The 72,089-nt window shown below is 48.1% G+C and overlaps 1 protein-coding gene across 1 annotated transcript; it reads left to right on the forward strand.

Annotated features, from left to right (window-relative positions):
• The first annotated feature begins 21,612 nt into the window (after positions 1–21,612).
• On the forward strand, positions 21,613–48,460 carry LOC119402360 (zinc finger protein OZF-like). Its single transcript, XM_049418616.1, has 5 exons — positions 21,613–21,689; positions 24,509–24,634; positions 25,497–25,625; positions 46,966–47,438; positions 47,691–48,460. Exons 2-5 carry the CDS (start codon positions 24,519–24,521, stop codon positions 48,116–48,118), a joined length of 1,146 nt encoding a protein of 381 aa, XP_049274573.1. The 5' UTR covers positions 21,613–21,689; positions 24,509–24,518; the 3' UTR covers positions 48,119–48,460.
• The last annotated feature ends 23,629 nt before the right edge of the window (positions 48,461–72,089 follow it).

Genomic DNA, 72,089 nt, shown 5'->3' on the forward strand with positions numbered 1-72,089 from the left:
TGTTGTCCGGAAAGTGAGCGTTCCAATGGCGAACGCTCAGGCGATTGAGTAGATGGCGCCCAAATCCCGAACAACGCCTAATGTAGAGCGGCTGGCTGCGGATTGAGCTGTGTGACCTGCGGCGAGGCAATGTTCTCACCTACGGATGGCCTAATAACATAACCTGCGTGACCCTTTGTATGGTGACTCAACCAGTGATGTACGGAACCGCGTTCCAATTAAGGAACGACGTTCCAAGAACTAGTTCCTTTTGGGAGGAACGAAGAAACGCCACCGTTCCGTCAAATATCAGCGGAACCGTAACGGTAACTCGTTTACGGCGGAACGGCGGTCCTTCTCTAAACGTTTCACGGCATCCAAGAGGCGCGCACACACAGTACATCATGCAGAGCCGGGCGGATGGGCGACCACGTGAGGTGCAAAAAACTTCTGCTCGCCACTCACGTCAGTATGCTGCATCATGGTTTTCATTTCAAGGCGCCGGCCGGAGCCGTAGCGAAGCGCGCGGCACAGAGGCCGACCTCGTGCCGGAGGGATAGCTGATCTTTCCTTTAATTTCCCTTTTGTCTGAGCCTGTCTGACAGCAACTAAAGGACTATTCAGACTTGGCCTCGAAGGGGGCGAAAGCGGCAAACTCATGGCTTCAGAACGGCGCAACAATGAAGACGAAAAGACGAAAGATCACACAAACACGAGCGCCGTGTGTTATGTTTTGCCGCTCATAAGTCGATCGTGCAGAATGGACAGCGCGGCACTGTACGTTATACAGGGCTTCTTTCTCGTCTCCCTCTCTGCATGGTCTTTGACTGTGTACTTATCAATGTAAAGCAAACGGCGTACTTTTGCTGCGCTAGCATATAAGCCACGTGATGTAAGCATCCGGCCGCAAATTCAAAATCGCGGCCAAGGAGTCGCCGGTGCTCCGCAAAACCACAATCGCAAACTACCCGTGCCGCACGACAAAATTCGTAGGCTCAACCAGGACGAGATTTTCGAGAAACTGGTTTGTAGCAAGATGGCCGAGAAGACTGGAATTCGCCAGGAGGTGCAGCAGCAGCGTTTTGGCGTACCCTGCGTATTCTCGCTTTTGCACAGCCGGGTGAATCCGCCGCCGCCGTTGCCGGCGTGTTCCCCTATGTAGTTTCTGATGGTGAAACAACGGCCTGAAGAGGTGAAGACCATTTCAGGAGCTGACTCGCCAGGTTCTTAAGCTGCGGCAAAGTCCCGCACCGTAAGCGTAACCTTAGTTCCAGAGGCGAATGCTACAGGCGCAGCTCGCGCCAAAGACAAGTCTTCTTCCTCTTGTTCTTCGAGCGCATTGATGATGATCTAAACGCAGGCAAAAGCACATATAGCATAGTCAACTGTAGCATGCGCACGCTCGCGCGAAAGAGAAGTCTTCTTCCCCTTGTTCTTCGAGAGCCTATATGATGATAATAATGTAGGAAAAACCCGATTTTCTCCGAGCCAGCTCCTCAATCATCATTTGTTTCGTGGATATGGCGGGGTTTTTTTCTCTGGGTTTCACTTGCATAACTTGGATTCGGTGCAGAATTAAACGCTCAGGAAAATGGCACATGGGAATGCATTCCAGAAGTGGCGAAGGCGGTGGCGACATGCAGGAAGGGCAGAACAAATGTGAAGGTCTCCGACGTCCCTGAACACGGTTTTTCGGCTGCTCTGGCGTTCTTGCTTTATTTTCGCTTCTTAAGTGTGAACATGCCTGAAAGACAAGGTGAAGCACTTTGGAAAAACTGATGTTGGAGCGTGTAATCATAGTTTGATACCTGCTGAATTCGAAAACCAATGTAAGAGTTCGCAGAAAGGAACGCAAATAGCATTTCTTGGCAAAAACAGCGGCTGCAGCCGCAAGGCTTCTTGAAATGCTGATCGAAAGCGGTGACGTCATCTTCGGTGAGCCGCGTCATCGGCAAGATCAGCACTATTAAAGCATTGCCTTAGTGATCAGTTCCACCGACGCGCGCAGCCCGAACTAGTCACGGAGGCGACGGTTGAAGATGCGACAGTGCTGCAAGGATCTGGCAAAGCTACCGGCGATAACGTAGATCCGGTTAGTTCGTTTCCACGCCCACACTTTCGGCCCGTTGGCGTGGGTGGAGAAAGACGAACTCTTCATTCGCGTATTCCAAGGTCCCCGTTTCCAGAACAGCTGAAAACGTTTCGCCATCTTCGACTATAATGTTGGCCCTTCTAAACAACAAAGTTTTATCGAATTCTAAGGCCATTTCAGCTTCCCTTTTTAAGGACCGTTCAGGAGTCTGCACATATCGTGGACAACTTTTACATGACGTTCGAGAATCATCGACACCGTTACATAAGGCCGCCGCCAGGAAAAGGCGCGTTTTTTTGTTATCTTGCTGATTTTTTGTTCGGATAACTCGAGAGTCGCTTTTTTGTGGCTTTTGTCCCCCCCCCCCCCCCCATTTTTTTTTGCTGAGGATTTGAGGAGTTCCTCCAGGTACGTTTCCCACTGACGTCGTCGGCATAGAGAAAAGGGCGTGCCCATCGGGGACCCGAACTATAGAATCCGAGACATCGGCGCGTGGTTCGGCGAAGTCTTCCAACACCATCGATAGAAGAGCGAATCTGCTGCTTGACTCACACGAGACAGCGGGGAACCCGTCAAGAAGCTCGCGGCCTCAGAGAGTGAGTGTAGCCCCAATGCGCTTACCACCGAAACAACGCGCCATTAATCGCCATCGATGCGGGTTTTTTACGTCCATTAAGCATTCTTGGCAGAGCTTTCAAAAGAGGCTTAAACAAATGTTATACTCTTGCATGGTCCTATTTATTTTAGTGGTCCAGTACAAAAAGACACGAGTGCGTAGCTGTTGGAAAAATGATATGATTCTGTTTCGTTGACTAGTAAATATAATTGGCGCTATTTACTAGTGAAAGGATATAATGAGGTAGCAATCTAAATAAGACATATTCAGTTGACGTTGGAAACATAAAGTGATGAGCAATCGATTAATAACGAGTGCAGATGGAACGCAGTGGAACATGGAATGCCCTAATAAACTGGCCCTTATAGAGTGCATATCTTGAGGTTTATCGCCATGAAACGATGCACAACAACAGTAAGCACAATTACACAGCATATTGGCCTTCTCGTGTCTCCCGTCATCTTGCGTCGTTCGTTCAATGTAAGCAACAATATATGCAGCACTAAATAGCTCGCCTGTCTGCTTCAGTGCAGTTACGGAGTGAAACACAGGAATTGTAAGCAAAAACAAAAGAAACGAGACTAGTAGACGTTGAGAACCATCAAGAATATGCAAAACAATTCCCACACGTAAAATAATCGAGAAAAGAAAGTTACTTGCTTTGGTTTCTCGAACCACGTTCTCTTCTCTACAGAGGAGAAAAGTTCACTTGGCTGAGATTTGACTGAAGCCTGTTTTATTTGTGGCGCAGGCAGGCCACGGGTACTTTTATTTCCTTTCTTTGTAATAAAGCAACACGCAACAGCACGCAGTACATTCATACAACCAGTAATTGTTCGAACAGACTTATTCCGCTTTCCCTTGTTCCTTGTAGGCTATTAAAAATGTGGAATGAATTACCGAATGATGTGGTGCAAAATAATACTTTGACTGATTTTCAGATTGGTCTTGATACACATTTTGCTCAAAATCTATAGCTCATTAGTGTTTCTTTGTGCAGCTGCGTTTTCTTACAAGTGTTCTATAAGTAATAAATGTTATGTTGCAAATGCTATGAGTTGAAAATATATGTCTCTGTGTTTCTTATACAAATGTGCTATATCTTACAAATGATCTTCTACAAATGCTCTTCAGACGTTTATTTCTGTACAACTCGATTCCTCACCCTCCCTGTATCGACACTCAAACCCCACCACAATGACTGCCATTTCGACGACTGCCACCGCTAGCATTGCTGTAAGGGTGACCACCAGTGGCGTAGCCAGGAATATTGTTCGGGGGAGGGGGGGGGGGGGAGGAGGAAGGCTCAAATATGTTTGTATTACAAGGAACCACTTTATTCGAGTCGAGCTCGAGCTCACACACACTGATAATTATATATACAGACGAGGAAGTTGTACAAATTATGATGATATGTCCAGTTGACAAAGAAGAGTCAGTGACTGCGCTCACACTAATTCCCTCTCGCGCTGGAAGCGGCCGCGCGACAGTATTAAGAGGTACGTCGTGTATACGACTTCAACCGAGAAACATGCACGATTTTTTGTCCCACGGCAACGGTGATCGGAAGAAAGTCTAAGGGGTGAGACACGCTAATGAACGGGGGATGTTTGATCAATGACCCCGTAAGGTCCAATAAAGCGACTCATGAATTTTTCGCATAAGCCGGGAGCGCGCACCGGAGTCCAAAGTACTTCGTCTCCAGGGGTGAAGGCGACAGCACGGTGAGTCGGGTTGTAGCGAGACTTGCAAACTTCCTGGGAGATGCCGGTGTTAATTCGGGCCAGGTGACGGCATTGTGCAAGGCGAGACAGAAATTGTTCGCATAAAGGACTTGCTGAGGTTGCAGGAGCCGAAAGGAACGAGACGTCCAGAGCAAAACTCGGTGAGCGGCCATAGACCAGGAAAAAGGGATAAAAGCCGGTGGTTCGTTGCGTAGCCGTATTCATAGGCGTGCGCACAGGGGGGTCCGCTGCCCCCCCCTAATCACCTAAGAGGAGGTCGCAAAATCTGCCCCGTACATTGACCCTTCTAGTCCCATCAGAAAGGGGGGCGGCGCAAAATCTACCCCACACATTGATTTAGTAGGGTGGGGGGAGCGCTGCAATAAGGTCCCTTACGCTGCAATGAATCTTCGCCCCCTCTGACGGGGAACCCTGCGCACGCCTATGGCCGTATTATAGGTGAACGTCACAAACGGCAGCATGGCATCGCAATTCGTGTGGTCGGGGTTGATGTACATGGCATTCGTGTCCGAGAGGGTGCGATGAAAGCGTTCAGTCAAGCCGTTGGTTTGCGGCTGCTAAGTAGAAGTGATCTTGTGAATGGTGTTGATTTCACGCGGAGTAACGATTTTTTTGACGCATTGCGTGCATTTTTGCAGCCCAGAATGAAGCATACCGTTGTTCTCTAACTGATTGGGAAAGAAATAGCGGCAGTTTTCACTTGCCCACGCGCGCACTTGCGACATAAATAAATGCGAACTGCGCGGCATTTACGCACTCGGCTGTCGGTAGTTATTAAATGCGAAGCATTTCTAAGCGAACTTCTGCGACTTTGAACGTATCTATCTATCTATCTATCTATCTATCTATCTATCTATCTATCTATCTATCTATCTATCTATCTATCTATCTATCTATCTATCTATCTATCTATCTATCCGCCCAGGACTTTGTGCGGTCCTGGCTGTTTCGTCGATGGGATGTACACCAAACTTGGTATCGCATAACATGTCTTATGACGAATACAAATTACAGACGATGACAAAAAATAATGACATGAGTGCCATGTACGGCACGATTTACATGCCACGCTCATGGTGCGCTCACGGCCGCTTAGCTAGCTTGATAGACACCAAAACTGGTATGCCGTGACAAGAATGTGTGACGAACACAAGTTACTGGTTATAACGTGAACATCATGACAGGCATCTCATGTAAAACATGATTTACATGACATTGTCTTGGGGCGCTGGTGGTCGTTTAATGAAATGCATATATATACCAAAATCGATATGACGCGATATTTCTGTATGACGAACGTTAGTGACGTGTGGTAACATCTATATTGTCACGTGGTCGTGACGTCAACGAACACAGCAGTCGGCGTTTGTAGGATGAAACTGTTTATTTGGCCGAACTTGTGGCCGGAAAATGAGAACTAGAACTACAGCGATGCACGCTGTACAATGATAGCGGCGAACAGGGCGTCGTCCGTCGATCAACTAACAAGCAGTCAAGCGCGTCGGCTTTTATACAGGTGCTATCGAACTTTCAAGCGATATCGCTGGTGGCGGCGTTATCTCGTTATCGTTATCGACAAAGCTGGAACATTCTCGTGCGGCGCCCAATCTTAACAGATTGTTCCAAAACAATCGCGAAGCTTCCTACACATCACGGCGAGGCCTGCGCGGCGCGTTGCCCACAGTCTTTGTGGGTGAAGCTTACACTCATCAAATATAAGACTCGCGGCAATGCCCCCCTCTGAAAAAGCATCGTCCCGATGCTTAAAAACAGAACATGAATACATGCAATACTAAAGAAAACTAATAAAGAAAGCAAACATTAGAGTCCTCAGGTGCGCTAACGAGCATAGTACGGTTTAAGGCGCACCACATGCACGACCTCGGGTCGAGCTCGGCGCCTCTGGGAGTTCGTGATGCCGTCGGGGACGACCTCGTAGTCGAGTACGCCGAGACGTCGAAGTACCCTGTACGGTCCGAAGTATCGTCGAAGAAGCTTCTCGCTCAGTCCGCGTCGTCGTATTGGCGTCCAGACCCAGACACGGTCGCCGGGCTGGTACTCGACGAAGCGTCGTCGAAGATTGTAGCGACGGCTGTCGGTGTGCTGTTGAGTCTTGATGCGCAGGCGGGCCAGCTGTCGAGCTTCTTCGGCACGTTGTAAGTAAGCGGCGGCGTCGAGATTTTCTTCGTCGGTGACGTTGGGTAACATGGCGTCGAGCGTCGTCGCCGGGCTCCTTCCGTAGACCAACTTGTACGGCGTCATCTGCGTCGTTTCTTGGACGGCCGTGTTGTAAGCGAAGGTCACATATGAAAGGACGGCGTCCCACGTCTTGTGCTCAACGTCGACGTACATGGCTAGCATGTCGGCGATGGTCTTATTTAGACGCTCGGTGAGGCCATTGGTCTGCGGGTGGTAGGCGGTGGTGCGGCGGTGGCTCGTCTCGCTGTACTTCAAGATAGTCTGAGTTAGGTCCGCAGTAAAGGCGGTACCTCTGTCTGTGATGAGGACCTCTGGGGCGCCATGACGCAAGACGATGTTCTCCACGAAGAACTTGGCTACCTCGGCGGCACTCCCTTTGGGCAAGGCCTTTGTCTCGGCGTAGCGGGTGAGGTAGTCAGTCGCTACGACGATCCACTTGTTGCCGGAAGTCGACGTCGGGAACGGCCCCAGTAGGTCCATCCCGATTTGCTGGAACGGCCGGTGAGGTGGATCGATTGGCTGCAGAAGTCCCGCTGGCCTAGTCGGCGGTGTCTTCCGTCGCTGGCAATCTCGGCAAGTCTTAACGTAGTGGGCGACGTCGGCAGCAAGGCGTGGCCAGTAGTATTTTTCCTGTACTCTGGCGAGCGTTCGGGAAACACCGAGGTGTCCAGCCGTCGGGTCGTCGTGTAGGGCCTGGAGGACTTCTGGTCGCAATGATGAGGGCACGACGAGAAGGTAGTCGGTTCGAAGTGGCGAGAAGTTCTTCTTCAGGAGAACGCCGTTCCGTAAGAAAAACGACGGCAGTCCTCGCTTGAATACATTCGGAACCACGGCGGTCTTGCACTCGAGGTACTCAATAAGGCCCCCCAGTTCCGCGTCGGCCCGTTGCCTTTCGGCGAAGTCGTCGGCACTTATAGTTCCGAGGAAGCAGTCATCTTCGTCGTCTTGCGGCGGCGCGTCGACGGGGGCACGAGACAGGCAGTCGGCGTCAGTGTTTTCGTCCAGACTTGTACACGACGGTAATATCGAATTCTTGAAGCCTCAGACTCCATCGTGCGAGACGACCTGAAGGGTCCTTCAAGTTAGCTAGCCAACATAAGGCGTGATGGTCACTGACAACTTTGAAGGGCCTGCCATAGAGGTAGGGGCGAAACTTTGACGTAGCCCAGAGAATGGCAAGGCATTCCTTTTCTGTTGTGGAATAGTTTGCTTCTGCCTTGGATAGTGACCGGCTAGCATAACTGATAACCCTTTCAAGCCCGTCAGTCTTTTGCACAAGGACGGCACTGAGTCCTACGCTGCTTGCGTCGGTGTGTATTTCCGTATGCGCGCAATCGTCGAAATGCGCAAGTATGGGTGGCGTCTGCAGGCGTCGTTTAAGTTCTTGAAAGGCTTGCACTTGCGCCGTTTCCCACCTGAATTCCACGTTATTCTTCGTGAGAAGCGTCAGTGGTTCGGCGATCCGTGAAAAGTTTTTGACGAAGCGTCGGTAATAGGCATATAAGCCGAGAAATCGGCGCACGGCCTTCTTGTCGGTGGGTGGCGCAAAGTCGGTGATGGCAGCTGTTTTCCGCGGGTCTGGGCGCACTCCAGACTTGCTGATCACATGACCCAGAAACAAGAGCTCGTCATACGCGAATCTGCACTTTTCTGGCTTCAGGGTCAGTCCAGAGGCCTTGATTGCTTGAAGTACTGCCTCAAGCCGCCGGAGATGCTCGTCGAAGGTCGAGGAAAACACGACTACGTCGTCCAAATACACAAGGCACGTCTGCCACTTCAATCCGGCCAGTACGGTGTCCATGACACGCTGGAACGTCGCAGGTGCCGAGCAAAGACCGAAAGGCATGACCTTGAACTCAAACAGGCCGTCGGGTGTTATAAAGGCAGTCTTTTCTCTGTCTCTCTCGTCGACTTCGATTTGCCAGTAGCCGGTCTTGAGGTCCATCGACGAAAAGTGCGTCGCGTTGTGAAGTCGATCCAGGGTGTCGTCTATTCGTGGGAGGGGGTACACGTCCTTCTTCGTGATTTTGTTCAGGCGCCGGTAATCAACGCAGAAACGCAGAGTCCCGTCCTTCTTCTTCACTAACACCACGGGTGACGCCCACGGACTCTTGGACGGCTGGATGATGTTGTCGCATAGCATCTCGTCGACTTGTTTCTTTATCGCGTCGCGCTCTCGAGTAGAAACTCTGTATGGGCTCTGACGGAGTGGTCGAGAATTTTCTTCTGTTATAATGCGGTGCTTCGCAAGGGGCGTTTGCCGGACCCGCGATGACGACGAGAAACAATCCTTGTATTGCAAGAGCAGGGTTTTGAGCTGGTCTTGCTTGGCCTTCGGAAGGCTTGGGTTGACGTCAAAATCCGGTTCGGGACCTCTATTCGTCGAAGCAGGTTCGGCGGCATCGAAGAGGGCGAAAGCATCGCTGGCGGCTACACATTCGTCGATGTAGGCAACCGTCGTACCGAAGTTGAGGTGCCTATATTCGTGGCTGAAGTTTGTCAGCACTACTTTTGCTTTACCGTCACGCAGCTCGGCTATACCTCGTGCGACGCAAATTTGGCGGTTCAGGAGTAGGTGCTGATCGCCCTCGATGACGCCTTCAAGGTTCGCAGGTTTCTCGGTTCCGACGGAAATAATGACGCTGGAGCGCGGCGGAATGGTCACCTGCTCTTCTGTCACATTCAATGCATGGTTGCCTGGCATCGCGTGGGGCGGGAGCGCTTTGTCTGAGTTCAGTGTTATCGACTCAGACCTCAGGTCGATGACGGCGCCGTGGTCACTTAGGAAGTCCATTCCCAGTATCACATCCCTGGAGCAGTTTTGTAGAATTACAAAGCTCGCAGGATAAGTCCGGTTATTGATGGTGACTCGTGCCGTGCAGACACCAATCGGCGTTATCAGATGGCCTCCAGCGGTCCGGATCTCGGGGCCTTCCCAAGCAGTCCTAAATTTCTTCAACTGTGCTGCGAACGGCCCACTGATGACGGAATAGTCGGCTCCAGTATCGACGAGAGCGGTGACGTTGTGGCCGTCGATCAGAACGTCGAGATCGCTAGTCCGCCGTCTTGCGTTGCGGTTACGTCGCGGCGTCGGGTCACGGCTGCGTCGGTTTGCACCGCTGCTTCCGCGTTGCGTCGTCAGGTCTGCTTCCGGTCGCAAAGTTTCGTCTTCAGGACGTCGTTCGGCGTGCGGCGGGGGCTGGGAACTTCGTCGCGGCGTCGTCGTCGACGGCGGAGGATCTTCAGCATTTCGTCGTTCAGCAACCGCACCTCCATCGGTTGCTGCCCTTAGTTTTCCGGATACGGGCTAGGCGACCGGCCCCGGTTTGGGCCAGTGTACGGCCGGCGGTGCGGTGACATGTAGCGGCCGGGCGACGGCGAGCGGGAAGGTCGTCGTTCTTGCCACTGTGTGCCTGTGAGGTAGTCGTCGATGTCGCGAGGCCGTTCGCCTGGCTGCGGGCGCGGCGCGTTGATGGGGATCCGCGTAGCCCCATCTGACGGTACTGGCAGCGGCGGTACGTGTGGCCGGCCTCCCCGCAGTGGTAGCAGAGCGGGCGGTTGTCAGGGGCACGCCAGACATCGGTCTTCCTCGGGGTGTAGCGCTGGCCGACAGGTGGGCGGTAGGGCGTCGGTGGCGGCGGCGGCGTCTGGCCGACAGGTGGACGGTAGGGCGTCGCTGGCGGCGTCTGGCGACGGTACTGCGGCGGTGTGTCGTCTTGGCGTGGGCGTGGAGGAGGAGCATGACGGGCGGGCTGCAGCAGCATAGCTCATAGCTTGCGGCTGCGGCTCTGCTAGCTGAGGCGCACCGAGTGAATGCTGGATCTCCTGGCGCACGACGTCGGCGATGGAATCCACTTGAGGTTGCGACGAAGGTAGAATTTTTCGCAGCTCCTCTTGCACGATTGCTCGAATCGTCTCACGCAGGTCGGCGGATTTTAGTGCTTGAACGTCGGCGTAGCTTGTGGTCGAGAAGCTGCGGTTGTATTGCCGTGTTCGCATCTCAAGCGTTTTCTCGATTGTTGTTGCTTCGGAGACAAATTCTTCGACGGTATCGGCGGATTCCTCATAAGTCCAGCGAAGAGCTGTTCCTTTACTCCTCGCACGAGGAAGCGGACTTTCTTGTCCTCGGGCATGGCAGGGTCAGCGTGCCGAAATAGCCGGGTCATTTCCTCTGCAAAGATGGCCACGCTTTCATTTGGAAGTTGGACCCGTGTCTCCAGCAAGGCTGCGGCCCTTTCCTTTCGGACGACGCTTGTGAACGTCTCCAGGAAAGCGCTGCGAAAGGCGTCCCAGGTTCGAAGAGTGGACTCCCGATTCTCGAACCAGGTCCTTGCTGCATCTTCCAGGTAAAAGTAGACGTGGCGCAGCTTGTCCTCGGAGTCCCAGTTGTTGAACGCTGAGACCCTTTCGAAGTTCTCGAGCCAGGTTTCCGGGTCTTCGAATGACGGCCCGCGGAAAGTTGGCGGCTCCTTGGGCTGCCGGAGAAGTATCGGCGCCGGCTGCACGGGGTCGGTCATCGTCGCTGCGGTCGGTGTTGGGACCTGGGGCTGCCTGGTGTTTTCGGAAGGAGCCCGTACTCTGGCTGCAGTCCCTTCTGCCTGCGGCTTGTTCGACGATCCGGGTTTTCTTTGCCGTCGTCCTCCTCGCGGCTTGGGCTTGGGTCAGCGCTTCGCGGTGGCGTCCGGATCATGAAGAAGCAGCACCTCCACCCAGATGTCACGTGGTCGTGACGTCGACGAACACAGCAGTCGGCGCTTGTAGGATGAAACTGTTTATTTGGCCGAACTTGTGGCCGGAAAATGAGAACTAGAACTACAGCGATGCACGCTGTACAATGATAGCGGCGAACAGGGCGTCGTCCGTCGATCAACTAACAAGCAGTCAAGCGCGTCGGCTTTTATACAGGTGCTATCGAACTTTCAAGCGATATCGCTGGTGGCGGCGTTCTCTCTCGACAAAGCTGGAACATTCTCGTGCGGGCGCCCAATCTAACAGATTGTTCCAAAACATCGCGAAGCTTCCTACACATCACGGCGAGGCCTGCGCGGGCGCGTTGCCCACAGTCCTTGTGGGTGAAGCTACACTCATGAAATATAAGACTTCGCGGCAATATAATGCCTTATATGACTGCGTGCCATTATTTCCATGTTACCAGCTGTTACTTATGTTCGTCATACAGTCACGTCATGCCATACCAATCTGTACCATCAGTTTTCATGGCGCGCTGATCGTTATATGTGAGCCCAGCGGCGTCAATTTTACTCCAAACATGATTGAGAGCTTGCCGGCAATGTCATTGTACGTGAACATTCTGCGGCAACCACGCGAAGCAAGCTTTCTTTATTGTGAGGTATGAAAAAGAAAGAAAAAATCAAAAAATAAAATAATATAAAAATAAAACCTCGGCCTGCACCATAATATATAGCAGGCAAAAGAAAAATGAACAGGGCAGAGCCAAGTTAAATTTTGGAGGGGAAGGAGAACAACCCCAACCCAGAGTAGCGGTCAAAAAAAAAAAACTACCGTTCATGTTACATTGATTTCTTGCTGCTAACATGTGTCAGAGTTTAATCTTCGGTACTGAATCTTGAAAGTGGTAGCTCTTCAGTCTTGTCTTCGTGGAATCTTCCTTGTCTTGTTTCCTTGGGGGCAGGCTGTTGATTTGTGGTTTAACTTCTACTGATTAAGTGCTCTGTAAAATAATGAAATTTTGATTACTGACCCCCCACCCCCCCCCCCCCACCACGGTAGAATGTGACTTGATTACGTGTCAGTAGTAGATGCGGAGAATATATCTAAGTTGAATTATTCTTGAATTCTTGATTTTCATTTTTTTTTACATTACTGATATCTAGTGGTTGAAAGTGTGAGAGAATGGTGAGGCGCTTACATATTCTGTGGTTGACTTGTTAGTGTGGTTAACGTTCCTGTATGAATTTTAGAGATGTAATTTCATGGTTTTAATTGTGAGAAAGAGAATTTTGAAGTGTGGACAGATGGCCTCGATAGTTAGAGGGTTGGCATTCGTGAGTAAATATAGTATACATGTACATATACATACACACAATACACACATACATACACATATACGTATATATACATAATATATACATACATACATACATACATATATACACACATACCACATATATAGATATATATATATATGTTGCATATACTTCCATTTTCACATTTTTGGTTCGTTCTTTTCTTTTATTTCTTATTTTTCTTTTGCATCGGTCTCAGTTTTTTTTGTTTTTTTTCTTTGTCCTCTCTCGATTGATTTCTCGTGTTTTTTTTCTTTTGTTTCTTTTTCACTTCTTTGTTTTGTTTTGTTTATCTTTTCCTCTTTTGTCTTTTTTTTGTCTTTTTTTTGTAATACAAACTTTTTTTCTTCTCTTTTCTTTTTTTTTCACTTCTATTCTTGTTTTCTTTTTTTGTGCTTTTTTCCTCTACATTCATTTGTCGCTCACTTTCTCTTTTTTTCTTTCGTTTCCTTTCTCTCTTTCTTTTTTTTTCTTTTTGTCTTTCTTTTTCCAAATTCATTTGGCGAATTGCAGTTTGAATGTTCTGAGCATAGACAACTATTTGAAATAATAATATTTCGTTTCTTGAAGAGAGTGTTAGAAGTCAGAGGGAGCGTTTGCTTTCGGTCGCTTTTTTTTTTTCCTCAATCCAATATAGCTTCCTCTACTTACAGCTCTCCCCTATTTCTTTTTTATATTGATTTCATGGTGAAAAAGTTTTCGTTTTTGTGTTCTGTTATTTATAATTTTTTTATTGCCTTGTAGTCTCCTAAATGTTTTAGGGCTGTATTATAGTTTGACCTACATTGTTCTTTGTTCGTAAAGGTTTTCGAAGTAGCTCTGATTTGCCCACCGGTGGGTCCTGGGGGTCTTATAGAGCTGATTTGCCACCACGTTTTATTCTTATTTTGAACTTCTCCTTGTGCACCGATTGAACAGCGCCAGGAGAGGGTTGCCCACTCGCATCTCCAGGGGGTCATGTTTCCTCCGTGGTTTTTGGTATTTGCAAGATTTCGCATTTGCTCGAGGTTGCCCAGCTCCATTGCACCAAATACGGCGGTCGGAGGGGCTTTTATGCGCCCACCTTGTATCCAGGGGGTCTAAGTTCCTCAGAGCTAAGGAGGAATGGGGTGGCAGGAGTGTTTGTTCGAGATTGCGCTGCTCCGAATGCACCGAAGTTACGGTGTTTGTTCGGAGAGGCTTAAGAGCCGCCCTGTTGTTCAGGGGGTCCGGTTTCCTTTGAGAATTTGTAGGTCAGTTGTGTAGATTTTTAGCTTTTGTATTTTTATAGGACCGTTTTGTGATATTCTACAAGCGACGCACTGCCGCTCCCGGCAAATAGGCGTGCCGCCGCTCTGGGACTCGCGAGCACCGCCTTCCGGTCAGTCAGCCGCGCGGCCCGAGCGACAAGGCGTGTTAGGTTACATTTTCTTTCTCACGAAGGACGCAGCGCATGGACCGCGCCTTCGCGAACAGGAGCCGTTTTGGAAATAAAAAAAAAATGGAAGCAGTTCGTACGCAGCAGCCGAGCGGTGTGATTCTTGCCACGGAACGCCACGCAAATCCGTAGCGTCATGCGTTTGACACAGATAATTCGAGCATTTCTTCTTTTTTCCCATTAGGATGAGTCGACATGGATTGAGATTGTTGCTTGCTCTATATTTTTCCCCTACTCGCTCCGCTCCCTCTTCCTTCTAGGCATGATTTCAGTGTTAACAACTATTCTTTATTTTTGTATTTTTATTATTATTACATTATATTTTATTATTATTATTATTATTATTATTATTATTATTATTATTATTATTATTATTATATTATTATTATTATTATTATTTATTCGGCCAGAATGCTTTGGTTGGCTTTTTTGACTATCTCTATAATTTTCATTTGTTCTTTGTCTTTAATTATTTCTGGCTTATGCTTGTCAATGCTCTGTTTGTAATATTTCTGTAGTTTTTCTCTTTCATTTTTAGTAATTGAACATGAGGTCAGATAATGATCAAACGAAGATGCCGCTTGTCCGCACTTGCATTCCTCGTCTTCGATGATGCCGATTCTTCTTAGGAGTAAGGGAACCGTCCGTGTGCTGAGACCGCTTGCGTTTCCCAATGTCCCAGTGGAAAATGGGCCGGTAGGATGTTCACATTTTTTACCCATTCGTAGCAATATGTTCTCTTGCCCATTTCATGCCATTCCGAGTTCCATCTGTCACTGTATTTTTCTCTAAGTTTCTTTCTGATAAATTTTGATGTGATTGGCACCTCAACATTCTCTCCACTCGTGCATGCTTTTTTAGCTAATTCATCTGCTATTTCGTTCCCTGTTATTCCTTTATGAGCTTGAACGTATGTTAGGGATATATTGTAGGTTGGCAGTGATAATATATTGTTTGATAGAGTACACGAAGTAATTCTTATTATGGGCATTTTCTAAACCTTTTAAGACAGATAGACTGTCAGTTAGAATTTGATAAGATTTGGAACAATCCATGCTTTTAATTTTTCCTAATGCTTCTCTGATTGCGATTGCTTCTGCTTCGAAGTTGCTGGAGTAGTTTGGTAGTTTAAATACCTTGGTCTCTAGTATAATGCCATTTTTGTCGATGACCACGTAACTGGCTCCGCATTTGCCATTTTGTTATGATCCATCGGTATATATGTTATTATCAGCACGGATTGGATTTTTATTATGTTTGATTGATTTTAGATTCGCAGGATGGATTGCCCATAAGTCGGGGGATGGAGCTATGTCGTTTTTAGTGAATTGTTTTCCATTCCATTCAAATATTTTTTTGTCATCTTTAATTAGGTAAAACTCATTTTCTTTTTCTATTGTTAAGTGAATTGGTGGAACTTTTGTTATGACATTTAGTGCCGTGTTTGGTATTGTTCTGTATCCTTTACATATTTTAATTAAAGTTGCCGTTGTATATTTCTTAATTTCCTTATTATGTGACTTTTATTAGAGTACCATATTGGTGACGCATAGACAATTGCTCTTTCAATACCTCTGATGTAATATCTCTTAGTTGTTTGGTTGACATGCCCCAACTGTTGCCTGTGAATTTAGCTAATCCTATTGCAAATTTTTGTATCTTATCTTTAATGTCGTTAAGATGAGTCAAAAAAAAACTTACTGTCAAAGGTTACTCCCAAGATCTTTATTTCGCTGGATTTTTTTATATTATTGTTCCCCAATTTGATTATGGGTGGTCTATTCTGGTATTCCTTTCCTAATATTAGGTATTTACACTTACTGTGAGAAACGTTAGTTTGTTTTCCTCACTCCACTCTTGTACTAATCTAAGTGCTTGATTACTCCTACTTTCCATTAGTGCCCTGGTTTGAGCTGTTATCACTAATGTTATATCATCTGCGAAAGCCTGGATTTTTGTTCCAAACGGCATTTCTGTGTTTAGTATTTTGGCCACTATGATATTCCAAAATATCGGGCTCAGTGGTGAACCTTGTGGTGTACCTCCAGTTAATTGTAATTCAATGTTTTGTGATGGTAGTTCATATGTTATGCTTCTTCCATGAAGTAAGTGTTTAATAACCTTTATGATATGTCGGCATTTTCAATTACATAAGTTCAGTTAAGATTCCACTTGAATCTGCGCTTCCAAAAGCGTTTTTTAGTCTAGGGATATAATAGCTACTTTAAGTTTGTCTAATTTTGCTTTTTCCACTGTAGTTTTTAGTGTCTGTAATGCGTGCACTGCTGATGTTCCATCGGTAAATCCGTATTGATTCCGTGGAATAAGTCTGTTAATGTGCAAATGATGGTAGATTCTTTGATACAGTAATTTTTCATAGATCTTGCCGAATATAGAGTTGATTGCAATTGGTCTATGGTTACTTGGATCTGTTTGTCCTTTATTGCTTGCTTGCTTAGGAATTAAAATTTGCACCAGTGCAGGGGAGACGCAAACATTCCCTGACACAAGATATGCGAATTCTCTGTAGGAAAAAAATGTAGCGTTGCAAAACCAGCCAAGACAAAAAACGCCAGGCCTGCGCGGAAAGCGCAGCACAGTCACAGCGAGAGCTGGAAGAACGGCGTTTCTAGAGTCTGTTATAAACTATCTTGTGGCTACTAATACAAGTGCACTAGCACCGTAACCACTACGCCACAATAAAATTTTTGTGAAGTTGGGAAGCACCCACCACGACATTATTCGTCATTCTGCGGAGAAGCGATGTACCAACTGTCAGGCATTATGCCCACTTTGGTTATGCGAAGATGATGACCATGAAGAATTATGGCTGAGCCTTTTGTAATGGGTTGGAAGCTTTCAAGGACCCACTAGTTTCGCAATTCGCATTGTGTCACATCCGTCGTTATTTAGCTCTCTCACCACGCTTTATAACAGTTAACATGAGAAAGAGAGAGAGAGAGAGGGGGAAACATTATTGAGACCCTGAGGAAATGAAGCATAGGGGCCTTATGGGCTTCCTTGGCAACCAATGCAAGTGCACTTGCGAGGAACCCACTACGCTATAAATCATCATAATTGTTGTGAAGTAGGGAAGCGGCCACTATGCAATTTTTCGTCATTCTGCGGAGAACCATGGTACCCGCTAAACACCTGTAAGGCATTATGTCACTTTGTCGATGCTGTGGCTGATGACGATGAAGAATTACCGCAGAGCCCATTGTAATGGGTTGGAAGCATTCAACAACCCACTCGTTGGACTGTTCGCATTGTGTGACGCCTGGTTACAGAATACGCGTTGTGTGAAGCTTGGTTGTTATTTTACTCTTCTACCACGCTATATTACATATTCTAATGTGTTCCTTCCCGACATGAAGCCTGTATGGGGTCTTTTTGCAAAGCAGTGTCAAGCACCGGCATGGCTCAGAGGTAGAATACTGGGCTCCCACGCAGAGCTCCCGCGCAGATGGCCCAGGTTCGAACATCGTTCTATCCCGGAATTTTTTTCTCATTTCATTTTGTTTTCTTATTTCGAGCGAAAGTGGTTACGAATACCGGCGGCGGCGGCAGCGGCAGCGGTGGCGGCAGCGCCGGCGGAAAACTACGGCGCCAAAAACGGCCCATGTTGTGATCTCATAACAGCTTTCGCTGTAAAATTACACCATATCCCGCTAAGGGGACCATGAGGCTATGCGAAGACGGAGCACTTGCACGATCGCGTTCCGTTGGCGTTCGTTGGGCATGCTACCGACTTCGGGCATGCTACCGACCTCGCTTCGTGGAGCACGAAGAGGAACGCTAACGCGCGTCTTGTCTTCCCTCTAGCCTGGCCGTTAATTCTCAAAGGGCGAGCGGGGAAACGCGGTTCGACAGGCGCGCGAGAGGGGGGCAGCGTAGGAGAGGAGAGAGAGTGGGGGAGGAGGCGCGCATGCGCTGGCGCTCATCGCGGCCTTGCGCAGGAGAGATTTCGGCAGGTCGAGCCCGAGTTTCAGAGGAGAAGTGGGGAGGTGGAGGGGAGAGTGGAGAGAGAGAGTGGAGAGGTGAAGGGGAAGGGAAATGGAAGGGGGAGGGGGAGAGGTGAATGGGGAGGGGGAGTACTATGACTCCTATATACAGGCTTCAACAGTACGAGATGTATTATCGCTGTAATATTGCGCGGTACAAGCCTACATTGCCGTCGGGCGTCACACCATGTGAAAATCATAACGACTTGGTGGTTTAAAGCCATCCACCCGTTACAAAAAAGGCCCACACATCTTTGCGCGTATTCTCTTAAAGGGACACTAAGGAGAAACAATGAATCGGCTTAGATCGATAGAATGTGCTCTGAGAACTGTAATGTCGTTAATTTTGCCATCACAAGTTTATTAATAGAGGAGAGAATCAAGTTCAAATTTCATTTTTAAATTTCGCGCCGAAATCTCCCCGCTTGATGTCACGAATTTCAAAGTGTATTTATCGTATTTGGAGCCATTGGCACAACAAAATTACCCCAAAATTGGTATGTAAAGTCTATGGCCCCCTCAGTGGAGAATGTACTTCATTTTGACCGATCAGGAACTACGTAGTCCCTAGTAGGCGCCGTCAAAACAAGTAACGTCACGGCGAATGTTGCGGAAACTCCAAGGTGGCATCACCACCCACATTTTCGTTTTACGCGTTTTCTCGCTTACTGAGCGTCTTCTCGCAGCAAGCGTGGTGTTTTTGGTATCGTGAAAGAGTATCTTACTAATATGAGAGAAATCGTTTTGCTCTTAAGTGTCCCTTAAAGACCACGTAGTGGTGCATCGCAACTTCGAAAAAGTTTCTGGCGCATCATTGCTTTAAAGCGTGCTACGCATTACATAAGACACACACCTTAGTGCGCCCATCCTGTTACACACACGTAGTGGTCGAAGTACGCACTACGGGCAGGATATCGCTATCGCATTCAATTCTTAAGCTTAACTTTCCTCGGCACTTTCCTCGGCATTATTGTCTCTTAGTTCTCACTAATGCTAGTGTTTAAATACAATAACACACTTTGCAATGCTGTCAACATGGTCCAACCTAAACGAAATAAAGATAAACCCAACAAGAACGAAATTATTATATTGATGCAAGAAGTAAAGTAGTTCAACTATTAACCCTATTTCATACGAAGGTCAAAACATTGCTGTAGTAGGCGAACACAAGACACTTGAAGTTACTTTTTCCTCTCACCTTAGTTGAAACTCCCACGTAGAAGAGCTGTGTAGGAGACTGTCATCAACTACTTGAGCATTATCGCAAAGTCAACGCTTGCTTTCGAAGTTAAAACTTCACATATACTACGCGCTATTGGCATCCTACCTGAATTACTGCAACCTGGTTTGGAGTACCGCAACAGAACCTAAATAAATCCTTGCTTCTGCAAAAGAAGATTCTTCGACGTATTGCAGACATTTCCTACCTGGCGTCAACTAGAACAGTCTTTCGAGAATACACTGTCATACGGGTTGAGCACTTATACAAATTCCGGGTTTTACAAGCATTCTACTTTCCCGAAACATATAAGGAATTCCTGGCAACTATATCCGACCTAAAACTTAATGACACTACTGTACGTACGCGACATACTTTTACGTGGTTTGTTCCTCGTTACCGAACCACCTGAATTGCCGAACCAATGAATTTGCCGAACTTACTACTGCTACACACCGGCAGTTGCGTGAATTTTTTGCGTCTATCTTGTAGCTCTCGCGTTCATATGTATTGATTGTGCAAACTTTAGCTTATCTTCTCACATCGTATTTCTATTTCTATTTTCTGTCTTGTCATCTTTACGCGATATTGTTGTTCTGTAAAAAAATCTGTACTTTCAGTAATCATTCAGGCTTACAAGATGCTGTTCTAACTTTTTTGATCTTGCAATTGCAGTACCTTTTGTATTATGAAGTTCTTTATGCTGTACTAAACGTTTGAATGAAAACTTTACTGCGACTCTCTGTATGCTACTTCCATTGCTTGATGTAATCCTAACTGCAACTGTTACAGTATTACTCGTGCATGTTTAAGTATAATCCTACACGCCCGTTTGTGCTGTAAACGTCGTGTGCTGCCAATGTCTTCAGGGACTTCAGGAAATGAATGTCTTGAATGTCTTCAGGGTCTTCAGGGACCAAGTCAAGCTGTCTAGGGCAGCTTTTAGCCATGAAGACTATCCAGAATTTTCTGGTCAAATAAACTTTGACCGAGCATCCACCTGCGGACTTAACATCGATGACGTCGAGACCTCAAGTTAATAGCGTTTGGTAACGCATTACACGCGAGTACAAAGCTTAATTGCAGTGGTAAAACAAGCGCTCTATGACGAGCTCGCGTGTGATCTCGAACGGCGTAAACGACGGCCGGCGTCGGCCATGCTAGGCCTACCATCGGAATCTTGAGTCAGGCCCGTAGCCAGGATTTTTTTAGGGGGGGGGGGCACTTGCTGAAAACCTTGACTATTTGAGAAAAGCACTTATTTTTATTATTTACTTTTAGTAAAAACACGTACTTCACCAAAATTTCGGCGGGGGGGGGCCTAGCCCCCCCCCCTCCTGGCTACGGGCCTGTCGTGAGTGCATAGCTCGGCGTACTCACTCTTGACTACACTCACTCACACTCATTCACCTCTCCAGTTTCCGGATGTCATCATGTGAATGCACGCTGATGTGTGCGCATATTGGGGGCTTTTGTACATGGACAAGCATACGTGTACAGTGCGCAATAAGCGCGCATCGGTGTAGTTCTAATCGCATGGAACTGCCGATCATTACCACGCAAGCGAAATAGTATAATATAATAATAAATGTTGGGGTTTTGCATCCCCAAACCACGACCTGCTTATCACGGACGCCGTAATGGAGGCCTCCGGAAATTTCGATCACACGGTGGTCTCTAACGTGCACATAAATCTAAGTACACAAAACCGAAATAGCGCAGCGTATACCATACTGTAGCTCTCTAATGCTTGTTTTGAATTTTAGCGGGGTCGTACGAGATTTATGCTTCGAAAACATTAATCAACCATTTATACAGCGATTACGCCGCAACTGGACATTCATAACCGAGTCATACATTGTACAGGGAATGCGCCATCAAAAGCCTGCCACCGTGATCCCCACTGCCACCGTAGGTAATACGTGAGGGCGCAGCCAGAAACATTTTACGGGAGGCGTTCGTTCAACAATATGGATTTTATGTGTGCTCGTGCGTGCGTTCGTATGTGTGTGTGTATACAGACACATGCCAAATTGAAAACAATTTCAGGACAGGAGGAACAACCCTACCCCCCCCCCCCCCCCACACACACACACGACTACCAGCGTTAGCGAGGCGACGGCATTTCCGCCGTCACCCCCATTTAAGAAGAATGGAACCGCCCGAGAGCGATGCGCGCATCGAGCTCCCGAGACGACGGCCTGTCTGGATCGCGCGTCTCGGCGTGAAACGTACTACGTGTCTGCGTCGCTTGACGAGCCTTCGCGCCGACCCATCCGCACACGCCAACAGCGGCCGGATTCAGTTCAACCTCTGGGTCAACATCACGCAACTGCGGGGCTCTCGTGGAAGCCTTTTTGAGGCAAGGCAGGTATGTACTTACGTCGGCATCTACATTTTCCGTTGCATGCTATCGCAGTAGTAGCCCGGATGAGTAATCTTAAATATGTCGCTGAAAGGCGAAATGCGCGGCACTTTTCCGTTGCCATAGAACTGTTCCGGATCCGTTGGTTATCGCAGCCGGCTCGTTATATCCCACTGATCTTCGTGCAGATCGAGTACGGTATTTGCTTCTTGAGACATTGGTTATTATCTGTGAATTGAGGGCGACTGTTGTCGAAGAGGGTTAGCCGAGAGCCTTGTTAGGCACAATGCAAGTGACAAACACTTCCTAGGACGCATGCGTCGAATTCGAAAACCGCCATAGCTAATTCTAGAAAAAAAAAAGGACGCGCCCACTATGGCAATGGGGTGGCCAGCTAGGAGCACTGGTCGCCAGAGTTTCGGCTCTTCGCCTTGGCTGGAGTGTACAATTTCTACGTTCACGCAAGCGATTTGATGCATTGCGTAGACGCTTTTATAAACCTGTCTGAAACGTTCGTCGTAGCACGTAGAAGGGGGATGGCATTGTGTTGGCGAGTTCCCCCCTCGGTTATCTGACGATGTACGCAAAGCCATCCCCCACCCTTTTATATTCTATTCTCTCCGTGCTTTTAGAATTGTTTCCTTTCCTCCTATTTCCGCGCGTTTATTACGCTGTAAGCGCCTGGCGCGTTATTGTAGCCTTTTTAAACGAAGATCATTATAACTATTTCTGTTGCTGCGTCGTACGTGAAAACATCGAAGCCCCTTTCTTAAAGTAAGATGGCCGAATGCAAATCTTTCTTCCTTGCAAAGTGACTCAATGCCAACGTCCACGCAACGAATCCCAAGAAATGTTGGGCGACCCGATGCGATCCATATGCGATGTGACTGCTTGTTTAGGATTGTATTTTCTAAACGTTGAAGTCGAATGCAGATACATTTCGTTAAATTGTATAGCATTTATTTTTAGATCGCGTACACGCACAAACTCACACTTTCACGCGCAATACTTTGGCACAGTATTGCCTTGAGATTACTGTGGTAAAGGCCAGGGGTGCTGCCATCATAACGTGCCACAGCCTGCTTGCAAACGTGAGATCGATGCAAGAACGGTGTTGCGTCATGGGTCTCTGCCGCGTCACTTTCGAGTAGCGATCTAGCATGATCTGGCTGCGGGCAAGATCTCGCTCGCTCTTACGTTCGCGTACGGCAGCCTCTTCTGCAGTGCGCTGCACCCGCGCTCTAGCCATAGTGACGTCCGTGAAAGCATTGCGTGACGCGCGTAATGCAACGCACATATATACACAGTTCGTCTGGGTAGGATGGCCTTGGAGTTCCCATTGTTCTCATCGGTACAACTGCGAATGTGAACTGCAGTGTTCCATGATACGTATGGCGTGCGCCATTAAATGTTCTATTCTGCGAACAGATAATGTCATTATGTAAGCTGGCTTTCCTGCAGAGCTTGGCTTTAAAAGCCCCGCCCCGGCGAGCGTAGAGAAATGTGGCCCTCGAAGCGTGCGACGGCAACATGCGTATTTGTGTGCGCCGTTTTGTAATAGTTGATTCTCTCTCGATTGTTGGATTATCGGCAATCAGCCTGTTCTGATATGGCAGTATGATCTTTTTATCGAGTCGACCAGCCAATTGACGTTGCCACATTTCATTGTTGCCTGGATACGAACGCATGACCGTCGTCGGTGCCTGTAGCAACTGAAGTGTTCCGCTGCTAGGGACGAAGGGAGGAAATATATAGGGGTCACCCTTGCAACGCACTTTCAACTCTTGGACCTAGCCCTAGCACAATGCCTAGTAAGGGTACATAAACACTACAAGTGCGTGCCGCAGCTTACAACGTGTTAGTGAAAGCGCATATGCCCATCAGTCGAGTGCTTCTGTGCCTGCCTAAGTATTTGTTGTTGCCTGCTGCAGTCGTTTGTTTTCTAATGTTCCTAGCATGAATGCAGGAGTGTGGAGCAGCAGACCTGAGAGGAATTCCATGCAGCACGTCACTGAATTTTCCGACGTGGGGTGAATTATTGGACAGCCTAACGTGGGAAGATTCTGCTCGATTTTTGCTCACGTGCCTCATTTTCGTTTATCACAGACAAGATAAAAACGTGCCAAGACATATATTTGCTAGAATGTTTTTCTTTAGCTTACACGGATACCGAAGTTAACAAAATAAAAAAAAAAACATCGAAATTCCTTTGGGACGATGGGACTGTTCCGATAAACAGTTTATATCACATATTTTTGAGGCGTTCGCTGTGTTTCTGGTGGATTCTGTCCGCGCGGCGGCTGCGCGCCAGCACGCGCGGAGCTACGCATCGACGGCCGTAACGTCAAGCGTCCCCGCAGCGGAAACAGATCTCGCGATTTCCTGTCCTGGTACTTCCCTTTCTCCAGTTCTCCTTTACATCCCACTCTCCACTTTCCACAAAGGCACTGATGGCTGCCCCAACCAAGAGCACTGTTCGCTGCGGGTGCCGTTCGTACTAGTTCTAGAACCGTAATGAGAGCGGAGCGGGTTGAGAGACGCGCGCGACGGCTGACATGGTTGGCGCTCCCATTTCTGCAAAAGTTAAATGTCACCTTCTCTAGTTCAGGGCGCGGCCGATAGACGCGAGTTTGTGAAAAACGGGTCAAATTAATTATTTTCGTCCAATTGACGCCTGAAAACAAGGTTTTGTTTACCAATTTTAGCACCCTTGCTTTCAATTGGGCTGAAAATCTCGGTAGCATAAGTTCCGTTCTGCATCCCTTCAAATCATCCACTACTGATGTCGTACTGTGATGGGTTATCAATTTACTATTTTATTGCAGGCATCCAGCCATGGGCAAAGCCAAAAGACGGACGTCTCAACAGGCCTCGAGCCCTGTCCAAGAATCTCCAAGGAAAATGTGCGTGACTAGGAGGCAAGCTTCCGCGCCATCGACAGCAGGCAAAAGGTTAGTATATATCTGTGCCCTTCACACGTCTGTAAAATGTTATAAAAATTTCCTAGTGCTCGTTTTTCAGTCCAGGTTATTTTTCATATATAAGCATTGCGGCTTTCTATCGCGCATTTTTGTTCGTGTTTTGGTAAACTTCGTATTAGCATGAACAGTCGCAGTTTAATAATGTACAACGTAATGCACATTGCAGAAGTTGCGAGGTCAGTATATGGTCTCCTTTTTTTACGAGTGTAATAACTGAATAAGCTAATCTACACATACAGTCGCTGATGTGTTTTGAGCCGTACCCGATCCGTAAACCATGGCCGAACCAGAATTTTAGCCGGGACTGAAGCCGAACCAATATTCTCGAAATGGGCCTAAACGCAGGCTCATCCTGAACCAAAAAAGATAACAGTTAGCAGTTCAGCTCAGAAATGGTTCAAGAATACAGGGCGAGAACAGGGTCACTACAACATATAGCACGATTCTTCGTCGGCTTCTCACGCTAGCAGATCATCACGGCTAACGAGTGCAGCAGTCCACGTGAATGGCAATGCACTGTAGGTATGGGCTCTGAGCTATGTGGATAGGTACACCTAGACGCATACACTTCTGAACTAAGCCATAGCACTAGCTTTGCTCAGCCGAAACATTGCTCGAAGAAGCTTCGCATAATCTCCACATTCCGAATATGGATGTCACTACTATCTAGGTCACCTTGCTATCGACTCCACTATGCAAAATGTGTCAAAGGAAGCAAAGTTTTGCGATAATCGTATTTTCTTTACTACGCGTGCTATTTTACTAATGTTGAGTTATCATACATGATTTCTGTACTATTTAACTACATAAATTCTGTACCATTTAACTACAGGAATCCAGTTGTCACCAGAGCCAAAAGACAGCCGTGCCAACCAGCTCCATCCAGCTCGGTCCAAGGTTCTCCTGGAAGAAACGGCGTGAATAGGAGGCAAGGCTCCGCCGCAATGAAAGCAGACAAAAGGTTGGCAATCTGCGTGCACCACACGTTACGGCAATGTTGTAAGAAATTTAGTCTGGGCGTCATTCAACCCAGATTTTGTTTTCTTTCTAGATATCGCTGTTTTTTCGGGATATTTTTTCAGCCTTCTACGTTCTGGCTTACCAGAAGTCGTAAAAAATAAGAAAATGCGATGTTTTCTCGCTGCTTTTAGACTTGATTTTGCTGTAGCTGCAGGCATGTTAAGATGCTTAGACATATTTTGGGATAAATTAAGAAAGTTAGATTGATTAGCTTTTTATTTAGGGCAGTTAGGCAATTATCTCAAACGGGAAAGTTGAAGTTGTTCATGTGAAGAACCAATCGAGGCTTTAAGATATACAAAATCCAGCCTCTAGTAATTGTGGCGTAAGGAATTTCAACCTAATTCAATGGCGAAAAAGAAATAATATCTTGGCTTCTACGTCCCAAAACCACGATATAATTATGAGAGACGCCGTAGTGGAGGGCTCCAGAAATTTCGACCATCTGGTGTTCTTTACCGTGCCCCTAAACCTAAGTACACGGGCCTCTACCATTTCGCCTCCATCGAAATGCGACCGCCGCGGCCGGGATCGAACCCGCGACCTTGGGGTCAGCAGGCGAGCACCGTAACCGCTGCACCACCGCGGCGGACGAAATGGCGAAAAAGAAGCCGAAGCACCGATGAGCGCAAAAAAGCAGGCGACCGGAATGACGTCAATGTTCAAGACAACGATTACAGAGGTGTGGGACGCTCACATTCTGGACATCTTAGAAGAATGCGGCCGTCGCACTCTTCCGCGTTTCGGATTCGCTGCCGAATTTGGGTGAATTTCATTACTTGGCAATTATTACCAGAGGCCGCATTCTCGAAATTTCAAAGCTGGAACGGGTTCTTTGCATGAATGACTTCAATTCTCCCTTTTGACATAACCGCCTAACTCCACTAATAATTAAGTTAACTAACATAACTTTCTTAATTACTGTCCAAAATTATGTCTTTAGCCATCTTTAGCTGACTGCGGCTACAGAAGTAATTGAGAAGGCATCAAACATATGTCGCATTTCCCTGACATTTGAGAAATTTGGACACATTTCTTGAAACATCCGGTATGTATGTCCTACGTATTATACCCACAGATAATGAAGTCAAGGAAAGTATACAATAAGCGACACCAGTTGAACAGTTTTAAGGTGGGGTGAGGCCTTGAAAGTGAGTTTCAAAATCTCTCTGTACAGCAGTGGTAATAAAAGCTACGGCTATAAATTTTCAAGGTATCTTAAAGGTACACTAAGGTTAAATTGGAGTTCAAAAAAGTCACAGTTTCGCCGCAAGGCCGAAGCAATGATTGCGATAGCAAGAAACTAATGCTATATGAAGTGAGGCTCGCCAACGGATACTCTCAGTTTGAACAGCACTCCTGTTGCAAAGGCGGCCGAAGCAGCGAAGGAAACCAGCGTGCTTCAAGTGTCGAGCTGTGACACTTGATAGTTCGCGCTCATCTTCTGTTTGTTCGTTTAGCGGCGTCCCGGAGGTCGAGTGACTTTCGTACGCTCCGTAACATGAGCGCGGACATCACGGTGAAAGCGTGAAACATCCCTCTTCCCCTCAGCGCAAGAAAACCGCGCGAGCAGACAGCGGAAGGGTAAGGTTCTCCCTGCGCAAGTATAAGAAGAAGCGAGCGAGCTTGCCGACGACTTTTAAATGTGCCTGTCGCGCTCCTAACGCCATCTCGCTGGTAATGAAGAAACGCTTATAAGCGCACCCGTCTCTGAGTCCGTCCAGCGGTAAAGGGTGTGTATATAACGCTCGCCGTTACCTACGTGGATTTTCTGCGTTTCGTGGCGTAGTAGCTAGCGCCACTCGCTGCGGAGGAAGAGGTCCCTGGTTCGATTCCGCGCTTCGGAAGCATTTTTCTGAATTACTTTTCTTTGGGGCTTTTATATATATATATACATACTTATCCATATACGGTGCATGACGGCGGCGACGGCGACGGCAAAATCCAGCCGAGACTGTCCATATAATTGCTATCGCATTAATTAGTTTACAATTGTGTTTAGTGTTTTTTTACTTTTCCAGTTTTCGACATCTGTATTTTTGCTAAGATCTGCTATTTGCCGAGCATTGCAATTTTGCGCAAAGGTAGCTACTAACGCCTTACAGGAGTCGAACTAAACGTATGAGCGTTGAACAAAAACTAGATTTGTTATGCTTTTTTACGTTTGTCGATGCATGAAAATTGCCACTTATGAATGGTATTTTTTTCATACCAAAGAAATACAAATCCACCTAGGCTACTGATTCCAGTTCCATTCATGTAAATGCCACTATTTAACACACGTGAGAATTTTCATTTACTTATATCTTTTAGTTCCCGCGAAGAAGATACACAAACTCCAAAAATGTAGTTTTGAGAAAACGTCACAATTTCGCCATAAGGGCGAAGCAGTGAATGCGATAGCAACAAATTGGAATGTTACACGAACAACGGCAAGCAGCTCGTTACTTGCAGAGCACCGCTCAAGCGCAAAGGACTCACGAAAAGAACACACAAAGGACGGCCGCGAACTAACAACGGTGACAGGTCGACACTTGCAGCGCGCTGCTGAAACACAAGAAAGGACACTTGAAAAAAAACGCACATGTATACACAGGACGAGCGCGAACTAACTGTCACAGTTTGAGTAGCGCGCTACAACCGAATGCTCTTAGATTATTTTTTAACTGCAGCACGTGTAGTGACCCCTCCGCCTCTCCTGCCGCGCGGAGACGTGTCTCAAGGGCAGTTTTCAAACTGAAGCAAAACCTTGGAGCGCTGCTTTAAAACCTGCCCTTCGGGCGATAACGTGGGTGATACTGCACACGCTGAAGCACCTCCGAGCTCTGCCTACCGCGAGCGTTAAACGGTGTATATAAATATCTCGCTGTTAATTTTCCGTACAACTGGTGGCGCATGGCCCAGTTGTTTAAGGCGGCGCGCTGCGGACGGAGGGGTCGCAGGTTCGAGTCCCGGTGGTGCGCTTCGGAAATATTTTCTTATTTTATTTTTTGTGTCTTTTATTTATATATACATACATATACATATCCGGGACGTGACGGCGACGGCGAAAACCCGCCGAGAGTGTCCATATAATCGATGTCGCAGTAAAACGCAGAAGTTACGTAGTGGTACACGCGCATTTCCTGTCAATGTGCCAAAGAAAAAAGGAACAAAAATTATTTTTGAAACCCTGAGTGCCGAAGTGCGATATATTTTCTGACAGCTGAAGAAATTTACTCTCCGATGATAGCAAAACCCCAAAATTGAATTTTTTGACCAAACGAAGTCTCGCCCCTCCTTAAGTGCACGTAGTAATTGTGACGTATATGCGAAGAAAGTAAAGCGGACGAAAAGACAACGTGCCGCTGGCAGGTCCGGTCCCTGCCAGAGGCACGTGGTCTTTTCGTCCACTTTCTTCACACCTGTATCACATTACTCCGATGCACTTAAAACAGTTGAATTAACGTCTTCTATGCCTTCCTTGGTTTCATTATCTCTGGGTTTTCAATAAGGTTTTATCAAGAAGGAAACAAGCACCGAAAATTCCCTTCTTTGTTTCATTCATAGCGAGGGTCTCGTTCCGGCAGACTTGATGCCTTCAGGTAGCATGCAAGGGCTTATTCGTCAGCTCTTCGTTCGTTGAAAGATCGCGTGCTACGTGAAGCCAGCTCGCAAAAAAAAAGTGTTCCACACTAGCCGTCATAACTGACAGCGGCGCTGACTAACACTCCCAGGTTTCCATGCACATAAATACCGGTTAAGTAAGTGGGACGACGACCACCGCCGAGTCTGAATTAGTAGAGCATCGAGCGCGTTACTCGCAGGTTACTGGTTCGGTCCCTGTGGGCGTCAAGTTGTTTTCTCGACCACTTTTCTTCCTTCACATTTATATCGTAATTACTACGATACACTTAAATCAGTTCAGTTAGCATCCTCTATACCTTACTTCGCTTCATTATCTGCGGATTTTCATTAAAGGGGCCCTGCAACACTTTTCCAAGTATTCATGGAATGGCTTCACTAAAGGAGCTTAATTCCTCACGAATGGACAACCGCAAACATTTTTTAGGATCCGTCCAGTACGAACGGAGATTTGTCGCACTCTGCGATTCCTTTCTCTCTTCTCTCGTCCTGACGACAGCGCTGGCAGATAAGCAGAAAATAAGAACAACGCAAACGACAAGGGCTGACGAAGAAAACACCACACAGCGCTGACTTTCAACAATTTGCGCTGTTCTTATTTTGAATCATGTCCTACAAACTCGGCCAAGTTTCCACGCTTCAAGATAAGCAGTTTCGGGTAGCACGGGTCTGGAAGGTACGTGACGCGCGCCTCGTGACCTTGAGCACATTTCCTTTTTTTTTCTTCGAACGCGCGGCGTACTTTCAGTGAAATCGCGCGCGTGCGCGGGCAATGACGGCCTTCCGCGGCGGCCGCAGTGACTACCCAGCGCGCCACGTTGAAATCAGCCAATGGCGTGGAACTTGTGTCAGTGACCCAGTGATTTTGAGCCAATACTATCATTTGTCGAGCAAAGAGGAAGAAATTTTTTGGCTGATTTTGAGAATTTATTGTGAATCCCAGGGCCGTGTGCTGCGCTATAATGTTTCGCTTGCGTGTTCTCGGGAGCCTCGACTACAGATCGGCAGCGTTTTCTTACCGTGCTGAAAAAGTGTTGCAGGGGCCCTTTATGGTTTATTCAAGAAGGAAACCAGCACTTAAAATTTCCCTTCTTTCGTTCATTCACAGCGAGGGTCTCGTTCCGACAGTCTCCGCGTCGGCCGACACGACGAGCTTCGAGATGCACGGCTTCCTCCTAGGGGGTACGCAGTCAGGCTATGCACTATCGAGCGGAGGTCGCGCGCGATGTCTCTGTCAGTGGGCGTGAGTTAGCCAGCGCGCATGCGCGGCTTGGCTAGGTGGTGCGGTATGTGGTCGCTAGACGACGCGATGCTTGCTTCCTCTTTCTATCTTTTTAAATGCGAATGCATTTCTTAGTCGGGCTATGTCAGGCGTCGGTCGGTGTCCGCGCGCCTCTCCGCTCTCACTCCCTCTCCCATAGCAACAGCTGCGGGCGCGCGCGCTTATCCTCGCCCCTAGCAACCGGAGCAGGTGGTGCGGGCGGAGTAGCGGAGAGTGAGTGGAGAGGAGGAGCGCGCTCTGGCGTGTGAGGGCGCTCGCATCGAGGGCGCTCGGCGGAGCTCCCGCGTGTGTGGAGAGAGTGTAGGAGGGGGTAGGTGCAGTGCTTCGCCGCTCCTTCTCTCGCCGTTCGCCCTCTCCTCCCTGCGCCACCGCCTCAATGCAGTGCGTTTGAAACGCGTTTGTAGCGTTTGTGCAGCCTTGGAATAGCCTGAAAACAGCGCGTTCTAAGCGCGTTTGTGCTGCATTGAAGGCGGTGGCAACATCCCTGAGGTGATTACGAACGCACGTAGGAAGCGTTCGTTGAAAGAGGCGTCCAAAAGGGAGACACTTGAGCGCGTCGATGTGTCCAGCTTTACGCCATTAAAATTACTACGCCGTGTACTCTCGGCACAAGAAATGCATTGGCATTTCCTCACGATTCCCTTCGGGGAGGTGGGGGCATTTTTTCTCTCTTTACTTCTTTCTCTCTCTTTCGTTGATTTTCTCTTTCTGCATTTCGCTCTCATTCTTTCAGTGGCACGCTTTACTATCTCCCCTCCTCCTGACTATCGCATCTCTCCTCATCATGCTCACTTCCCTTTCTCACCCCCTTGCTACACTAAGCTCTACAAGGCTATGCTATGCTCTACTGGCGTGCCTGGGGAGAAAGACGAAGACGACATTCCGAACGATCGCGTTTTTCATGTTCGCCTCAAAGGGTTTATCGGCCTTGAGCCGAAGTGCTGCTCTGGATTCCGCCAACGGCAATGACTACCGTGTTGTATTCCCACCGGTAAGCTGGTTGTGGATTCCGTTTTGCTACATGCGGACTTAGCTGGTCGCCCTTACGAGGTTCAGGACTTCAGAGATGCTCTTCGGGACATTATCGACTTGTAGGCAATAAGCTCTCTTGGCGAATTTCAAATGTCACTTGTATGGATGGTCACGTGCAAGTCAACGCTGATGAAAACAGTTAGTAACCCGGGGTGAATTTTTGTCAAAAGGCGTTGATGCCTCGTAACTGACACGGAGCCCACATAAGTAAAGATGAAGCTTCTGTGGGTTTCAGAGCGCTTGGAAGACGCCTATATTCGTGAAGCACTGCAAGTTTTCGGGAAGGTAAAGGCAATATCAACAGAAAGCTAGAAAGTTCCGGACATGGAGCAAATGCGGACGCTTAATCGTCACGTTGTTTTGTTCCTTGCTGACGGAGTCCGCATAGGCGATGTGCCTCACAATCTTGCTGTCTATGGAGTGCAAAGCTTCGTTCTGATTCCTGTCCGCCCATCACTTTGCCTTCCGTGCAATAAGTTTGGACACATCCGTCGAAACTGTAGGACTCCTCGCTGTGATGACTGTGGAGGCTTCGGTCACTCAGCCGAGGATTGCGTCGTGACATACCCTAACAAACTATGACAGCGCACGCAACAACCAGATCATAGCCTACGAGAGCATTTCATGAACGCCACAGAAGTTCTGGATGTAACAGGAGACGCTCCGTCCACTACAGATTCTGCTGGCTTCAAAAACGATGCAGAAGCTGCAAGGAAATCGGCCACTGATGCAACAGTTGAATCTTCTGCATGCAAGGAACGGAGTGACTCTTCCAAGCAGCTGACCCAAAATGGCTCCGAACAGTCTCCAGCACAAGAGAAAGTCCCTACGAAGGATGCAGGGGCGTAGCCAGAAATTTTTTTCGGGAGGGGTTCACCCATACTTTATGCAGTGATTCCACTCCTGCGCCAACTGCGCCAAAGTGCGCCAAATGGCATTTACTGCGCCATCCTGATAATATCGACGAAAATTGCGCCAAACTGCGCCAAAGTCTGGGGTTTGGGGGCGTCTATCACCGGCAGTCGCACCGCCGGCGCGTCAGAACATGTGCAGCTTGATCTTGGGGCTGTCAAAGTCGCAACCATGGACCGAGAATTATTCCGCTGAATAAATAGCGCTCGCGCGTGCGTCCCGAGTAAGCCACGATGCCATGCATATATAGTGCCGACGGAGCTTCTGTTCTGCAAGTCGACTGGACAGCAAAACGCGCTCTGCTCGTGGCGTCTAGGCCTATCGGTAGCGAGAAAGTGCGACGGCGATTCATCGGCGGACGTCGTCTGTTCCAGAAACGCTGCTGATAGCTCGTTTCAAGCGTCGCACGGCACGCAAGGAAAGCAATGTTCAGTAATACCTACATGCGTGCCGCTAAATGTCCGTCACTTCTGTTTCTGCACATCGCGGAATGAAATCTGGGATCGCTAGCAGTAGATATATCGAACAATATCGAATTTTCCTTGCTTCGCGTTTATGGAAGAGCACGCGAACGGTGGGAACACGTTGACACTATTACTCAGATATACTTTATCCATGGATCTTCATCCAGAAGAGCTTTTTCGTAATTCCTTCCACCAGCACATCCGAGTTCGTAATCACTCTGCGGTAAATACCCCCTAAAAGGCCCTGCCCTTTCGAGCTCACGTGCTAGGGTTCCAATTCGAATTTTTTGCTTGCTTTTTTAAAAATGTCATCTCATTATTAAAGCATATCTCCTGGTCGGAGCAGCTGCAAATGCGCAGTTGTCAGTAGCGGGCCGGTCGCTGACGGCCCACAGTGAAGCGGCTACGCCATGTTACACGTCCGCCCCTCGCTTTCGAGGGTCAATAGCTGACGGTTAAAAGAACTCAGTTTCGCTTAAGGCCGAAGCAGTCAATGCGATACGAACAAATTGCATGTATTGTTCAACAAAGTAAGGCTAGCAGCTAACTCTTTTGGATCCGATCTCGCGTAATTCAACAAAACGCTGGTTTAAGGGAATATGGCCGCTCCAGGAACCGAAGCGTTTTCGTACTGAGTTTTCTAAACGCGAAGTAAGCGTTGAGGCCACAGCAAGTTTACGAACCGTCTCCTGATGCCTCGAGACAGCGCGCGCGCAAGCGACTGCGCCCTTCGAACGATGCGGTCCCCTCCCCCCCTGGCGCCTCTTCGACGAAAGACGGGCGGGGCGTTTCCTCTCTGTTTGATGAGCAATCGACGGCAGGCCCGCACGCGGGAAGGTGTTATCTCATACGCTCTCCGTGCGACGGAGACAGACGGCCGGCTAGTTTTATCTCCGCTTCAGCCGCGGTCGTCGCCAGCGCTCGCGAGCTTTTGCCCGCGGCTTGAATGCGCGTGGTGATGCTATTAATTTGGACTTTATACGGAAAATTACGGCAACGGCGACGGCAAAATTCTGCCGAGAGTGTCCATATAATTGCTATCACAATAAAAGTTAAAAAATATTGAGGAGCCATTTCTCTCTGTGAAGTGGATGATAAGCGAAGCTGTTTCGCGAATGGCACATATGTGACATGGTGGAGGACAGTTTGGTATGTAAGGCCAGGTTGTTAACGGCCAAGCTGTTAACGTTCAATACGCAATATTAATGCGAAAGCCTTAGATGCTTTATCAAACACGAAAATTGACCGTCGGCGGCGTCAATCAATTGATGCAAGAAATAATCATGTGATGGCGTTATCATCACGTCATAGATCGTCAGAACTTGTGACGTCATCATGGCGTCATATATCGTGATGTCACGAGATGACGTCATCACAGGACATCGTCGCTTTACACTGCTTCCGTAATCGGTGCGCCGATCATGGAGCTAGCGCAAAACCAAGTGAGGTGCACAAAGCTTGCAGAGAGGGAGGGGGAGGATCTACCTGTCGATCGAGAAGAAAAAGAACCTGGCTTTCGCCTTGTTTTCATAGGGGAATGCATTAGGGACAGTGTGGCTCTTAGCATTGAGGCACTGCTGTACATCACGGCGTTTGTCTACCACGTCTGCTCATAACTACATAGGCGTATTTAGAGTGTTATTTCATAAAACGCAATTTTATTGATCCGGATTTCTGTTTATTTGTTAGTGTCGAAAATAATCGCCGAAGAGGTTAATCTAGAACACTCAATTGCATGAGCCCTTATTTTTTCACTAGCGAGTGAAGTATGGCGTTCTCCTGAGATTATTTTTTCCATGAGATTTGCAATGAATCGAAATATTTCTAGCCTTCATAAGAGCCCCATAATAATATTCAGGGGCTTGAATGTTAATGCAATATGCTTCTGTAGTGCACTCCAGGATGTAAAATTTGCTGCTCCAGAGTGCTCCCAGATGCAAAATTATCTGCTCCAAAGTGCTCCAAGATGAAAATTTTTGCTGCTCCAAAGTGCTCCAAAACGGATATTTTGCTGCTCCAAAAATTGCTCCAAATCAGAAGTCCTCAGTAGCATCACTGTTTATGTATGTTCGTGCGTGCGTTGGTATGTGTGCGTGCCTATATACGCAAGAAAGACTGAAAAATTTCGGGGGGGGGGGGGGGTTGAACCCCCAACCCCCCCCTTGGCTACGCCCCTGGAAGAATGGCGCTGAAGATGCTTCACCTGCTTGTACTGCAGTTCCACAGCAACTTTTGGAGCGTTAGCTGCATTTGCCAAGCGGGAGACGATTTCGCGTGGAGGGTCATCAGCCGTGCTGGACATGCGTGAGGATCAGTGATGTCACACAGCTCCGTCACCGGAGCTGGCATCTCACGCGCTTTCCGACACCGCCGCGCCTGGCTCGCCGCTGCCGGTCTGCGCGTTTGGGAGGAGTGGCGTCGTAGGCGCGGCAGACACGCTGGCGCCGGCGCGCGCGCGGACTCCGCCACCGCCGCGCGCGGCTCGCCGCTGCTGGTCTGCGCCGCATTCGAGAGGAGTGACGTCATAGCCATAGACACAGTGGCGCCGGCGCGCGCGCAGCTATTCCCCTCCGCTGTGCAGTCGCCGTCTGACACTGCGCTGGGGCCGCTTGATAGTGCCTCTGACTGACGTTGCAGGTGGGTAACGCCATGGAGGAGGAGAGCGCAAATGCTCCTCGACGGCGCAGAAGAGCCGAGAAGCTTATCTCATCGGATCCCGAAGTAGTTGCCTGGCAATTAACGGTTCAGCGTACGAATAATGCACAGAAGAAGGCTAATAATCGTAAACAATCTGGAAAGCTAAGAATAATCAGCTGAACCTTTGCTAACACTACGTATATCCTGGCATAGCCGAGCTAAGCAACTGCAAGCTGTTTCATGACGGTGTGGTATTATAAGATAATATTATTATCTGGCGTATTACGTCCCAAAATTACGATATGACTGTGAGCAACGTCGTAGTGGAGGGCTCTGAAAGTTTCGACCACCTGGGGTTCTTTAACATCCACCTAAATCTAAGTACACGTTCCTCCAAACATTATCGCCTCCATCAAAAATGCAGCCGCTGTGGCCGCGATTCGATCCCGCGGCCTTCGGGTCAGCACTCGGTATTAGAAGATGACATGCAGGCTTCTGTGGATGCAGCAATGCCTAAGCACCGGGTGGCGTAGAGCTCAAATTCAAGCAAGGAAATTGACAGCTTCTGTCAGTAGGAAGACAGGCCTTCGCCGAACGTCTACGCACAAAGGAAAGTGTCGGCGATCTCGATTTAGAAGTCCTGGTAGGTGTTCAAGGGAAGCCTCACCGTCAAGCTCCAGGACTGACCAAACGGGACAATAAGCACAATAGAAGTTAGCCACCATGGCGCTGTTTGAGCTACTTTGTAACCTTGAACGTACGCGGCCTTAGGTCATCGCAGAAAAAGGCGCAGCTCCGTAAACTTTTCAAACGAAAGTGTCTCGACTGTCGCCAACCAGAAGACAAAGATCGAGAGCGACGAAGAGACTGAGAGAGCCCTGCGGTCTTTTCTGTCTGAGTATAACGTGTGTGTTTCACATACAATAGGTTTATCTGCGGGTTGTTGGCTGTTTCTGAGAAAACGTCTACCCTGTTCGGCAATAAGCACTAGTGTTGATAATGAGGGCCGATAAATCTGCTGTGATTTTGTGTTGCAAGGAGCGCTCTGGCGTGTTATCAACCTATATGCGTTTATAAAGGCGTTAAAACGACTTGAATTATTCCAAAAGTGTCTCATTTAATTGACTCCGATCGACGCACTGTGCTAATGGGTGACTTATACTGTGTGTGCGACCCTAATGATCGTAAGAACCCCAATGGCGGAAGAGGGAGGAGTCGCGAGCTTTTATCCAGTATTGTAGATAACGCAGGGCTAATTGACATTGGTGAATTAACTAAATATACAAGAGTTCAGGGATCTTCTTATGCTCGGCTTGTTCGGATTTATGTGCCATTATCAATCCTGTCCCCTCAAATGTCCTGTGACACGGAATTACTGTCGTTATCAGATCATTGTATTGTTATTGCGCAAATCGGTGCAAATCATCGTAACCAATCCCGACCGCAACAGGCCCTTTGCAAGATAAACTCAGAGCTTCTATGCGATCAGGAATTCATGAATCGTGTTCAGACGGCACTGATGCATTTTTTCTGAATAGGTTTGCATATATTCGCTGCTTGGGACCTTTTGAACAAGAAGTTCGTGTTATAGCTCGAGAGAATGGAGCTATTAGGTCTTATTATAAAAACAATCAAGAAAAGGCACTCCAAAAGCCTTTGCAACCTTTATGAGATGGAATGGGAAATGCGGCATTCTACAGTAATGAAATTGAAAGCATTAAATGTCAACTTGAAAGATTTGATGCTGCCCGCTACAGAGGGGCGCGTATTCGATCTGGAAACAGGTGGACCTTGAATGCTGAGCAATCGACGAGTCACGCTTTACTTGATGAACAACGCCATGTAATTTCTAAAGTAATCCCAGACCTATACTCGAACGGTGCTCTTATAAGATATACAAGACACATTACTTTGACGTTTGAAAAGTACAATGGAAGTTTATTTAGAGCTCTCTCTGATGACCGTGATGTTGACCCTAAAGCTAGTTTTGTTTCTCTTTTGAGCCCCTTGAAGGACGATGATTGTGAAGGCATTTGTAGTCCCATTACAATCCAATGCAGGAAATTGAGCAGGCAATCGACAACTTACCTTTATCTAAAACACACGGCCGTGATGGCATTTCTGCTGAATTTTACAAAGCTTTAAAACAAATGCTCTCTCTGTTAAGCTGTTTATTGGACGGCACTCGGCGAGAATGCGCTATGGCGATAGTCAAGGCAAAAACACGGGCTCCGAGCGCGAGTGGCGTTTAGAAGAGGACAACCCACTAGGAGCTGCTGGAGAGCGCAACCGTTAAACCGTGCCAATTGCTTCGCCACAATTGCCCCGGTACGAAAAGGGAGCCGTCCGGCGACCTAACAGCTCGTCACTATGAGTGGGTAATAGTAGGCCTTGAGGCGTTCCACGTTGACTATGTCGCGCCCGCGACGGCGTATGGCCGAAGCTGGTTCCATGGGTTCGATCGGATAGTTCAGCGGGGATGTGCGCTCGGCGACCCGGTAGGGGCATTCATATTTCGGCAGTAGTTTTGAAGAGGGGCCAGTTGCATTGGTAGGGACCGAGAGCCATACGAGCGCTCCGGAGAGGAACGTGGACTCAGAAGTGGTGGTGCCACCGCGAAAGCTCTTCTGCCGCTCTTGTTCCTGCGTCCTAAATGTCTTGGCAAGCTCGCGACACTCTTCAGCGAGCCTAGCTGTGTCAGAAATAGGCGCACAATCAGACGGATCCGGCTTGTAGGGTAGTATCGTGTCAATGGTGTGCGACAGGTGCCTTCCGTACAATAGGAAGAAGGGTGAAAACCAGTAGTGCTCTGAGGGGCGGTATTATAGGCGTAGGTGACGAAGGGCAGAATGGCATCCCAATTTGTGTGATCGGCGGCGACGTACATTGAGAGCATGTCGCCGAGCGTGCGGTTAAAGCGTTCGGTTAGGACATTCGGCTGCGGTTGGTAGCATGTGACTCTTTGAGAATGGCTTCGACGGCTTCCGACAAGAAGACACGGCCTCGATCGCTGAGAAGCTCCTGGGGTGGACCGTGACGCAGCATGAATCGGTGTAGCAGGAAGGAGGCAACATCGCGCGCTGTAGCCGCTGGGAGCGCAGCGGTTTCGGCGTATCGCGTTAGATGGTCAACGGCGACGATGACCCAACGATTACCAGCCAACGTCAGAGGAAGTGGTCCATACAAATCGATGCCCACGCGGCCAAACGGACGGTTAGGGCAAGGTAATGGTTGTAGGCCGACTGGTGACACGCGCGGTGAAGATTTTCGGCGTTCGCAATCGAGGCAGGAGCGGACGAACTTCTGCACGTAGCGGTACATCCCTCGCCAGAAGTGTCGTTGTCCAATTGCGTGGTAAGTTTTTGATACCCCAGAGTGCGCACATTGCGGATAAGAGTGGAAGGACTCGGATATTTCAGCACGCAGACTTCGGGCTATCACAAGTAGCCGCTGGCGGCCGTCGGCGTTGTAATTGCGTCGGTACAGTAGGTCATCACAAATGGCGAAATGGTGGGCTTGACGACGCAAAGCGCGAGTGGTTGGTGTTGCCGACGGATCAGTGAGCAAGTGTATCAGCGGGGTGATCTATTTATCCTTGCGCTCCTCGGTAGCGATGGTGTGAACGTCGATGGAAGAAACAGTAATGTGAGATATTGAGCGGGAGGCATTGTCGCCAGGCAAGGGGGGGCGCGAGAGGGCGTCGGCGTCAGCATGCTGGCGTCCGTTCCGGTACAGCACGCGGATGTCGTAGTCTAGCAGGCGGAGTGCGCAGCGCGCGAGACGGCCCAAGGGATCCTTCAATGACGACAGCCAGCATAGTGCATGACGATCGGTGACGACATCAAATGGGCGACCATACATCTCCAATATTGCTCGATATTTTTCAAACAAGCTGTAACATGTAGACACTGCCGTGGTCTTTTTGCAGAAGCTACGCTGTTTTAATACGAAAATGCCCTTAAAAGGAAAAACTTCGCTTTGTCAAAGGTTGCAGGTCAATATCGATGTCAAACGTCGACTACATATTTTTGCGAAAGTATTATCGAATAGGTTGCACTTTGTGATGTGGATTCTCATTGGGTCTCATCAGACATGTGGAATTTGGGGCCGCTCTATACAAAACAATATGCACGGTGCTCGTACAGTTCTTCAGTACTCTTATGCTTATCAAAAAAAACATGGCTGATCCCTCTGTCATAGGAATCGGTATAACACGAAAGCGAAACGTGTCTTCACAGACGTAGTTGAGCGTTTTGCTGTGAATTTTTTGGCCCCAAGCGCGAAGGAGTGAGTGCTACAGCATCAAATTGTAATGTTACGCGAAGAACGGCAAGCCGCTCGAAACTTGCAATGCGCTGCTCAAGCAGAAAGGACGCGCGAAACGAACATACACAGGATGAGCGCGAACTGCCACAGTTGTAACTTATTTCTGTGTGAGCAGCGCGCTCCTTTCGCAAAAGCGGCCGCTGCAGTGAGCTAGGTGACCTTTGTGCTCTCAACGGAAACTTGCAGGCAGAGCGCAAGACGTACAAACCACCGAGATCACGAGATAAGCGCCCGCACGAGCGACCACGCCCTGTCGAGGCGCGCGCTAATCCGCGTGGGGAACGACTTTTAAAGCGCGCTCTTCGAGCCCTTCACGCCATCTCACTAGTGATAACGAAAACACGCTGTACCGCCGATCTCCGAGTACCACCACCGGCAAATGGTGTACATAAATAGCTCGCCGTTAGCATAGCAGAGAACATGCCGTCCGTGGCGGAGTCGTTTCGCGCTGCGCGCTGGCGATCGAGAGGTCGTAAGTTCGACTCCCGGTGACGGAACTTTTTCTTGTAGTTTTTTCTTTGCCATATGTTAGCCTTTATATTTTACAACGTCATATCTGTGACGGAAATGCGTCAGTGGAACCGTGGTGAACCCCGGCATAAAACACTTTCGTGTTAAAACTTCTTGTAATGCTACAGGTAGACCTTGCAAAAGCCTTTGATCGTCATTCGTTTCTTTTTTCTCTTCTGGAACATGCCAATGTTGGCACTATTGTGCTTAAAGGCGTTAGACTTTGTTATAATAAATGTTCGATTCGTCTGATTATTAACGGTCAACTCTCGAAACCTGTTTTTATTTGCTATTCGGTAAAACAGGGATGCCCAATGTCACCACTTTCTGTTTGCCCTTTATCTAGAGGCGTTGTGCTTGAGCATAATACAGTCCAGGTGTATTCACGGCTTCAATATATTAAGCAATGAAGTTAAAGTATTAGTTATGCAGACGATGATGATGATGAATTAACTTTATTGATTGCCCTGCGAATTGGTGGGATGGGCCTGGATCCCGCCTAGGCTTCGGCCAAGGGTTGCTGGCCCTTGGCGGCTTCCTCGGCTCGCTGGACGGCCCAGAGTTGTTGCTCCAGGTCCGAGCTGAGCAACGCAGACTCCCAGCGCGCGCGGAGGCTGTCGCTGTTTAAGGCTGCATCACAGCTATTGTTTATTATGTCTGGACATCCCCATAGTATGTGCTCTAAGGTGGCTCTAGAGTCACAATGTCTACACTTGTCTGTCGTGTATAAGTCTGGGTGTATTACATGCATGATAGCTGGACTCGGGTAGGATCGGGTTTGTAACTGCCGCCATTCGACAGACTGTTTCTTGCTTAATTTCGGATGAGGCGGTGGGAATGTACGCTGTTGCATTCTTTTGCACAGATAAGCCAAGGGTAGAAAATGACGTATCCACATTACAGAAAATTGGCATTCCATCAGGAGCTCTTTTAAGTGTCTCTAAGAGTTTAGGCCTATGGTTTGGCTCGTGGGGTAGTACGCCGAATCAATTTGCAGGGACTGCTTGGACACGAATTCCACCAAAGTACCGCGGTATACGGCTAGATGCGGATAGATTCAGTGGGCATTACTGGAAGGAGCGTGTCCCTAAGCTTGAACGACAGGGACATCCCCATCGCCTTTCAACATTTGGTGGAGCTGAACCTTGCAATGCTTTTCCAGCAACGAAGCCTTACTGCGTATTACAACTTATTCATTGTGAAAGATTTCATGTACAACGCTTTCATCGATATTTTCGCAACTTTCATATTGTCTTGGACTTTTGAGACCATGCGTTGTGACAACATATTCAAGCCTGTTAGAGAGGGTGGATTGGAATTAGTATATCTTTATCTATGGCAAACAGTTTCCTGATTCTTCTTTTTTCGTGTCACTTCCCATCCTGTAATCTGTTCATCCTTGCAAGTTACATTTCTTGATTGCTTACCCGACTTAGCTGTTTCTTCAAACTTCTCCGAACGTCCGTGTTTGTCGGTATTCGTGCGGGTAGTTTACTTTGCTGTTCGGTTTTTAAAGCTTGCTTTTCCGCAAAATACCTGTGCACAGTATCGCGCCTCCGTTGTACCCTTTACTGTACTCCTATCTTCCAGGCCCCAATGTGCTGAAACGAGTGGGCAAGGTGTATATCCCCCCTAATTCAAAAACATTCTTCTATAATCTCCATTCGGAAACATTGCCGTTATAAACATGGTTGAAAATAAAAGTTATTTTTGTCCCACCATTCTTTTGGCCCCCTCTGGCTGGGTATTGTTTTTGACCGCCGGGGTCACGAGTCGGCAGCGTGAACACGAGTGACGAAAAAAAAATCATCACAGAATCACTTCACCTAATCACGTCCTCATCACATCGCAGACCGCAAAAAGTTGTTACGTCATAACGACACGTCACATGATGACACCATCACATTACATCGTCGATTTGCATTGCCTCCGTGATCAGTGGGTCGACCATCTAGGCAATGCAAAACCAGGTGATGTGTAGAAACCTTGCAATGCCTCTGATCCTGGAGGCAGCGCAAAACTACGTTACGTCCAGAAAGCATTCGGAGGGGAGGCGGGGAAAGAACAATACATCGACTGAAGAAATAGAAGATGATGGCCATCGCCTTCGAGTCATCATAGGCAAATGCATAAGGGACCCTGTGAGTCTTTTTAGTACAGTGACCGCATCATGTCGTATCAGGAGTCGACCGCTGAAAGTGATTTGCATTATTGCAAATGCATCTTATTACGAGTTTCGATGCGAAAGCATTGCATTTATCTACGTCAGTATGATTGCACTAATTCTCTTCAGCTTACTTTCAAACGACCATGAACGAGTCAGCAAACGTTGATTTATCCCTTTCAGTCACGGTGTGTACATATGTACACATCAACTTCGAAGTCGCATCACGCACCGCCTGTTTCTTCAAATGACTTGAAACTTAGTGTGTACATTCGTGCAGGCTTTCTGAGTGGACAACTAGCGCTTATTTAACTTCATGATGCTGTATATTGCTGCAGATTCTCACTTTGCTCGAGACACTACCATGTTCGACGATCGTTCGACGTGCGACGTTTCAGGGCGACCGTCAAGAGTATTTTTTTTCTTCGCTCGAAAAGCGTACAACCAAAAAACAAACTGTGCATGCATTTTGGGCCTAATAGCTGATTCCTTTTATGCAAGGATTGAAGCTGAGTGATTGCAGAATAATTAGGTATTTAATTACACGCTAATTAGCATTAATTACTGTAACTCACACAAAACCACACATTCCTTCATTTTATTTCTTGGAATGTAATACTGAGTTCCTTGAAATCATGTCATGGAAGTTTGATGCATTTGCAGACAGTGCATCATAATTCGTGACTTAAAGGGTTATAACCGTAATGGTTAAAATAAGCTGCAAAAAAGAACCACCCCTCCCACCTTACCAGTATTTCATATCACCGTCGTGCATCTGGTTTTGACGCGTGCTCTCAACCTTTTGCTTTCTTGTTTAAGTTTCAAGTACTTACGACGCACTTACACGGCAGCTGCTCAAAACATGGATTTAATCAAAGGTTGTTGCATGTAACAACCATTTAAGTTATTTGAATGACATCACACGTCGTTTGCCATGCGCTCAAAACTCCGAACAAAGGAATTGACCCGAACCAGCAGGCTTAGCAACCGAACACGCGCACCACGCGGTAATGGCATGTTGCGCTTTATCGCAGACAGGGAAGCCGAAGGCGTAACGCTGAAGTCAGTGATCGAAGACGGGCCGTAAGGTAATTTTGAGGCGCCTTTGAATGGCCAGAGAATAGTCGCGAAAAGAAATCGTCGCGATACTATCAGATGTACACATTGATGGCTAACAGACGACACCAGGAGAAATCGACACTGAACGCGCTTCTGGCAGTAACTCCGCTCGATTTCTCTGGGAATATTGCTTGATCATTCAGTCCAAATTACTTTACGAACTTGCTCACTAATGTTTCAATAGCTCGAGCCGGACAGACTGGCCGGCATCGTCGTGCAGCCTTCATGTAGCGAGCGCGCGCGCGAAGAGCGGCAGCCGAGTCCTCTCTGTGACGTCACACGCGAGAGGGCGCCACTCAAAGGCATCCAGGCGAATTATGATGTGTTAACTGCTGTGTTGCCCATATGCGGGGATTCAGCTCCGTGATGACTAGAGGGAATTTACTAATTGCATTTCGGATTTTGTCTTTACGCCATCTCCGCTAAAGGAGACCATGAGGCGATGCGAAGCAGGGTTTCTGCATGTCGAGCCCGCGTTTCAGAGGGAGAGGGGGGAGGGATGTGGAGAGAGGGAAAGTGAGAGAGGGGAAGGTTGAGGGGGTAGTGAGAGAGGGAATGTGAGAGAGAGGGGAGAAAAGGAAGGGGAGAGGAGGAACGTGGGGGAATGTGAGAGAGAGGGGAGAAAGGAAGGGGAGAGGAGGAACGTGGGGAATGTGAGAGGGGGATAGGGGAAGTAGAGAGGTAATGCGAGTTAGGGGAGGGGAGGGGAGAAGGGAAGGAGAGAGCAGGCACGTGGGAGAGCGGAAGGGGAGAAGGGAAAGTGGGAGATGAGGTGTGTGGAGAGGGTTCGCGCATGCGCAGTAAGGGTGGTCACACCACCACCACCACCACCGGTTTGAACTCCGCCATAAGATGCTTCCCATCTAAAAGAAAGAATGATAGATAGCAAAAAACAGAGAAAGAAAGAAGTGGACAGATAGAGAGACATAGCATGAAAGCGAGACTCCGCTCTTGCCTCAGGCTTGGCACCATCAGTGCGAAGCTGCCCGATTCTTTTAACACAAAAGTGTTTTATTCGGGGGTCCACCAAATACTTCCGCTATGGTGTTGAACATGGTGTTGGTGTGAATATGGTTATGGTGTGAATATGGTTGTGGTGGTGGATATCGTGTTGAAAAAATTGACGCCGACGGGTGAATGAAAAAACACAGAAAAAGATCCACCGCTGGGAATCGAACCCACGACCTTGCGGCCGGGACGGTAAGCGCCCGACTCTTAACTACTAAGCTACCTTGGCAGGTGCTGGACATTTCACGAATGCGCCTTATATCTTTCACTCATTGTCTCTCGCACGGTGCTCTGTGGTGGTGTAGGTTTGGGGGGCACAGCGGGGCAGTGCCACCTCCTGTGAGAGGTGAAAAGGAGTAATGAATCACGATTGACACTTTCTAGCGCTTACTCCGAGATTGCGCTTGATATCGGAGGTCATGGATAAAGCGTCTCGATACCAGCGAGGGACACTGGCCGCGCTGGCGTCGCCGATGCGCCCTAGACGCAGTTACGTTCTTTGCCTTTCGTTTCGTGTCAGTGTTCACCGGCACATAACTTCCACATGCACCAACGGATTTCTCCGCCGCTGACTGCTTCGATTGCGAGAGCACCGACTAAAGAACTGCTGTAATACGCGTTGCTGAAAGGACATAATTCGACGGGCGAATGTCGTGCCTTGCTGGAGCGAGACAGGCAGCGGGACGCACGCGTTTGCTGCTCAAGCTACGAACCACTACCTCCTCTGTTGCTGAAGCGCAATGGTACTGTATGCATGAGCACAGGCGTCGCTTACCCATTGCTAGAAAGAGCACACCGTGCCCTTTCTGTCCTCAATTGACGACGTTTTGAAGAAGTTCTTATCGGGTACCAGTGTTGATTATGAGCTTGTTGATGTCATCTTTCCGGGGCATTCACCATTTGCTGTGTCGAAATATATGTTCACAACTTCAGCTACCACAACGATTTACCTAATCATCGCGTAAGTCGTCGCGATGGAGACATGCCACTAGGCGTCAACGTGGGTTCATCCACGTGAAAGGGTGCTATAGTTGACAAACACGAATATACATTGTAAGAGCTCTCATATATCACTGCACAATATGCGTTTTTCCTGCGAAGAGACGTCTAACTTTCGTGTTACACCGATTATTATGACGGAGGGATCAGTCATTTTTTTTAGTGGCGTAGCTCCTCTTAGTCTAACCTTGTCACGTCTCCTTTGTCCGGCATATCTCCCGGCAGCCGGCAGTAAACGGCAGTATCGGTCCGGTGCTGGTGATGGTGTGCGGCGTGCCCGCCCTTACTGCGCATGCGCATACCCTCTCCACACACCTCCTCTCCACTCCCCCTCACCATTCCCCATGTCCTCCACCCCTCTCCCCCTTCCCTCTCAGCTCACCCTCTCCCCTTCCCCTCTCCCCTCCCCCTTTGCACTCTTCCTCTGAAACGCGGGCTAGACATGCCGAAATTGTCTCCTGCGCAACGCCGCGATGAGCTCGAGCGCATGCGCGTCCCCTCCCCTGCTCTCTCCTCTCCTACGCTGCCCCCCTCTCGCCCGCCTGTCCACCGCGTTCCCCGCTAGATGGAAGATACGACGCGCGTAGCGTCCCTCTTGGCGTTCCACGACGCGAGGTCGGTAGCATGCCCAACGAACGCCAACGGAACGCAATCGTGCAAGTGCTCCTGCTTCGCATCACCTCATGGTCCTCCTAAGGTCCCCCCCCCCCTATCTTCGCGAGGCAGCGTAGCGGCAGCGTCTTGATTGAAAAAACCGACCGCTCGCGCTGCACAACCGTTCACTGACCACCTCGTATATATAGGCACTGGATTTTGACCTCCAAGGTACTGCGTGTGTGCGATTTCTCCTGTGCGTGATTAAACATTGAAAATTCACAGCGTACATGTAAAATTAAAGTGAGCTGCAAGTCGTCATAACTCTCATCGAACCTTTAGTATAAACGCGCCCGATCTCACGTCGGTGATGATGTACTGGGCAGAATTTACGGAAGATTCACGGTTTACCGATGAACCTCCGCAGCTTCGCCCACTCATCATAATTCACTCCGTGGATATGCTGTGATTGTTTCTCTTATTCTGCTGTTTGTGCATTTATTTGTAGTCTTCTATGCTCGATCCATTCAAGAGCTAAGAAGTAACCAGCGCCTTACTTCTGCGCCCACATCTTCACATCATATCGATAATTTTTTTATTTCATTCGCAGGTTCCCTGACGAGGTCAATGTCTCGCAACCAGACACAGAGGGCAAGCTTACGGCTACGAGGTCCTTGCAGTGCGGCTTGTGCGAGAAAGTTTTCAAACGCAAGTCGCAGTTGCGAGCACACTTGTATGTTCACGTACGCGAAAAACGGCACGCATGTGACGTGTGCGGCAAGACATTCTCGCAGAAGAAGAACCTGGTGATCCACAGTCGCTCGCACACGGGCGAGAGACCCTTCGAGTGTTCGTCCTGCCCGGCCACGTTCACCAGAAGCAGCATTTTGAAAAGCCACATGTTGACTCACACCGGCGAACGACCGCATGAGTGCAGCGACTGCGGACAGAGATTCGCCTTGAAGGCAACCCTCGCGTACCACGCGCTGACTCATTTGGGGAAGAAGACGGTCGCCTGCCACGTGTGCGGCCGAAAATTTTTCCGCAGCGACGCACTCCGGAGGCACGCCCGCACGCACACTGGCGAGAAGCCGTACACCTGCCACCTGTGCCCCGCTACGTTCGCGCTCTTGAATACGCTGAAAGGGCACGTTCTGACCCACACCGGTGAACGACCTCATAGGTGCGATGTATGCGGGAAGAGATTTGCCTTAAGGGGGAACCTTTCGCAGCACAAGGATATTCATTCAGGTCTAAAGAAGTTTAGCTGTCAATTCTGTAGCCGCAAATTCAGCTCTAAACAAGCGCTCTCAACGCACATCCGCACCCACACAGGCGAGAAGCCTTACCTCTGCCACCTGTGTCCCGCTGCATTCTCGCAGACGAGTACTCTGAAGGCGCACGTTCTGACCCACACCGGTGAACGACCTCATAGGTGCGATGTATGCGGTAGGAGATTCACAAAAAGATGCGCCCTCTCGCAGCACAAGAATATTCACTCAGGTCTAAAGAAGTTTATCTGTCAATTCTGTAGCCGCAAATTCTGCTCTAAACAAGTACTAACAGACCACACCCGTACGCATACAGGCGAGAAGCCGTATCTATGCCGCCTCTGTCCTGCTGCATTTGCGCAGACTAGTACGCTAAAACAGCATGTTCTAACCCACAGCGGCGAGCGAACCCATGGGTGCGATGTATGTGGCAAGAAATTTGCCCGAAGAGGGAGCCTTTCGCGTCATAAGCGCATCCACTCGGCCAAGTAGCTAAGCTTGGCTGCAATACATACTCTTTAGTGCGCATATTGCCACCAGCCAGGCAGCTGGCAGAGGCTGTGCATGTATGAATTAGATTCAGGAGTTGTTGCCACCATATCACACGTTACATTATAGTACAACTGTCGGCAAAGCCAAATAGGCAAGTCCTTTGACATGAGTATCTGTCTTCAGCTGAGCATGTATGTGCACTTTTTCCTGTAGGGGTGTGCCTAGGGGCTATCAGGACCATCTCAAGATGCGCTATGACAGTATCTGACAAACATTAATACGTATTAACGCGAAAGGGCTAAATAGCTCTTGTTGCCTCATTCGAAAGGTTGTTTATGTCACCTGTTGTCTGAGACAATAAATATACCTTTTGTAAAGAGTGTACTCTTTCATACGTTTTTCTAGAGGTGTGCGCCGCCACGCCACGCCGCCGCCGGCGCCTGTTCTTGCTCACGCCGCTCGCGCCGTCGCCGAAATGCCGAGAGAGATGGCGCCACCACCGCGCTGTAATTGCGGCGCGCCGCCGTTTGTCTTTTCTTTTATTATGAGCGGGGAATCGGGACATAAAATACAACACATCTCTGAGGGAGCTATTCTCGATGTATCAATGTAATTGACTGTTGATTTGAGCCGCCGCTGATTGGCGGGAGCTCGGCGAGCAGCGCGCCCTCTGTTTCCAGTTCTTTTCTCATTTTCACGTCACGAAGCTTTCACAACTCCCGACACAAATGAGAGGCACAGAATGATCTCCAACTTTGCGCTTACACCTTGGAGAAAAAAAATTAGGAGGGAGTGCGCCTAGCGTCCACAAGCCAACGCCCTATGAAGCCGCTACCTGCTCAGGTTCGTGTCACAATTTCCATCATGCTCCTGTTTAGTTTCCTATTTGTGGTGGGCACATGGAAAAAGAAAGTGACGAGCACGCGCGCCTTGCGCCCACAGGTCAACCTCCTCCAACGCGGCTCCCCCCTCGTGCTCCATGTTCTGGCCACAATTCCCAGCATGCCAGTGAACACTTCTAACTGGGGAGTTATTCTTAATGTGTCCCCCTAGTGGACTGTACATTTCGGCTGCCACTGATTGACTGGAGTTGGGCGAGCAGCGCGTCCCCTGTTCCCAGTTCTCCTTTCGTAACGCCATTTTGACGTCACGAAGCTTTCACAACTCTTGACACAAATGAGAGGGACGGAATGGTCCGTCGTGGTGGAGCAGTGGTTATGGTGCTCGGCTGCTGACCCGAAGGTCGCGGGTTATATTCTGGCCATGGCGGTCGCATTTCGATGCAAGCGAAATGCTAGAGGCCCGGGTGCTGTGGGATGTCAGTGGACGTTAAGGAACGCCAGATGATCAAAATTTCCGGAGCTCTCCTCTAAGGCGTCTCTCATAATCATATCGTAATTCTGGAACTTAAAACCCCAGATATTATTATTATTATTATTATTATTATTATTATTATTATTATTATTATTATTATTATTATTATTATTATTATTATTATTGAGGGACGTAATACGCTTTGCGCAACAAACGCAGCCCCCAGAGATCTGCTTTTGGGTGCACATCTCGGAGGCCGTGCATAAACTCTAATTGCACTAGCCATCGAATTGGGTTTAATGCGGGCGCCCGTGTAACGCACCTGCGAAGGTCAGTACGCATTCCGTGCATCGTGCTCAAACATCTGGGACGCATTCGTATGCAAGTTCAGACTTGACAAGTTCCTTTTTCTGTACATTTCATCCACTTTCTTCTTACGGTGGGAAGATGCTGGTGGGTTGGTGCGTCGAGGTGGCCAAGAGCGAGGTGACATCACGGCTCAGCGGTTTTTCGAGTAACGAAATGCTCGCTGGCGAAATGGACTGTGGACATCTCCTTTAGATGGACACATCGAGAATACCTCTCCGGAAGTCGCATCTTTCTTTCCTTCAGAAGTCTCACGGCTATTGCCTGCACCTCAAGTCTGCGGCGTCCTCCAGACTTAAAGGGTGGCGACGCAACTCGCTTTATGGCATATTCATGGAGTCTTGGACCTAGTACACTGTGCGTAGATAAATAAATTAGATAAGTAATATATATCGATGCGTTAGTACGCTTTTTTAGTTTCATTTTTGCTCGAGTTTTCGATAAGATATATAGAAGTAAAGGCTATGAAAAACATAGAATAACAGATACTTGAGCGAGTTGGTAGACACTCATGGTAAAAACAGAGGAGGTGCAAAGATGGGCACAAGAGAGAAGTCAAGAGAGTGAACAGCTATCTCTCACGTAGGCTACCACGCACGCCTGATTGATAGGCATCGCCTCTTGCCTGGGAAAGTGCAGATAAGTGTCTGTGCCTACCTCCTTTTCCGCAGCTGTGCGGTTTTTCAGTAGGTAGCGGCGTATGTGGTGTCCTGACTACTCTCTTGTGTCCGTGTCTGCACGCCCTGTCTTTTAACGCGAAAGTGTTTTATGCCGGGGTCCACCAGGACTTCAGTGACGTATTTCCGTCACGGAAATGACGTCGAAAAATATGCACGATCAGATGGCAAAGAAAAAAAGGTACCGTCAACAGGCATTGAACCCACGACCGCTCGGTCCGCAACAATAGATGCCGGGCACGCTATCCACTGCGCCACGGTCACAGACTCTGGAGGCATTACGAACGCGCCTTTTATATCTACCACTCTCCCGGTCGGCTGGGTGGTGTTGACCTCTGGGAGTGGTAAGGTAAAGTAATTCGTCATTGCTGTGGCCTCCGCGACTAGCACCTGCAACACGTTACGCGTCCGTCCCATTCGGCGCGTTTTCAATATAAGTTGAAATTTGTCAATGCCTTAACACACCGCGAGGTGGCGACCTTTGCCCAAGCGTCGTAAAAGCGTCGGCCTCGCTCATAGCATCACGCTAATGCAAACCAAAAATAGCTCTGCGACGCGTGCCTGCCTCACCTGGCTGCAACACTGCGTTCCATGCTCACGCGCTCGCCCCGAGAAAAATTGCGGCCGGGCTACCGGGGTGGCACGACGCGCTTTGCGTTTCCCTCTAGTCCGGCCGTGGTGTTCAATCACATTTTAACATGCCGCGGGATGGCGACCAAGTTCTGCGTCCAATATGCGACGCTTTTTAAATGCGAAGCATTTCTTAGCGAACCTCTGGCACTTTGAGCGTTTCTATCTACGTATCTATCTATCTAGCCGCCTACGTCTGGGTGCTCTCATGATCGCCTCCTTAACTTGGTGTAGATCAAAATTTGCATGGGACGGTAAGAGGACTTGACGAATATGACTGCCAGGTCATGACATCAATAACGTTAAAATCCTCTCGCGTACGTCGTCAAACCCTTTCCACTAGACACGTGTGGCGCATACCCGTTTACCACGGGCCGCGGTGTCTGGGTATGCGCCAGAGGTGATTGACAGTTTATGTCTAGCCAGGAACGGAGAGAACAGACATTGGTAACTTAAATGCTAGAGAGTTAAGTAAAACCAACATCGGCAGCGTTGACTCAACGAATGGAAATAATGAAAATTAGGATACCAGCAGGAATCGAACCCAAGCATTCTGCGTGGCAATCAGGTACTCTACCACTGAGCCACGCCAGGTCTAGAAACCGCTTTGGAAAAACATTCTGGGCAGGCGTAATGTCGGTGCAACGCCAATAGTGGTTGTGGTGCTGGCTATCTAATTTTACAAGAAAGCAATAAACACTACATGATACTCCTACGATGTGTACTCCTACGATACAGGCGTCATATGATATTGACGTCTGTAGTTCCAGTGTTGGCTCCGATATTATAGCAGTCTAATAAACATTACGTTTGTATTGCTTTGATTCAGCAAGCTATATTGAGGCATCGCTCGACCCCGGAGGTATACCTTAACGAAAGTTACATATGATATCCACATCACCGCACCGTAAAGTACCATTCGTCCACCAGAACGACACAGTGTCGTCTTCATTTCTTAAGAGGCTGGGCGGCGGCCTCATGCTGACCGAGGATGATGTCAGATTGATTGAGAGCCATTTGTAGACTAGGCTACTTAGGCCACATACGCCCAGGTACTCTACTAATAGGACAAACACCATCCACTGAAGTTGGTCTACGTAGCACTATCCAGGCCTACCAGCCTCGACGGCCTATGCCTCACCAACGCGAAAGGTGGCTTCAGGTTCCGACGTGTCGCCGGCTCTGTCGACAGACAATTTGTCGACGAAATGACCGAGGCATCCACGAATTCCAACAGCTCTACTATACCACATACTTCAATACACATGGACCCCTCTTCACCACGATCACGACAGGATCCTATAATAAGTCATGACCAGCTGCTGGTGCTCACTGATCACGGTGATGATGCCCTTGTTCAAGAACTGTCAAGAACTTCTTGCACACATGCACACGGGTTCGTGAAACGCGCGTGCGTTCTCGGGACGCGTATAAGCACTACATATCTGCTTACCGCTTCAGGTGTTGGTAATACCCACGTTGTCATTCACAGCGTTACCCAACCGTAAACAACTGCTTATATAACACATATGCACATCTTCAACATATATATGTGTGCGTATAAAATATATACAAATCTTTAGCGTCATTTTGTAACGTGTCGCTCAGTAAAAAAAGTTACGCCACAGTTACCTACCCGCCGCATGCTTCGCATAACATCGACTTCCACAGTCCGTGGGATCTGCCGAATTTTTTGACTATCACACCTCGTTCTCTGACTGCGCTTTCACCGTGAACTACTAGCTACAGCTACCACAAGGGTTTGTTTAATCATTTAACATGGACGTTAGTCGTCGGGGCGGAGATGTACCACCAATCATAAAACTAGATGCATACACGTCAAACAGTGTCATTATATATCTGCCAGACATCAATATACATTGTGCAAACTCTCTTATATCAATGTGCACTAAGCATTCAGTTACTTCTGTAAGGGCACGCTTTACTTTCGTGTTATTCCGATTCCTATGACGGAGGGATCGACCGTGTGTTTTTAAAGGGCCCCAAAACAAGCTCTGAAAATGCAAAATTGAGCTCGTTATTCTTTCTTGGCGTTTCTCGCTTTTTTGGCGCACTTCGTGGCGCCACTACAGTGATTCACGTGACATCATTACGGTACGCACTCTCGATTTTTCCATATACGAGTAATATTAGTTATGAATTGCCTCCCACCCTGCTTTGCCATGGAGTTGCCACCCTTTCTTCGTTGTCTGGAGTGACTATATGTCGTACGCAATCAACTGATTTCGCTCAATTTTGTGCGTGTCCGACTGCGCATGCGGAGATAACGGGGTGTAGCCTACAAGCGCGAAATCCATATAGGCTCAACGCTTCGTGCCGACATTGTATACAATGTCACGCGTGCTGTATACGCGTGCTTCATGAAGAAATATGTGGCGATGAAATATTGCCTGTAAGAAGCGTGGTGAAGGCGAGAACGAAACCAATGGAAAAGGCGGCGGTTGTTTTATTCTTCCAACGGACGAACCCTATACAGCGGAGACGATGCAGCTCTCCAGAAAAAAAGGCGAGCCGTCTTCCACGGTTTTTTGGGTATTTTTTATTGTGATACAATTATATGGACATTCTGTACATTTTTTTTCACCGTTGCTGTACTGTTCCGTATAAAGTCCAAATCGACAACACCGCTGCGCGCATCGTATGTTGTACCAACCCGCGACTAAAAGCTCGCGAGCACTGGCGAGGAACACTACTGAAGCAGCGATGAAACAAGCTGACCTTCTCTCTCGCATGGAGGGCACATGCAATAACATCAACCCGCGTGCAAGGCCTTCTGTCAATTGCTTTTTAATCAGAAAGGAAACGCCGCGATCGTCTTTAGCTGGGCGATGGAGCATGAAGGGACACCGGGGTAATGGGGGCGGGGGCACGAGCAGCAACTGTAAACATCGACTGAGGGCGTGGTCGTTATGTCGGCAGACATCAGCAAACGGCCCGTATACCCTTATACGCGCTGTCATTTCACCGCTTCGTGCTGTGTCCACCAGTGTTGCGGAGTTGCCACTCCGGCATTGTAATGACTCCGGAATCATTCCACATTTTCGCGACCCCGGAATGGAAAGGGGACAACGCTTGGAGGAATGTAATGGGAATAGAATTAAGCACCTTTTGCACGGAATGGAATGGGAATGGAATTACGTCTTTTATCGAAAATAGAGCACGTTTTCGTCTACGCGCTGTTTTTCAAACGTCAAACATTAGTAAGTCAGAGCCTAGAATTTAACAAGAAAGCAGTATTTTTTAAACGGCTTGGCTGATGAGAAGCACGCCACATTTATAAGCAACGCGTCTACCACAATTTGGTCCTCTTATGGACTGTGTTGCTCCGAAGGTTGTGTCTATTCTTGGCGTAACCGCGGTTCTATGCCGTTGGTTACGCCTTGTGAGTTTTTAAAGACGATATTAAAGACGATAGTCTTTCTTGGGATACTTAAACGGAAAAATTTTGGTCTGTCTTTCTGTTTGTCGGCACATCCCTCGATTCAACCACCCGGCCAAAGTTGAACCACTTGCCCAAGGGCCAGCCATCTTGAACGGCTGACTAGGTTCATATTTGTGTACGTTGTTGATCAAAAAGCAAACATTACGCATATCTGAGGCGCAACATCACTAGGCAAGTATTAGGTGGTGTGTTCCTTTAATAGAAAATGCATACATACTTAATTCTAAAGACCCTAGTTTCTTAAGCTGCGCTGAAAATGCGACTGCGCGGTAAACTTGACTTCGTCCGTGCCCTCTGCATGAGCTCATTGTTGTGTTTCGATTTCGGTTCTGTATTGCACTGTACGAATGCTATGGGGCGCCGCTCTGGCATTCCTTTTACCCAGGCGACGTGTCAATAAAAGAGTGTGTGGAGAGTACTCGTTGAGTGCGGGCGTTTCTTATGCTTCAGCGCTTCGCGCCGAACCGCGTGGTCAGGCTGGCTGGCGTCCCCGCCGGTCTTCGCCTGCTGCTGCGCCGGGACTACCAGCCCGCAACACAGCACTGATGTTTCCCGACGTATTTCCAGATGGCGTCCATATCTCACGCAGCGCCTGTTATATCGTCTTTAGACGACATTTGCAGTGAAGCACGCAGATACGTGGCCAACTTTTTTTCCCCCCTCGGCGGCGCCCCAGCCACCTGCTGTCTCCCCACCCTTCACTTATTTGTGCTTGTTTCTATCGCTGTCGGCGACTCGCACGCATATGCGAAAAAGCGCTTGTCTAAGTTTTCATGCGTATTGACGCTGGCGCGATGCTTGCGTCCACTGGAAGCTTTCGTATACTAGCTTGCGCGCCGTCTCACTTCATCCCCCCCCCCCCACCTTTTTGCAATACTGTCCCCACACGAAAGTGGCGAATACTTTTCAAGGTGCGCACAGGTCCTTGAAAACCGTGAAAACCCTTGAAATTGAAAATATCGTTTTCAAGGCCTTGAAAGTCCTGGAATTTCGTTCCGGTCCTTGAAAACCCTTGAATATTGGGGATTTTCTCAGGTTCGGATTGCACGACTTGCAATTCACGGCAGTTGAGCGTGGTGCCGGGCAAACTTCATTGCTTACCGCGTTCCGTGACACCGCGATTGCGAAGTCGAAGTCAGACACGGTCAAACCGCCTGTATTAGATTGGCGAGATCGAGGTATGCGCGCACCCGCAGAACCATTTTTTTTCTATCTGGTTTGGTTTTGTTTCGGTTGGCCAGAAGGCATAAGCTGATGGCCACAGTGGGGCTACAGCATCTTGAGCTCTCCGGAAAAAAAGGAAAGTTGCATCAATGCGCTTGTTGCAGTGGACTTTACTAGTGTTTGATATGTTTTCTTTTGGCTTCGCTTTTAGTGGTATCCCTCAGCAACCCGCTAAAAAAATACAGCGTACCCTCACTAGCCTCAGCCACCTCAGCAGCATCTGTTGGCCACATTGTGCGTTGTGTAGCTTGTCAGTGCTTGCTCGTGCTCCGGTGGTGTTTTGTGTTGCACGTGTCGGTTGCGGGGCGCGTTGAATTTCGCATGATCGTGCATGCAGGTGACATAATTCGGAGTCATGCCTGGGAAATGTAACTTCCAGAGCGCTTGGCTCAGCAACGATGATTATAAGCATTGGATTGCGCCAGATACATCTGACCCCCACCGTGCGAAATGCACATTGTGCAAGACTTTCGACATCGCTTCTATGGGCAAATCCGCTCTCAAGAGCCACGCAGAAAGTACAAAGCACTGTGGAAGTATGAAAATGGCAGCTGGGAACTCGATGCAGACCTACCTGACAGCAAGCACAAGTGAGCGGCCCACTAGGTCGGCTCCATCCCCAGCGATCGATCTAAGCAGCGCCTGCAAGTCGCACGAGGTGGTTACCGATGCGGATATTTTGTGTAGAATGAAAGTGATTACCTCCCACTACCCGTACAGATCGTCGGCACAAACCAGCGACTTGTTCAAGCGGATGTTCCCTGACAGCAAGGCGGCCAAAACATTTTCTTGCGCCGAGAAAAAATGTGCGTATGTTGCGTGCCATGGACTTAGGCCATTTTTCTTGTCGTGCTTGCAAGAAGAGGAACAGAAGTCCAAATATTACGTCGTGCTTTTTGACGAGTCTATGAACGACTTCCTGCAAGAAAAGCGAATGGACGTGCATGTGCAGTATTGGGACTCCTCACACAAGGTGGTCACTAGGTACTAAACCTCCGCTTTAATGGGGCACTCCACGGCAGACGATATGCAGGAGATAATTCTGAAGGCTCTGGAGCATTTGCCACTTGGCAAGATTCTTCAGATCTCTATGGACGGGCCGAATGTGAACCTCAAATTTTTCAGGAACATGCAAGCTCATTTTCAGGAAAACCATCAGATCCAATGTGTCGACTTGGGGACCTGTGGCCTCCATACTGTCCATAATGCTTATAAAGCAGGCGTTGCAGCCTCTAAGTGGGGCACTGACATTCTACTGTCAAGCTTGAGTGCACTCTTCCATGACTCGCCTGCACGAAGGGATGATTTTTCAACCGTCACTCACCAGAACAAATTGACTCTGCCATTTGTGTCCCATCGATGGGTGGAAAACACAATTGTGATTGAGAGAGCTTTGCTTCTCTGGAATGATATGAATAAATATGTGGAGTCCACGAGAAGCAAGCAGGTGAGCTTACCGAAGTGTGCATCGTTCGAAAATGTGAATAACTTTTGTCATGACTCCTTGACACTGGCAAAACTGAACTTCGCCCCCTGTGTCGCATCGATTATTCAGCCATTCTTGAAAGACTTTCAGTCCGACAAACTTTTGATCTTTCTTAGGAGAGACCTTGAAAGTATTGTGCGGAAGCTCCGTTTAAAATTCATGAAAGCCTCAGTGTTATCGTCATTGGGAGGAGTTGGTGGTCTGCTGAGGGTGGAGGTTGATAACCACGCTCCACTTGAAAAAGTGGATATTGGTCCCAATTGTGAACAAGCACTGAAGGATTCAAAAGCTAGTGCAAAGGATGCGTTTCAATTTAGAATGTAGTGCAAACAATGTTTGGCAGCTGCGACCAAGAAAATACTAGAACAATTTTTCACGAGCCGATGACGCGTCCGTTCTAGACCTTTTGGCAGATTCTTTTGATGATTTTGAACGCCTCAGCGAATGTGATGATGTGAATTCCTTGGTGGCTTCTTTTGTAAAGACTGTGGCAACTTGTATTGAGCGCTTCGTCCCGATAAAAACGAAAAAGAAAAACCCCCACCCTCCCTGGATATCGCGTGACATACTACACCTGTCGCGTCGTGTGGCTAGACTGAGGCGTTTAAAAGAAAACGGTGACCCCCTTAAAAAACAGGAATTTAACCTCGCCAAAGAAGAACTTCGGATCAAAATTAATTCCTCTAAAGAATGCCACTTCAAAGTTACGTTGCAAGATATAATGAAAAGCAACCCTAAAAAATTTTGGGCATCTAGTTTACCCACCTCAGCTGCCACAAATACAGTTGTTATAAATAACGTCCCATGTAGTGACACCTCAACCATTTCCAATGCGTTCAACGAATACTTCCAATCGGTATTCACTACTGACAACTTGGAGACCCCCAGCTTTCGACATGGTTCAAATAAATCAGTCGGTGACATTTCCCTGTCTCGACGGTGTCATGAACCTAATTTTGCGCTTGGGAAATAAGAAATCTCTTGGTCCTGATGGCATTCCTAATATTTTTCTTCTTAGATATTGTGAGTGGACCAGCCGCTACTTGACCGTAATTTTTCAAAAGTCCTTATGCACCTCAACTCTTCCTTCAACTTGGAAATTAGCTAAAATTCTTCCTATGCATAAATCTGGCAGCAAGCAGTCTCCATTAAACTATCGCCCGATTTCATTAACGTCACAATCATGCAAACTTTTAGAACACATAATCTTTAAGCATATCATGGGGTTTCTTGAAAATAATATCATCCTAAATGATGCCCAGCATGGTTTTCGCCAAGGTTTTAGTACAATAACCCAGCTTGTAGAATTCTCGCACGACATTTCGCACGCTCTAGACTCTGGTTACCAAATTGGTGCAATTTTCATCGACTTTTCAAAGGCATTCGACTCTGTTACACATTCTAAACGTCTGCATAAACTTCACGCTATTCTAAACAATTATTCCTTAGTTGACTGGATTGCTAGCTTTTTAAACAACCGTTCTTAGTTTGTTTCTTTTAATTCCTCAAACTCGTCTGTTGTGAATGTATCATCCGGAGTCCCCCAGGGTTCGGTCCTGGGACCACTTTTGTTCTTATTGTACATAAATGATTTGCCCAATTATGTGTCTGCGAAAATCCGCCTTTACGCTGATGACTGTGTACTATATAATGTAATTAATACCAATGATGACCACATTTTACTTAATGATTGTTTTGCACAGTTTTGCAGATGGTGCGGCACATGGCAAATGAACATAAACTTTGTTAAAACAGTCGCTCTTTCCTTCTGTAAACGCAGCTCCGTTTCTTTGTTCGATTACTCTTTCAATGGCTCCTCTCTGTCACGTGTGTCCGAGTATAAGTACTTAGGCCTCATCTTCACACCCAATATGTCTTGGTCTAAACACATCGAATACACTTGCAATAAAACTTTAAAGAAACTGGGTTATCTAAATCGTACATTAAAAGATGCTCCGCGCGAAACAAAATTGCTAACGTATAAATCGCTCATTCGTCCCATCCTCGAATATGCCTGCCCGTATGGAACCCTCATAAAAAATCGGACATCACCACATTAGAATCCGTTCAGAAGAAAGCCATCCGTTTCAGTTTCCGCCGTTACGACTGGAATTTCTCGCCCTCCTCTCACCTTGCTACGCTAGGTCTACAAAACTTGTCCGAGCGACGCGATCTCGAATGCTTAAAGTTGCTCGATATTCTTGTTAATACCCCACGCTACACGTTAACTAACGAATATCTGTCTCCTCATAAACTGAAACCCACAAGGAATAGTCACACACTCCACCTGACAGCGTTCCATCCACGTACTAACCTATTTAAATTCAGCTTCTTTCCGCACACTATAGAAAAATGGAATCTATTGCCTGGGTCAACTAGATCATTGCCTTTAGAAGATTTCTTGCATGAATGTATTGATTCGCGATTTCTTCATTAAAAGTTGTAATTTGTATTTTTATTTGCATGAATGTATTTATTTGCGCCTTGTTTATTAAGAGTGTATTCTTGTTTGTTTGTTGTTAGGAGTTGTATTCTTGTGTGTGCTGATGTACAGAAAGCCCACTCCTGCGATAGCCCTAACTGGGCTGCAGTATGTAAAAATAAATAAATAAATAAAATGTCCTCTGAAGTCATCTTTGCTTTGAAACCTGTCTTCTGTAGACCCGCGACTCAAAGCCGGATCAATGCCTGGTGAGCCTAAGGAAAGTGCTAGACACCTTGACCATGGCAGGAAGACTGAGCGACAGCCGGCGGGAATGTGTACTTGCAGAGTACACCGAAATGATGGAAGAGTTCAAGCATGAACTTCGCCTCTTTGAGAGGAGCGTTAGCAGGCTAGATGAGTTCTTTCGCGAACTCTTGAGTTTCCATCCCTCCTACAAAGAGCTATGGAAAACAGTCAAGCTCCTTGTTCTTAGCCATGGACAAGCAAGCGTTCAACGGGAGTTTAGTGTCAACCGCCAAATCTCCGTAGAGAACTTGAAGGGCTTGTCTTATATTTCACAGCGTGTCATATGTGACTCAGTGGAGAAGGCAGGTGGCATTTTAAATGTCGCCATAGCAAAAGAGCTCAGACTTGCTGTGTCCGCAGTGAGGCAGCACTATGATGCACACTTAAAATCAGAAAAGAAAAAGGGCCAAGAAAATGCTAATCAAACAAAAAGACTCTTTATTATGCAGGAACTTGAATGTATGCAGCTGAAGAGGAAGAAACTGGAAAGAGTTGTTGCTGATTTGATAACCTCTGTTGATGGCTTTGCCGAAAAGGCAGATGCGACCGGGGACATCAGACATGTAGTGAAATCAAACAGCCTGCAAAAGACTGCAAAAGTTAAGACCGACGAACTTGACAGCATGAGGACACAAATAGAAAAAGAAACTGAAAGACCTGCCCTGAGTCTCAGAGCTTCTAATGTAGTGAAACTGTGCAATAAGTGAAGTGAACATCATTTGTGTTGTGCAATAAAATTTACCGTTAACTACAATCGTGTTCCTTAAATTTTTTGGAAGGTCCTTGAAAAGTTCTTGAACTTTTCTCTTGGAAACCTGTACGAACCCTGTCAATGCACAACCTGATCTTTATCTCACCAGCAGTTTATTACCTGACACACGCAAATAACATTTCCGACATGGAAGACACTGCATACCTCTGCACAGGCGAACACAGAAAGTTCTCCTCACCCCAGCCATGCTTGGGAGGCACGCTTGACAAGCATGAGTGCTGACGAGCACTGCGACCCAGTGTTCTGTATTCGATGCCAAGGCACAAGGTGTCCAAGCGGTGCACAGTTCCAACTAATACCAGGAGATCTAGAGCGTTTTGTTCCCCATTAACCAATTCTTAGTTTTCTCCATAATCACGACCGCTCCAGACGTGTGGCAATACTGCTTAGTCTTCTTGAACACTGCGTTTGTCAGCCTAAAAATACGCTATGTCGTCATTTTAGCATTAACACACGTAAGCTTAAACAATATTAAAACATCACCATTTGTGCAAACATGCTGGCCATGCAAATACTATAAGTAGCGAGAGAACTGGCCCTATGGGAATTTGTAGGGTGGTTGTACTGCACTAGATATGTCACCAAGCGACTACCCTTCGACCTCGGTAACGTTTTTTGCGTACTTTTGCAGTTCTTAATGCAGCGAGCACTGCTATGAAATATGGACTTATTGGTCTTAAGTGTACGAACCTTGATGATTGCCTGTTCACGGGAGGTTGTGCTGCTCGGCGTGACCAGGCCGATCGAGCCCTACTTACTTTCTTAAAAAATACCTATTTGGCTTCGCGTTTGTAGACATTTTAGGGGCGAAGCTCCTTATGCCGTGGGTCTGTCCATCCTCCGTTTGTAGCGTTGTAGTAGCCACCTCTAGCTCGTGAGAAGCGCGCGTTCTGGTATGCAGTAGAAGAAGAAGACGACGTTGACGAGTGAGACTCTCGTGCGTGTTCGCCTGTGTGGCGTTCTTTTTTCTTTGCTACGTCTCGTGTTTTCAACGACACCCGAAGACAACATTGCAGATGTAACGCGCCATGAGGCTCCCTCTTGGCACGCTTTCTCTTTAGCTCGGAGTCGCCAGATGGAAGACAAGGCTGCGGAATGGAGGGCACGGAAGGCGGCGGCAGCGCACGCTCGCAGACAGAATCCTGAGGTGAGAGCCCGCGAGGCCGAAGCTGCACGTCGACGCCGCGAAGCAGATTCCGCCGTTCGAGCCCGCGAAGCCGAAGCTGCTCGACAAGCTCCACGGCTGCGGTGAGAAGACCCCGCCGTTCGAGCCCGCGAGGCCGAAGCTGCTCGACAAGCTGCACGGCTGCGGCGCGTAGACCCCGCCGTTAGAGCCTGCGAGGCCGAAGCTGCACGGCTGCGGCGCGAATCGGATCTTCAAAATGTGAAGGACCGTGAAGCGGCGAGAAAGCGCGCGTACCGGCAGGCACGGCCTGAGGCTGTGCGAGCACGTGAAGTGGCTGCAAAACGCATCAGGCGGGCTCTGCCCGAAGGCGCCGACGCGCGCTTCCAGCGGGACTTCCTTGATAACAGTTTCGGCCATAGTTGCGGTGTGGGCAACAGATTGTGGTTCTCAAACAATCTAGTCACAATATCTTCCATCAAGAAGGACCACGCTCGCGCCAATGCCATCGCCGTGCTGCAGCGCGAGTCGCTTCGCTCCACTCATCATCATTCGCCACGTGGATATGCTGTCATTTTTTCCATGTGACTGCTTATTTGTGTTTACGTCTGTGTTTTCTTTCTGTCCTCTTTTTCTTTCCTTTCTTTTCTCTTCCTTTTCACTACGGTTTTTCCCTCCCTAAGGAGGAGACAGGCTTCGTGCCCCTTTAGGTGGCAGTTGTCAGCCTGTTCCCTCCCTGTTTATTCTGTCTTCGTGTTTTCTGTGTATTCAAACCAAGTAATAAATAATAATAATAATGCATGTGATGACGACAGCTTTATGGGCGTTCATTCATAACTCTATAACCTATCAAGATGCCTTCCTACATTCACGAATTACACAAATGGAACTGAACTGTCCAGCCATTCCCGGAATGAGAATGGGCTAAGTTTTTTCATTCCGACGAATTGAAAGGAATGGAATCGTGGCAAGTTCTAATTCCCCGGAATGGAATTGGAATGGAATGGAGGCGCCCATTCCGGAACACTGTTGTCCACTGATACGAGAAACTGCACGAAAACCACGTCTCTCCCGGGAGCGGTCGTATTCCCATCCACCAGCGTATTGTAGGGTTACGCGAGATCGGACCAAGAAGAGTCGTATGACATTATGACATGTTGCTATCGTATTCACTGCTTTGCCCTTTCGGTGAAACAGATTTTTCCCCAAAATTCAAGGGACAAAATTTTCTCCCCACCATCTCTTGAATCTACGTCTCCCCCCCCCCCCCCCCCCCCCGCGCCACGCCGCCGCCGATCCGATGAACTCCGCGCCGTCCACACGCCGGCGCCGGTGGTAACAACGGCGCGCCGCCGCCGGCGATTTTGGGTCCGGCGCACATGTCTACGTGGTGCCCATATTTTTTACACGTACAAAGGCGTCCACTTCCACCTTAAAACACCGCGCCGTGCAGCCAGCGCTCCGCGGAGCGCCTCTCGCAGTCGCTTGGGGAACTAACGCGCAAGCGCAGTGACAGCTGAAGGTGCGGCCTTCGCCGTGTCGTGTGCTAACGCGCGGCCGGCCGAATCGCGCTTGCTTTGCGGTACTAATATACGGTCAAAAAAGCGAGCGCGCCAGCTGCGCGTGCACTTCGTCCACTTCGTCCTTGCACCATTCGTGTGAGCAGCAGCGGAACAAATCCGTGAAGAGGGCTAGGCAAGTGTAGAGTCACTGGAAAATCAGAGTACCGCAAAGGTAGGCTGCACGCGGGCAACATTGGGCGGCGGCGGCCATTTCCCTTCCACACCGTCCGGCGCGTTGCTAGCGTGTGTTGAGAAGTGACCGATCTTTTCGCCTCGGTGCCGTGTTACGCTCGGCGGAACGGCATTATGTGTGTGTGTGTTTCTTCAAGAGGATATTAGAAGTTATTTCGAGTCATCGACAGTTATGGATCGACTGCGCGGTTAGCGGTGTAACTAATGAAACGTGCGGCGAATGTTGCCATGTGCTCGCGAACTCGCTTCATGGCTTCATCGGTCTCTTTTCGTGTCACGCTCGGGTGTGTTCGCTAGGCCGGGAGCTGTAAACATAGTTGCATTAGCGCAGTGACATCGTGCGAGATGCCATTTACTTCGGCATTTGGTGAATCTTGACTGTTTGCGCTAGCTTTGCAGTCGGTGTTCAGGTTCACTGCACTCAAGAACGTTATCGAACAACATCGAGAACATTCAACATTGCGTCCTTCGACTGATCGCTGATGCATAGCTTTCTTGCGCACCATGCTTGCTCTTCAACTGGTTGCCATGTGTAATACAAGTTGTGTGTGTACGGTAATTGGAAGTTGTGCTCGACGTATTTATGTCTTGATTCGGAACGCCAGCAGCCGAACGTACGGGCGAATCGGCGTGCGGTAGGTAAGGTGCATCTTATCTTGCGATACGTAGAAAATAGGCCATTGAAAATGATTGACATCACTACTTAATTGTTTCATTTACTATAGCTTGTCTCCTTAATATTCCCAACGTTGCAGTGCATTTGCAAATATTTTGCTGTGTTCCGACAAACAGATTTTTTGTTTTGGCGTTGCCAGCGCGTAAACAGCTGGGGTTCGGTTTCTGCACTGCTGCACTGTTTTTTTCATAATGCACTCTTATTAAAACTTCCTCGGCACGGTGCTTTATGTTCTTTTGATCAGAAATGGCACATCCCGGAAAATGTTAAAGCGCATGTTACTGCAACACAGTATAAATATCGACATAGGGCTAGCATAAAATCGACTCTCGCAATGCGTGGGATCTGCTTTTTTTTGTTTTTTTTTTTGCTGTGACCATTTTTTGCCCACTAAACAGTATTTTATGGTTACGCTTGGCGCAATGCAGTATTGGCAGCATTTTTTGTAACTAATTTAAAAATACGCTTAATAACATTGCCTTATACCGAGTTTATCAACAGAGTTCCACGCTTCTGTTTTGCGCAATGGCAAATGATCATGCCACAATTGCCTTCAAGGTATACCAGTAAACAGTTATTATTTTATTAAATCTTCAATTTCGCTCTCGTGCGTGACACGCTTATAATTCGAATAGCATGCGTAATCTGTTCAACAGATCGAGATATAAACAACCGAGCAAATAGAAAGGTATGTATTGTTTTCAATATCGCTGACCATAGCAAACCGAATAGGGAGGGTCGATTAAAATTTTAATCGATTAATCGTTAATCGATTTAGCATTTAATCGATTAATTGCTTTCGGTGGAAAGCTTTAATCGATTAATCGACATCTTTTTATGGGTGCTTTAAAACCGGTATCTCATTGTTTGAGAGGCATCGCTCATGTTTGATATGGACCCAAATATTTTTATCAGACGCGCTGACGATCGAAAATTCCCGCTTTCGAAAGTGTCGACGACGGACCTCTTGTGTCCAGTGTGCGAAAATTCCCACTTTCGCACACTGGACACAAGGGGCCCGTCGTTGGGAGATGGCTGCTGGCTAAATAGCGAGATACTGATAACTTACCTGAAGAGGCATATTGGTGTCGTCAAGATAGGGTTCTTGAACACTGTCACCTTCGTCGTTACCACCTTTCTTTGGGAGATGGCTCTTTGGCACGTGAATAGAGTGGGCGTGCAGCTGGTGATATCTTAGAGTCTCCGTCACTGGCTTCAAGAAGTGCTTGCCACGTTTATTACACCTTGCAATCTTCGTTTTCTCATCTTCAGCGAACAACGACTACACTGCGCTCCTCTTCCGATTGCCCGGCATTATGACATCCCAAAGGTAGCAGTATAACCACCAATGTGTAATAATTACACAATATAACACGCAAGCAACGCAAGCCCCACGTATACTCAGGTGACGCTCAACCAGCTTAGGGAAGAGAAGGTGAAGGCAGTAGCAGCACAGAACACTTATGGTAGCAGCAGTAGACTGTGACCCGGAGCGAAGCGGGCAAACTCATTTCTGCCTCGATGGGGTGGAGCCGCCTTCTGTCCGGGCTTGAAGCATTGGGGAGTGCTTGGAGTTCAGGGCGAGTTCATATCTTTCTCTATGGGGTATGGCCGCCGCCAGCTCCGGGCTCGTTCTGCTAGCGCAGAAATATGCGCTGTAGTGAAAGCAGTGAAAGAGAGGCGATGTGCACGGCATCTGCGTCACAGGATAGCGCGCCTCGAAGTCATGCACTCCGGCCAAGGGGGAAGGTTGGCAGCGGGAGTGTGGGGGGGGGTCCCTAATCGATGAATAGAATAGTTTTAATCGATTAATTCGATTAATCGAAGGCTGAAATCGATGACGATTAATCGATTAATTACGGACCTTTAATCGATTAATCGTACATCGATTTTACCATCCCTAGAACCGAAAAGGTGAAGTATCCTGTCGCATGAGATCTTTTCCAGCAAAATTTGTGTAGATAACTGCAGGAAGGTGTGTTCTTCGAGGGGGGCGAATTCATTCTGGCCAACTATGCGGCCACGTAGAACGGCGCTCTTTGACATTAATTTTTCCAACACGACATGCAAAAATAAACGAGAGTAGCTCACCAGTAACGTTCCACTGCTGGTGAGCTACTCTCTGGCATCTGCATGCAGTGGCGTAGCCAGGGGGTGGCACACCGGGGCCCGTGCCCCCCCCCTCGCCCCCTCCGCCGAATTTTTTTTTCCCGTGGCATACATAGTACGAAATGCCACTCGACCACATCTGCCTGCCAGGCCCCCACTCCACATCAAGGAAGGTGCCCCCCCCCCTCCCGAAAAAAATTTCTTGCGCCCCTGTCTGCATGACGCGTTTAAAAATGCGACGAAGTACTTATAGGGACCGTGCTACTGCTAAATGTGCGGCCACGCTCTGCATTGAACGCGCCTGCACCCAAAGCGCTTGGAAGGGATATGGCGGCGAGAGGTCACGTGATGCTTAGTAAGCCAATCGCGTCGGCGGCGGCGCGCGGAAAACAGATGCGATACCCTGAAATTTTTCCAGTGATTCTAGGCAAGTGCTCCGCAGCGACCCTGAGGCGATGGTCCTGCCTAGCATTCACGGTCTAGACGCGGGAGATTCGCCAGCCGTATTCGTTGCTAGTCGGGGCCGCATCCGAATTGGCTGCTTCAGCTCGCTAGGATGAGGGTTCTTGAGCTGCTGTCGTTTATCAATAACTCGAATACACGGTGCCTGTGAGTCGTAGCCTGGGATAAGATATTCATGCTACATCGCTAATAGTCCTAGTAGGCTCTCCGCTTCGCATTATTAGAATGCGAAGCATCCCCCCTCATGCCGTTATTTTAGATGCGAAGCAGCTTTTGCGCTGGGCTTTGTCCGTAGAACCATTGACGACCGTCCGCTTTCTAAAACCTACCATAGCCATCTGTAATATATTGAGCGCGCGCTCGCGTCAAGGAGAAGTCTTCTTCGTCTCGTTCTTCGACCGCCTTGATGATGATACTTGCAGAGCACTTTAGGGGCCCGGGCTGCCGTATGCTGTCCTAGCTTGGCGTTACGCAGAGAAAACCACGTGTGCTGGTACGCGCTAGCGCATTCGGGCCTGTGTAAGGGGCTGGGTAAGACGCTGTGGCCTCTCCCCCTTACACTCTCTCTGCAATCATGTGATTGCGTCGGCAAACGAGATTCTGCAGACCCGCGATGAACCAACGCATTGTATCCTAGTCAGAACGCGCTGGCATGCGCTAGCGTGTTAGGGCCTGTGTAAGGGGCTGGGTAAGGCGCTGTGGCTTCTCTCCCTCAGAAAAGAAAGCGCTTCGGTTCCTGGAGCGGCCATATTAGCGTTTTGTTGAGTTACGCGAGATCGGATCCAAAAGATTTAGCTGCTAGCCTTACTTCGTTTAACAATGCAATTTTTGGTATCGCATTCATTGCTTCGCTCTAAGCGAAACTGAGTTTTTTTAACCATTAGCTATTGACCCCCGAAAGCGATGGCCGGACGTGTAACATGGCGTAGCCGCTTCACTGTGGGCCGTCAGCGACGGGCCCGCTACTGACAGCTGCGCATTTGCGGCTGCTCCGACCAGGAAATATGATTTACTAATGAGATGACATTTTTAAAAAGCAAGCAAAAATTCGAATTGGAACCCTAGCACGTGAGCTCGAAAGGGCAGGGCCTTTAGGGGGTATTTACCGCAGAGTGATTACAAACTCGGACGTGCTGGCGGAAGGAATTACGAAAAAGCTGTTCTGGATGAAGATCCATGGAATAAAGTATATCTGAGGAAAGTGTCAACGCGTTTTCTACCGCTCGCGTGCTCTTCCATAAACGCGAAGCAAGAAAATTGATATTGCCCCATATATCTACTGCGAGTGGTCCACGATTTCATTCCGAGACGTCCGGAAACAGGACGTGACAGACATTTTAGCGGCACTCTCCTTACTGTGCCCGTGAGACGCTTGAAACGAGTCTATCAGCAGCGTTTCCGGAACAGACGACGTCCGCCGATGAATCGCCCGTCGCACGTTCTCGCTACACGATAGGCCTAGACGTCACGAGCCTCTGCGGAGAGCGCGTTTTGGCTGTCGAGCCAACTTGCAGAACAGAAGCTGCGTCGGCACCGTGCATGGCATCGTGGCTTACTTGGAACGCACGCGCTGCGCGCTATTTATTCAGCGGAGATTTCTTGGTCAAGGTTGCGTCTTATTGGCAGCCCCCAAGATCGAGCTGCACATGTTCTAACGCGCCGGCGGTGCGGTTGCCGGTGATAGACGCCCCCAAACCCGAGACTTTTGGCGCAGGTTTGGCGCAATTTTCGTCGATATTATCAGGATGGCGCAGTAGTAAATACAATTTGGCGCATTTTGGCGCAGTTGGCGCAGGAGTGGAATCACTGCGTTGTGTTGTGGTTCGAGTGTCCTTATGCCCTGCGTTGTCGGTGCTGGAGCCATCGCCCAGTCGAGAGCAGCGCGGTCGGTGAGCGCGCGCGCTGCTGTGTGGGCAGACTCATTCGGGTTCAGGGCAACGCCCTTTACTGAGCCGATATGTGCGGGGAACCAGTAAATGGTGTGAGGGACCATACCATCTGGTGGAGCTGTTCAAGATCCTGGCGGCCTGTGTTGATATACAGCCTTTTGGAAGGCTCTGCGTTCCGACTGTTTTCTCCCAGCTTCTTCGGCTCCCTCTCTGCGGTATCAACCTCTCCTCCTGTAAGCACGCTTTCCGCAGCCTTGCTTGGGGCGCCGACAATAAAGTCCGTTAAAAATTTTTGTGTAAGGCTTTGGTAAGGCGTCATCGTTCGTCCGTTTCTTGGTGCTCGCTGCCTGTGTGCTTGTGCGATGCGATGTTTTACGACTCGAGCTGTTCGTGCATCGTGCTTTGTTGCTCGAATACTTTCAGGTCAAGTCCCGGAAGATAGTGCCGGCACCCAATAGAACGACAGGTGAGCGTGCCCTTTGAGTCACGGTTTTCATTGTGCCAGTTTGAATTCACGTCCATACCGAGTAGCTGTTTTCTGCAGTGGGGCTACCGTTAATGTTTTCAAAATGATTGATTTCAAAAGGGCACGATGCTGCGTTTACGTCTTGACACGAACACGCAGCGGACATGAAGCACGTGCGACTTAACTATAGCTACAGGTTTACAACTCTCATGGAACTGCGTGATTGAATGTGGGCTTTGCATTGGTCTCCGGTTAATTACTCGTCATCGCCTACAGCTAGATGTATGAAAACTTGTGCTGCTCTGGGAAGAAGAAACGAGTTCACTTTTGCACGAGTCGACGGCGCTTTTTATCTAATCGGAACTTGTCACTTTTCTTCAGGATGGAAGCGTTTTTAAAGTATTCCGGAAGGCCGCACAGGTGCTCCCAGAGAAAAGCTGAAGAATTGCAGAATCGGCGCATTTCAAGAAGAGATGCCATGAATCCTCCGATATCATTTGTTCATATTCTCCGTGTTTATCATCACGAGTTATACGAAAATCAAGGTTTTCGGAAATGTACTCAATATAGTGCGGCCAGTTGTGCTATATGGGGAGTTCATTTTGACATTTAAGATGACCTTTACGTTATTATTCTATTTCTAGGTATTTCAACTGCTTTCATTTGTTTTTTCATTGCAGTGGATGCTCACTTTTATTAGTTATCATAATTTTGCTCAGTATCGCGCGCATATATCAGTAGCACTTCTGCACTTTTGTCAGTATAAAAATTGTGTTTTTTAATATGTGCATGTATGTGCCCTAGTGTTATGTTCTGTTTTTTTTATTCCACTGTTTAAGTTTTTAACTTTGCAGAGAACTTTCGTGTTGTTTAGTGATCATGCACATGTGTATGGTAATCTCCTGTTAATCTGTTCATCACTTCTGTTAATCTCCTGAGCTGTCTTCCGGGCACATGCTGCATGACTGGAGTGTTTGCAGAATGCATGATTGCAAAGTGAGTACATTCAAACGTTCAAAGAACGCGCGGCGCAGCACGCGCAAGCGGATCCATACGCCAGAGATGGTCATAATCAGTGACGCTAACAATAATCACACCATACGTTAGGGCAATAAGGACTCTATTTCGGGGTCATCAGACAGATAGATACTAATCAAAGCATAAAGTCAGAAAAAAATTTTACTGCCAGTGCTCGTTCAATTGAAGTATCATACTTTCCAATTTCTCCATTCCAACGTAATTTATAACAAGATTTCATTAGCGCCCGCTTCAGATACATAAGGACACGCATCTGCATTTCGAAACTTGAACGCAAAGATATGAAGCTAGTAGAAAAGCCCTAACGCTACACCTTCATGCTAAAGTTGGAAATATTCGCAATCACATAACGCAAACTAAACTTCCTCATTAAACTAGATCAGATATGCAGAGGTCTTAAGTACAGAGTATGATTAGGGTTGCCAGGTTATTCGGCTTCGACGGCATTTGTGGAGAACCCGTGCGCAAAATCGGACACCATATCGCTTTCTAATAGTACATAGTAGTCTGAATCCTTGATATGGGCGCGTTGGTTGGACTAGTTGGGTTATGATCCATGGGACTAATCAAACTACTAATCAAACGTCTAATCGAATTTTCTTTTCGAAACACACAAATAGCTTATTAGATACAGCTCCCGCTTCTGTAGAATTCCAAGTACTCTAGGTGGTTTAAAGCATAGATGGTTCAAGCATAGATGGCTGACGTTCCAGCGCTGCTATTGTCTCTAATACTAACCGAAGAACAGTGATCCTCGCTGCGGAGGATTGCGAGATTGCGTATTCTCCGTACAGGATGTTACAGACAATCTACAACACATGGGGGGTATTTGAAAATATTTGTGAAATGCGTGTAGTTGGATGACCATCCTCAAAACCTAAGCGTGTGCCACAAAATCACGACCTCAAGAAATTCACTACCACAGGAGGTTGTAGTGCAACGGCCTCCGATGGCTACATTACCTTACACTGAACACGCGCCTAGCTATCTTTGAAAACATACCACCACCATGTAAAAACTGTAAGGCTGTAATACTGTAAGCCTTAGATGCGTTATCAAATGCAAAAATGAACCATTCGCGGCGTCGGCGTCGCGCGTCGGTGGCGTGAACCCGAGGGATGCAAAAAATTATCACGCGATGACGTCACCACGACATGACAGATCGCTAGACTGGGTGGTGCCATCGTTATTCCATCATGACGGCGTCATCACTTCACATTGTCGCTTGGGCAAACGTGGGTCGATCACGGAGGCAGTGCAAAACACAGGTTAGTGAAGAAAGCTTAGTGGAGGGAGGGGGAGGGGCACTAGTGGTGCAAGCGTGGAGGAAGAGTGGAGCTGGGCGACCTTCTTCGCATCTCTTATTTTTTTATTTTTCTCGCTCTTCTTCGTCGCTTGCTTTCATTTTTTTCTCAGCTCTCTGTGTTTTCTATGTATTTTTTCTCGCTGTTTATTCTATTTCTTTCATTCTCTTTTTATGTATTTCATTCTCTTCCTTGCCTTCTTTTTCCCTCTCATCTATTTCTCGCTTTCGCTTTCTTTCATTTTCTTTCCTTGATTCTGTATCTTTCTCTCTATTCTCTTTCTAATAATGCTTTACTCTCGTCCCCTCCTCCTTTCTCTCCCTCAATGCTTCACTTCTCTTTCCCACCACTTGCTGTACTATACTATACCGTACTATAAAAGGACTATGCTACGCTTTCCTAGCGTGCGTGGATAGCTGAGTGGCTACGAAGCTCGCCTTTGGGTCGCGGGTGTGCGGGTTCGAATCCCGCCTCGGAAATAACTTTT

The sequence above is a fragment of the Rhipicephalus sanguineus genome, chromosome 8 (assembly GCF_013339695.2).
Source record: "Rhipicephalus sanguineus isolate Rsan-2018 chromosome 8, BIME_Rsan_1.4, whole genome shotgun sequence".
NCBI lineage: Eukaryota > Metazoa > Arthropoda > Arachnida > Ixodida > Ixodidae > Rhipicephalus > Rhipicephalus sanguineus.

Bases quoted from the DNA above. Each gene is read 5' to 3' on its own strand.
- LOC119402360 (XM_049418616.1), top strand. From the start codon at position 24,519: ATGGGCAAAGCCAAAAGACGGACGTCTCAACAGGCCTCGAGCCCTGTC. The intron at 25,626-46,965 runs GTTGGCAATCTG...TTTCATTCGCAG, and splicing joins GCAATGAAAGCAGACAAAAG to GTTCCCTGACGAGGTCAATG. The intron at 47,439-47,690 runs GCGAGAAGCCGT...GCACCCACACAG, and splicing joins GCACGCCCGCACGCACACTG to GCGAGAAGCCTTACCTCTGC.